Source organism: Mobula hypostoma, chromosome 3 (genome assembly GCF_963921235.1).
Source record: "Mobula hypostoma chromosome 3, sMobHyp1.1, whole genome shotgun sequence".
NCBI lineage: Eukaryota > Metazoa > Chordata > Chondrichthyes > Myliobatiformes > Myliobatidae > Mobula > Mobula hypostoma.
In genome coordinates this window covers 84514630-84586718 of record NC_086099.1, presented here as the reverse complement: position 1 = coordinate 84586718, position 72089 = coordinate 84514630, and the positions used below count along the sequence as shown (strand labels likewise).

At 40.0% G+C, this 72089-nt stretch overlaps 1 protein-coding gene across 2 annotated transcripts; it reads left to right on the top strand.

Annotated features, from left to right (window-relative positions):
• The first annotated feature begins 13152 nt into the window (after positions 1 to 13152).
• On the top strand, positions 13153 to 70100 carry LOC134343453 (PACRG-like protein). Of its 2 annotated transcripts, none has more exons than XM_063042163.1 (8): positions 13153 to 13198; positions 18714 to 18870; positions 21518 to 21585; positions 27679 to 27769; positions 62871 to 63005; positions 64458 to 64565; positions 66202 to 66282; positions 69928 to 70100. In XM_063042163.1, the coding sequence occupies exons 2-8, from the start codon at positions 18727 to 18729 to the stop codon at positions 69982 to 69984; spliced, it is 684 nt and encodes a 227-aa protein (XP_062898233.1). In that variant the 5' UTR covers positions 13153 to 13198; positions 18714 to 18726; the 3' UTR covers positions 69985 to 70100. The 2 variants fall into 2 exon arrangements, with proteins under 2 accessions (XP_062898233.1, XP_062898232.1); XM_063042162.1 differs by lacking the exon at positions 13153 to 13198 and adding an exon at positions 17374 to 17605.
• Positions 70101 to 72089: the final 1989 nt, after the last annotated feature.

Below are 72089 nucleotides of genomic sequence, written 5' to 3'. Positions count from 1 at the left end.
TTCGAGAGATTGATTATGGCACACATCAACCACAGCCTACAGGTCAACCTCGACGCTTTGCAATTCGCCTACTGGAGATATCATGGCAGATATCATCTCTCTGTCCCTACATTCCTCCTTAGAACACCTGGAGAATAAAGACGCATACGTAGGGATCCTTTTCATTGACTACAGCTCTGCCTTTTATCCAAATAAACTGATTCCTAAGCTCCGGAACCTGGGCCTTAGCACTCAGATCTGCAGCTGGATCTTCAGCTTCCTCACAGACAGGACCCAGGCTGTAAAAATAACAAGCTCTCCTCTACAATCACTCTGAGCACCGGTGCCCCACAAGGCTGTGTGTTCAGCCCCCTGCTGTACTCACTGTACACCCATGATTGTGTAGCCAAGTTTCCATCAAACTCAATATGTAAGTTTGCTGATGACACAACAATTGTAGGCTGTATCTCGGGTAATGATGAGTTTGAGTACAGAGAGGAAATTAAGAAACTGGTGGTATGGTGCAAAGACGATAACCTATCCCTCAATGTCAGCAAGACGAAGGAATTGGTTGTTGACTTCAGAAGGAGTAGCAGACCGCATGACCCAATTTACATCAGTGGTGCGCAAGTGGAAAGGTCAAAAGCTTTAAGTTCCTCAGGGTCAATATCACAAATGATCTGACTTGGTCCAACCAAGCAGAGTTCACTGCCAAGAAGGCCCACCAGCACCTTTGGAAGTTGTCCTGTCCAAGACCAAAAGAAGCTGCAGAAGATCGTGAACATGGCGCAGCACATCACACAAATCAATCTTCCGTCCGTGGACTCATTTTACACCGCACGCTGTCGGAGCAGTGCTGCCAGGATAATCAAGGACACGACTCACCCAGCCAACACACTTTTTGTCCCTCTTCCCTCTGGGAGAAGGCTCAGGAGCTTGAAGACTCGTATGGCCAGATTTGGGAACAGCTTCTTTCCAACTGTGATAAGACTGCTGAACAGATCCTGACCCGGATCTGGGCCGTACCCTCCAAATAACCGGACCTGCCTCTCGGTTTTTTGCACTACCTTACTTCCCATTTTTCTATTTTTTATTTATGATTTATAATTTAAATTTTTAATATTTACTAATTTTAACTATTTTTAATATTTAATATTTGTAATCCAGGGAGTGTGAAGCACAGAATCAAATATTGCTGTGATGATTGTATGTTCTAGTACCAATTGTTTGGCGACAATAAATTATAAAGTATAAGTATAAAGTTTCAGCATGATCTTCTTGTTTTTATATTCTATTCCCCTTGAAATGAATGCCAACATTGCATTTACCCTCTTTAACATAGACTCAATCTGTGAATTAACCTTCTTGGAGTCTTGCATGATTACTCCTAAGTCCCTTTGCACCTCTGATGTTTGAATTTTCTCCCCATTTAGATAATAATTTGCACTATTGCTCCTTTTTACCAAAATGTATTATCATACCTTTACCAACACTGTTCCATCTACCATTTTTTTGCCCATTCTTCCAATTTGGCTGAATCCTGCTTCAATCACATTACTTCCTCAGCACTACCTACCCCTCCACTTATCTTCGCATCATCTGAAAACTTTGCTACAAAGCCATCAATTCCATTATCTAAATTATTGACAAACAATCTGAGAAGTTGCGGTCCTAATACTGACCCCTGAGGAACACTACTAGTAACTGGCAGCCAACCAGAAAAGGCCCCTTTTGTTCCCACTCACTGCCTCCTGCCTGTCAGCCATTCCGCTATCCATAGCAGTATATTTCCTGTCACATCATAGTATTTTATCATGTGAGACACCTTATCAAATGCCTTCTGCAATGAAGCAATGCAATTGCAGCAAGACTTAGACAAATTGGACAAATGAGGAAAAAAATGGCTGATGGAATACAGTGTTGGAAAATGTATGATAATGTATTTTGTTTAAAGGAACAGTGCAGACTATTATAAGAATGGTATAAAGCTATTTCTGCCAAGCAGCTGTATTGGCATTAGCTTTAGTTTGACAGTTTTAGTTAACAGCCCTGTTGGTATAGTGTTATTGTTTTTCCCTTATTTTGCACAGTTCCTATTAAAGGTCAGTGAGCTGTTGATCAACTTTAGTGTCTCTATCGGCACCTGGGCCATAATTGCACACCTTTGTCAGCTTGACACATTTACTGGAGGTCTTTGCAGCTGATAGGTGAATGTTGTATACTTGGATTCTTGGGTTTCCAGAAGGCATTCAAGAAGGGGTCTCATAAAAGGCTTATCCATAGGCAATTGGTTAACCAATAGAAGACAGAGCGCATGGATAGATATACTTCTCTGAATGATAATGGCAAGCAGAATGATTTGGAGGAAGGGACCAACTGTAGCGTATTTAAGTTTGATGACATAAACCTGAGTCGAAAATCAAATTGTGCAGAGTCTGCATGGAGAGTCTGCAGAGAGATATATGTAGATAGGTTAAGTGTTAGAGTGAGCAAGGGTCTGGCAGATGGGGTATAATATTGGTAAATATGAGCTCATCCACTTTGGAAGGAAAATAAAAGATGATATTATTATTTAAATGGTGAACTATTGCAGCATTCTGTTATGCAGAGGGATTTGGAAATGCATGTGCATGAATCTCAAAAGGTTGGTTTGCAGGTGCAACAATTTATCGAAAAGGCAAATTGAATGTTGGCCTTCAGTGTTAGAGGGATTGAATTTAAGAGCAGGAAGGTTATGCTGCAAATGTACAGGGTCCTGGAGTACTGTGTGCACTTCTGGTCTCCTTATATGAGGAAAGATATACTGGCTTTGGAGGCAGTGGAGAGGAGGTTCATAAGGTTGATTCTGTAGATGAGAGGGCTAAGCTATGAGGAAGAATTGATTCTCCTGGGAATATATTGGTTAAAATTCAGAAGAATGGGATGAGATCCTACAGAAATGTATAAAATTATAAAAGGGCTGCAGAAGGTTGTAATCATAGGTACTGGCCTCCAAGGACACTTTCAAAAAGTGATGCCTCAGAAAGGCGGCATCCATCATTATGGACCCTAACATCCAGGACATGCCCTCTTCTCACTTCCCATTAAGGAGGGAAGGTGGTACAGGAGCTCAAAGACACGCACCCAACCTTTCGGGAACAACCTCTTCCCTCCCCTCTGCCATTAGATTTCTGAATGGACAATGAATCCATGAACACTACCTCACTATTTTTTTGCTTTCACTTTGCTCAATTTATTTATTTTTTATATTCATTTCTTTCTATAATTTACAGATTTTATTATTATTATTATTATTATGTATTGCAATGTGCTGCTGCCTCAAAATATCAAATTTCATGACATATGCCAGTGATATTAAACTCTATTCTGATTCTGAAAAGGGATAGATGAGAGAGAGGCAGGAAAGTTGTTTCCACTGGTAAGTCAAAGTAGAACTAAAGGACATACAGGATAACCTCAAGATTCAGGGAAATGGGTTTAGAATGGAGATAAGGAGAAACTTCTTCACCCAGAGAACAGTGAATCTGTGGAATTCTCTGCCAAGGAAGCAGTAGAGGACACTTCACTAAATATACTTAAGACACAGGTAGACTTTTGCGTAGTGGGAGAATGAAGAGTTATGGGGAGACGGCAGTTAAGTGGAGCTGACTCCATGGCCAGATCAGCCATGAGGTTATTGAATGGCAGAGCCATTTCAACAGGCCAGATGGTCCACTCCTACTCCGGCTTCTTATGTTTAATAGAGTGAACGTAAGACTTGGGAGGTTCTATTCAAATTGCAAATCATGCATATTAACCTACAGCTTAAGCATTGTGTACATTTCTGTTCCACAGATTTCTGAAAGATGCGATTAAACCAGAGAGGATGCAGAAAAGACTCAGGATGCTATTAGGACTGTAACACTTTAGATATGAGATTTGACAGGACAGCATTGTATCCTTTGGAATAGAAGAGGCCAAGGAGAGATTTAGTTGAAATGTATAAAATTGAGTGGTCTAGACAGAATAACTATTTCCTTTAGCTAGCAGGTGGTAGGGCTCCGAAGCTCACCGTCTGCAGGGATAATAGACAATGTACCGTGTACTTTGTGTACTTACAGAGCTGTAACCTGTAGGTACCAGATAGAGTGTGAAAGATGGGATTAGGTTTAATAATTATTTTTCAAACAGTCTGGCTCATGGTCAGATTCTTCATGTACAACTGGAGTCTCAAACACACTGTATATTGCTCTCAGAGAAGCTCTTGTGTGGATGAGACCAAAATCCAAATTTGTCTGAAATGTGTTTTCTCAAGAAGATCTAGACAAGGATGCCGTGGTCTTTGTTGAGCTTGCATTTTGTAAATATTGTAAGCCAATGGGATGTAGAGTATAAGTAATTAAGACAATGGAATTTCCTATGTGGCATAAATGCATACTTTATGATTTAAGTTTTTTTTTCAATAAAGCTCTTATTTTGACCAACGTGTTTGTGCTTTCTATGATGCAGGACTATATGCTGAGGGAAACACTTGAGACTGGTATAGCCACTGGCTCAGGATCAGAATCAGGTTTATTATCACCGACATGTGTCGTGAAATTTGTTAACTTAGCAGCAGCAGTTCAATGCAATACATAATATAGAAGAAAAATAAATAAATGAATAAATAAACCAATTACAGTATATGTATATTGAATAGATTTGCGACAGTGGCCACACCCCGGGCAACGGCTTCGACAAGCCGGCTAAACCAGGTGAGAGTAGCCGAGGGGTCTCAAACCCTCGGTGAGATAGGGAGTTGTCTATCCCAGTATGTGCAGACAGACTCCGGCGGATTGAGCGGACGAGACCAATGGAAGGTCCAACGGTCAAGAAAGCAGTCTCTGTAAGCGTCGTGGAATGTGTAGAGCAGGACAAGACATGGAAGACGTCCTGGTCATCCACTGTGCCTAGTCCCGTTTCCAGCCATCTAGACTCTGTCTTGCCACTGGACCCAGATGGGAATTGGGAAGAGAGAGTGAGGCTGACGCTGCTCAACTCTCCCTCACTTAAATCCAAATCACGCGCTAGTCTCGACACCATCATTATGATGTCGAGGTTCTCATCGACGTCAACGATGGACGAACAACAACAACAACATATTGAATAGATTAAGTGTCCCGGAAAAACAGAAATAATATATGTATAGTAAAAAAAAAGTGAGGTAGTGTTCACTGGTTCAATTTCCAATTAGGATTTGGATGGCAGAGGGGAAGAAGCTGTTCCTGAATCACTGAGTGTGTGCCTTCAGGCTTCTGTACCTCCTACCTGATGCTAACAATGAGAAAATGGCATTCCCTGGGTGCTGGAGGTCCTTAATAATGGACGCTGCCTTTCTGAGACACCAGTTCTTGAAGATGTCCTAGGTACTTTGTAGGCTAGTACCCAAAATGGAGCCAACTAAATTTACAACCCTCGACAGCTTCCTTCGGTCCTGTGCAGTAGCCCTCCCCCCACCCCCCATACCAGACAGTGATGCAGCCTGTCAGATTGCTCTCCACGATACATCTATAGAGGTTTTTGAGTGTTTTTGTTAACATACCAAATCTCTTCAAACTCCTAATGAAGTATAGTCTGTAGGACCTTCTGCCACTGCACACTGAGAATATATAAAAACCTCATTACTCATGGAATGGATATGAAAAATAAATGGGGTCGCTTGTTGATGTAATGTAATTCCTGTGAGCAAATGGAATGTTATATCCTATAAAAGTGTAACTCTTTAGTCCAGCATTCTGTGGTCTGGCGAGGTTTGAATCAGTAATACTGATTTATAACAATGTAACTAATTCTAACTTAGACCTGAAATGAATTAGGATGTTAGCTAACTAAACAGCTAATGCTATTTTTTTTGTAACCTGAGCTGACAGTGTTTCCAATTTATGGAAAATTTAGATTACGGATGGTAATCTTGGATCATTTTTGTGGCCTGGGACATATCTGTTCTCAAACAGAACAAGTTCTCCAGCTCAGAGAAAGCTGTTCGGGGATAATTTCTGTGATCTGTATTTTCTACAGTCTGTCACCAGTCACGTTCCAAGAACTAGAGTTTCATCCTGTACTGTGAATGGTGATGTTTGAATGTAAATGCAAATTTAATAAAACGTATACGTACATCTGGGGGAAAATAAATCCTTTTGACCAGCATACGGACCACATAGTTTCCAATGTTGTACTTGTGAATGATTCTCCAACTTGAATAAAGGTATTACAACCTCCTTTCTCTTTTTTATGATAAAATATTCGAACATATAGTCAGAAATCTAAACTTGCCAGGCAAGCAAAATGCACAGTAAGACACTGACACAGTGAAGTCTTTAGGATTTAGAGATAAATGAGGGAGAAAAAAGTGTTCATTCCTATAAGTACAGAACCAATAGACCATGTTCTTTTACACTGCCTACATTAGCACTGCAGTGGGCTTGCAAGCAGGAATACGAGCTGTCCATTAATCATAAGCATGCACATGCATTCTTGTGTGCATGTGTACAACATGTGAATATCTTGAACAATTCTATCACTGTTTTTAATTTCAGGAGTGTCACTTCATGTATTTGCAAGTTTGGAAGTTTTCAGTTTTAATTAAAGTCAGGCAAATGCATCAGCCTTTGGTTGCCAAAATGAATTGTAATTTGACTGGTATTGCAACGAAAGTGTCTGCTTATTCAAAGCTGTTCATTGTTTCCCAAACTCAGGAACAATTCTTTCCTGTTTTTTCATCATAGTGATTTGATTATTCTAGTACCCACAGACAAAGATGACTAATCAATATATTATTTGATTAATACATATATCATTTGCATTTTGAATGCAACATTCTTAAAGCAAATGTATAGATGGCATTTAAAAATATAATACATAATAAACAAATTTTCTGATTAAATCTTTAGGTTCATTATCAAAGTTACAAAACAATATGAATATAATTAATATGCAGACCCCTGTTAGTTGAAGCAGTTACCTAAAAGATTAGATTGCCACCATTAGGAGACCAATGTGATTTATCTTTATTGATTCAAATGGATGAGTTGAGTACTACAAAATAAAATGGATAATACATGTCACTAGCTATTGTCAAGGAAGTGAAAACTGTTAGCTAACTTAGCTATTACAATATGGTGAGTGGCTGTTTAGCCAATCAGATTCATGTCAGCTCCTAACCTTCTAATAGAACAACCACTTTAGTCCCACTCTCCTAGTTCATATTCCCTTTAGCCCTACAACTCATTGTCTTGTGCTTTTCTTATCCCTCAATTAGTCTTTACTTCAATAAGGAGTAATGCATTCCAACCACTTGATGTATCGGTCATCAGCAGGATGTGGGAGAAAACTACTGCATCCAAAAGAAGACCATGTTTCATGGGAAAAATGTGAAGAATCCACAGAGACACTACTCAAAACCAGGTCTCTCAAGCTGTGAGGTAGCAATGTGAAACACTGCAGCACCATGTTGCCTAATACTCCTTAAGGCTGGAATGTGATCAAAACTGCTTTATCATTCTGTTCAGTGGACTAAGCTTACTGTCTAATATACAACAGCATAGGTTGTAAAACACAAACTTTGTCAAATTGTCTGTTTGAATGGGAAATGTAAGTCCCACATTTTAACTATTATCTTGGTACAGTGAGTTCTCCTGATGTTATCAATGACCAGGTTATATTAATAATCCTTAGTTTTACATGGAACACAAAGTACTTTATCTATGTCAAACACTATTTTCCATTTGAACATCTTCCATCACATATTTTACAATTATATTCACATATATTTATCAAAATATATCTACTCTATTTGCCTTAATAACTCTCCAGCTGCTTTTTTCATGAGACAACTGAACTTAGTTATCCATTCCAGGAAAGAACAACTCATGATTCTGGTATCATCCTGATAAATCTTCTTTTCATCATTTCTAGTATTTTTATATTGAACATTTCTCATTAACCCAAGCATTTCTAACCAAAATTCAGTACCATTGTAAAGTAACTACTTTTCCATTCTATCTTTCAGGAGATAATCCCTTGCACCTGGTTCACTTACTTATTAATTGTGCTGCTACTTATAGTGTTTTCTGCGTCTAAATGTTTTTGCTTCACTTCCCCATTTATGCTTATTTTCTAATATTATGTAATCTTACCTTTCTTGTTTTTTCCAAATTACACTTTTCTAAAATGAAATTAACTTACCAACTAAAGACTCATTCCGTAAGTAAATTTAGGTGTTACGTTTTACTTCAGTCTAATTCGTTTACTACACTCTGATTATGCAGTATGTGGAATTGCAGGTTATTCTTCTGAATTAAATAATTTTCCAAATTCAGAGGTAACTTGATACAGTAAATGGAGGAATAAATCATATGTTAAACAAGTAGAGTTTTATAGTCCATCAAATATAATAGATGGTCTCATCAATAATCTTTCTACTTCATACACTGGCATCTTTTTAATATTAATGAAATTGTAGTTTTATTTTTATTTTTTGAAACCAGAACAATAGAATAGTTATTAAATTTGAGATGCATGTTGACTCACACTTGAAACTCTGTAAATGCTATACTTTGCAATTTGGGCGTGAAAGAATATTTTATTGGAGAGAAGAGATGGTTATCAGTATTTTGTTCATCCTACTCACAGTGAAAGGTTATCTAAGCATCAGAAAAGTATTCGGTGGCTTGCAAATTTTATTTGTGAAACATCAGCGTTGTTATTGATATAATGTCAGATGATATTTAGGTTATTGAACCAGTTCACTGTAACAGTAGAGAAAACTAATGAAACTTCACCTGTGAATTGGCTGGGGTGATATACTGCATCCGGTGCTCCCGATGCGGCCTTCTATATATTGGCGAGACCTGACGCAGACTGGGAGACTGTTTTACTGAACACCTACGATCTGTCCGCCAGAGAAAGCAGGATCTCCCAGTGGCCACATGTTTTAATTCCATGTCCCATTCCCTTTCTGATATGTCTATCCATGGCCCCCTCTACTGTAAAGATGAAGCCACACTCAGGTTGGGCAAACAACACTTTATATTCCGTCTGGGTAGCCTCCAACCTGATGGCATGAACATTGACTTCTCTAACCTCTGTTAATGTCCCACCTCCCTCTTATACCCCAACCGTTATTCCCCATCCTCTGGGCTTGCCCCCTCCCCCTTTCTTTCTCCCTAGACCTCCTGTCCCATGATCCTCTCATAGCCCTTTTGCCAATCAACTGTCCAACTCTTCGCTCCATCCCTCCCCCTCCTGTCTTCTCCTATCATTTTGGATCTCCCCCTCCCCCTCCCACTTTCAAATCTCTTACTAGCTCTTCTTTCAGTTAGTCCTGACGAAGGGTCTCGGCCCGAAACGTCGACTGTGCCTCTTCTTATAGATGCTGCCTGGCCTGCTGTGTTCACCAGCAACTTTTATGTGTGTTGATTTAGTTTAATACTCTTTCATTGGAGCTGAGAGCACTAATAGCTTCAAGCAAATACACAACAAGATAGTGGAACACAGGAGGATCGAAAGTACAGGCCAAAAGCGGATGTGAATGGACTAAGCTACAAGAGCTATATCGTAGATCTGTAAATGGGAACAGCTGAATGATCTTGCTAACATAGTCTTACCACCAGGATTCACTGTCCATGGTCTGCCAATACTTCATCCAGATGTGAGGGCGAATATTATTGCATGGAAGCAGCATGCCTGCCACCATCATGGAAGCAACTACAGTGAAGTCCCTGGGGTGCAGTGAGAGGCCTATCCTTGAAATATTCTTGCTTTAATTGTTTGGTTGCTCCCTGTAATGCCCATGCCCACAAATGGCTGTATTTGTGGCCATGTGCATTTAGCAAGCTTGAAGAAAATAAATATAGATTTCACAAAGAATGAAAGTCATCTCCTTTTAATGTTTTATATTACATATTTATGATAAGGAAATTTGGTCTTAAGTCAGGGAGGAATGAAGACTGTTATTTTTCTCTGACCTGGGATTAGTATGCCATTTACAGAATGGAAATTTATTTAAGTTCTCCAAGATTCTGTATACAATGGGTAAACATATATAACATATATAAGGGCAAACAACAGGAATTCTGCAGATGCTGGAAATTCAAGCAACATACATCAAAGTTGCTGGTGAACGCAGCAGACCTCACTCTTCCTTCAGTTAGTCCTGACGAAGGGTCTCGGCCTGAAACATCGACTGCGCCTCTTCCTATAGATGCTGCTTGGCCTGCTGCGTTCACCAGCAACTTTGATGTATGTTGCTAACATATATAAGGGTCAGCTTAAGAAGTTTTGGCAGTCAACAAACACAGTGACTTTGTACATAAGCAATCATCTATCATGATTTATCTGTGCCTGCTATCTATCAAAAAACATAGAAGTGTGACTGTAGTGCCTGAAGTAGCTTCCCCATGAAAGTGTGCTCTGACCCTGATAATTTATTGGCAGCTTCCCTCTGCTGGGGTTTCGTCTGGCTGTTCTGCTTTCTTCCCACACTCCAAAGACAACTAGACTGGGAGGTTTAATCGGTTACTGTAAATTACTCCCAGTGTGTAGCTTGGGTGGTAAAATCTAGGAGGAATTGTTGGGAATGTAGAAAGAATTTTATAACAAGATTAATGTAGGATTACTGTAAATGACAATTGCACAGATCTGGTGGGATAAAATGCCACTTTCCTTGTACCTCTCTATAACTTTTACACAGTTATTACCATTTGCATCTTCCAAGGTCCATTCCTGACTGATTGTACTTGCAACCTTTTGCTCAGCTGTGAACAGCTTGTTGCTCATTGTCTGATTATCTTACATTCAACAAGATAGCAACTAATTCCTGCATCGTAGGCAGAAGGATGAAATGCTATCTTTAATATCACAGTGCTGGGACAGCCAAGTGAAATAATAGCAACTCGTGACAGATGGCCGCTAACAATGGAAACATGAGGAACATAGGCAAATTGTATAGCAGGATGGCAGAAGACAAAGTGAAATGTTTGAAAGTTAGTCAAATAATATATATTAATAAAAGTAAAAAGTAATAGTAATAAAGTAAAAATAAAATAATAAAATATATTAATAAAATAATATATATTAATAAAATATATTATTTCATTAATAAAATAATAATGAGGTGAAATATTGGATGACTTTGGATTTGATGATATGCTTCATATTCATGACTACATACATAACAATTTAGTTTTAAATTTGGAGGAACATCTGAGCACTGACTTGGCAGCCTCCTTTAGTAATTATTTGTCTGAGAAGATATGATTTCTAAATAAAATAAGGTAAGCCAAATTACACAGTCTGGAAGCCAAGATTAGCAATAAGTTAAAAAAAGATGGCTTTGCTGAGTTTCATCAGGTAGATTCCAGCAGAATAATCCAATTTTTAATGTGCACGAATGTGCTGCTTAAATCAGGGCTAGGCAACCTTAAGCACAAATGATTTTCTAGCATGCGTTATTCATTAATTTGAGGCAAAACATAACTCGATGTATTTAAATGGATAATTCCCATATTTCAAGTTTTTTTTTGGCATTTATCTGGCCCACCGTCCGCTCATTAATATGAGATCCAGCCCACAGAGGCAAAAAGGTTGCCGACCCCTGGCCTAAATAGTCACTGTGAGAAGCAGATACTTATCTGCCTTAGGGTACTGTGAAATAGACACAAAGTTTTACCCTAATATCAGCAAAGTCCTTCCAGTGTGATTGCTGAAACCACTAACAACTATAAAGTGAAAAAAAATCAGAATGATTAACTACTATTTTTCCCTCAGTGTTTTCCTTTCCAGTGAATTACATAATTTCTTGTCCAATTACATTATGAGAACTGAGAATGCAGTATAGCTTTGAAGATAGTTTCGAAAGTTTCCTGCAGTCTTGCAGAAATACTGTAATGTACTGATCTAACACTGCTTTTAAAGTAGGTACATTCAGTGCGGTCTTGAACTGCAACAGTCCACCACGCTGTTTGAAAGGGAGTTCCAGCATTTAGATCCGGTGATAGAGAATGTGGATATGGAAAGAGTCGTCTAAGGAGTCTTGCAATTGTCGTGGTTTCTCGTTTCTCAAAAACGACAAGGAGACGCAGAAAATCCTTCAAGAAGTTTTAAACTTTAATTTGCACATCAAAGCTGAGCCAGTCAGTAAGCTAGTCGCTGATTATCCGTCGATCCTTGTACATCGCATTTTTTATAGCAATTCTCCTATCTTAGCTACATTATCATATCCAATCGGCCTGTGATTACATATCATCAATATATCTGCTCTTGACTTTCCACTATTGTTTTACTCCCCAACTTAATTATGTCCTAGTTTACATTTTAGACCATATGTCTTCTCATCCCTAACCACAGTTATTTCTTAATTAGTCTTGCATCGACATACTGCCACATATTTCATCACCTTACTCGCCACCGTTATCTTTCTACTTGATTTCATTCTAGCTCTCATGAATTATTAGTGAACAGGTCAAAAGTCATGGCTACATAATGAATACCTTATAATGAGCTAACATAGTAAATATTGTAGAAAAAACAATGTGTGCATTTGAGTAAATACTGTTGAGTAAATACTGTAATACTATAGAAAATACAATGTGTGCATTTGCATTTTCCAATATAATATGCTTAATTCCTACCTTAAATTCAACTTACTCTACTTTCTCTGACATACTTAAAAAAAAATAGCAGAACCTCCTGGAGCAGTGACACGAAGCTCTGGGGATCTGTGGTTTAGACACCGCATCTCTTAGTATCCTTTAATCCACTGTGTCCACGGCAATCTTTTTGCCCACAGAAGCATTTGTCCACATTAAAATCGTAACATCGACCGTACTTTTTTTTTCCCATAGATGCTGCCCGGCCTGCAGTGTTGCTCCAGCATTTTGTGTGTGTTGTTCGGATTTCCAGCATCTTGCAGATTTTCTCTCGTTTGTGAGACAAGTTTCAAAGTGTTATGGGTTACAACAGAATTGCCCGCACTACAGAGCAGAACATACTGGTGGAAAGGCGAAGAAAACATACTGAAAACGACATATCTGTGCGCAGTTGTAGGGCGGAATGATTTACTGAAGTGTGAACGAGACCGAGGAAATCGGTGTTTCGGGGAGGAGAGGGGATAGGAATAGTTTTGAAATCGCGTTCAGAATTGAAGCGTGGCGGATCCCGTAGGTAGGGAAACCGCTGCCGAGCAACGGGGAAGCGGTGAAAGGTGAGGCGAAGGAGCGGGGGAAATCAATCGAAGTGAAAGTGGGAGGAACTATAGCGGGAACAGGGAAGATAGAAGGATGAAGGGAGAGCAATAGGAGAAAGAGGGAAGGAGAGGAGGATAGGAACGGGGAGAAATAAAGTGTGGGCACGGGGAAGTTAGATGGTTTGGAGAAGGGGTGTGCGGAATTTCAGGATACAGAGGAAGGCGGTAGCTATAGGAGTGGTGGAAAGGTGAAGTGAGGGGTGGAGAAAGATCATGGGGAGAGCTGTTCCGATGGAGATATTAGGGAGGAAGATGCAAAGCATGGTAAAAGGGAAAGAGGCTGGGATGTGTGTGACGATGGAAAGAAAGAGGGGACAGGTTTGGGACAGATGGGGAAAGGAAAGGTGGAAAAAGTGATGTGCATGGAGAGCTACGTGAGGGAGGGAGAATGGTGGTGCAATAGTGGGTAGAGCAAGAGAGGAATGAGGAAGATGGGTTGATATGGTCACTGAGCTGAGACTGAGAGGGGAGAAGGTGTGTTTAGGAAGAAGGGAAAAAACGGTATAATTGCGAACAGAAATGAGCGGGGCAGTGTTTGGCAATGAAATGTCGAGGACATTAAGGGAATGGGCAAGAGATGAGATGGAATGGAGAGGGGCAAACAATTTAGAAAAGATCCAAAATTTTACACTGGGTTTCTGTACAGCATTTGTATCTTTATTGCTTCATCATTTGATGTCTAGCTTTAATGCATTGACTTGAATCATTTTCCGACACCTGACTTGGAAATGTTACATTTGTTTAGTCTCAACTCCCCTTTCATCTCTAAAATGTGTGTTTTTTAAAATTTTATGTGAAATCTGTTCAAGATAGCTGATTTTTGAACTTGTTTTTGTACATTTGGAAACGTCTTCAAATTTTTGCGATAATGGGCTGACGGTGGTGGAGGCAGATACAATAGGATCTTTAAGAGGCTCCAGGATAGGTACATGGAGCTTAGAAAAATAGAGGGCTATGGGTAACCCTAGCTAATTTCTAAAGTAAATACATGTTCAGCATGGCATTGTGGACCCAAGGGCCTGTATTGTGCAGTAGATTTTCTATGTTTCTATAAAGGTCAACAGACAATTTGCCATCTTAATTGCCTATTTGCCCTCTGTGTTTGCTTCAGTGACTTGTGCAAAGATGCTCAGATCTTTTTGATCATCTGTATTTTCTAAGCTTTCACTGTTTAAAAAGTACTCAATATTTCAGCTTTTTTCTCTACTAATGGAAAATCCCACATTTTTCTACATTGTGCTCCATCTCCTACATGGTCACTACTCAATTAAATTGTACATATCTCTTTGATTTTTTTTATATATTGCTGGCTCATATCAAAGTTCCTAATTAGCTTTTTGCATCATCAGCAAACTTGTAAATCTTACTCTTGATCTATTCAGTCAAATTAATTTCAGTAGTTGCAAACCCTAGCATTGATTTCTGTGGTCCCCCACAAGTCCCAGCCTGCCAACTCAAAAAGGATCCATTTTCAGATCTGCTCATAAGTTCAGTTGTTTTCTATTTCCTCTCCTTCTTTCTCAATTGTGGTGTTATGCTTGTAGTCTTCTGATCAGAATCAGGGTTGTTATCACCGGCATGTGTCATGAAACTTGTTAACTTAGCAGCAGCTGTTCAATGCATTATATAATATAGAAGAAAAAAAATAAACAGGTAAATCAATTACAGTATACATATATTGAGTAGATTTTAAATCATGCAAAAACAGAAATAATATATATTATAAAAGTGAGATAGTGTTCATGGGTCCAAAATCCATTTAGGAATCGGATGACAGAGGGAAGGAAGCTGTTCCTGAATCGCTGAATGTGTGCCTTCAGGCTTCTGTACCTCCTTCCTGATGGTAACAGTAAGAAAAGGTCATGCCCTGGGTGCTGGGGGTCCTTAATAATGGACACTGCCTTTCTGAGGCAGCATCCATTATTATGCAAGAACCATTCCAGGATCTATAGATTTTTGGAAAATGCTAACCAAATTATACACTATATTCATTGCCACCTCCTTCAGAAGATTGAAATGTACTGTAGATCATCAGATTCTTAGGATTAGTTAGTTATTCAGGCTGCATCGTTTTACTATGAGAAAATACGATTCTCTTTTTCTGTTTACTCATTTTTCCCTATTACTTACAATGGATATAAATTTAAATGGTTGCACATGGTTTGAGAATTTATTGCAAGGTCTGGCTGAGCAACATGAAGCCCTGGCCTGTCTTTTCAAAACTATTTGCTGTTCTGAAGATTACTTTGATTATCAATATTCCCTTAACCATATTTGAATCTCCATATTCCAAGTATATGGAGATTCATTGGAAGTAACTAGTGTCCTGACGAAGGGTCTCGGCCTGAAACGTCGACTGCGCCTCTTCCTATAGATGCTGCTTGGCCTGCTGCGTTCACCAGCAACTTTGATGTATGTTGCTTAAGTATTTCCTTTGATTTTTGTTGAGCTCTCCTTAGCATCCTCCTTGAACTCGACAGCTTTGACATTAAAGATTGCATGTCACTTCTCGCTCCATGCCTTTTTTTTTGTCCAACTGAGTGACAATACCTTGGCTAAAGAGGGCTTAGGAATGGCATTTCATTTAACTCTATTCTGTTACTTCTGGAGTACCTCAAGTATCTGTGTTTGGTCCCTCTTGCTCATTTGGACACCGTCTTTACATTTTAATACACAACATTAAATAATTATTGCGCAGGGATGTTACCAAGATTTGCCCCATCGCTGCAGCCTCCTGTAAATTTTCTGTCATTTTTTTGTTACATTTGTTTTTAAACTCTCTGGACTTTCATCTTTATCTGTTTCCTCAGTCTCTTCCCCACCCTTTAATGCTTTCCTTAGATTCGTGACCATTTGCTTTATCATGTAATAAAAACTACTTTCATATACAGTGGATTCCAGTTAATTGGGCTGTTGTTAATCAGTGCAGGCATTTATTTGGGACAGCTCTTAAAAGAACACAAGCTAAATCGAAAAAATATCTGAAATTGCCTTTGGGACGTCATATTTGAGACACTATGCAAATTGATTGAGGCAAGATACTGTTGCCGAACAGTTTTCTAACTAGTATCAATTGTGTATGTATATGTGTTCAGAAAGCAATGATTTTTGTCACTGATGGTTGGCAAGTAATAAGCAGTAAGACAATTTGGAACTGTTTGGCTCACTGCAATTTCAAGCATTGAGGCTTAGAGATGCCAGAAAAGGCCAGGAGTGAAAAGAAATGATTTTACTACTTCAACAAGTAGGGAATTACAAATGATTATCGATAATCATCTTGAATGTTACGATGAAAATGAAAATTTGGAGGATGGAATTGTCTAAAGCATTGTATGAAGGCAGTCCATTACCTGCACTAAGTTTGTTCACTTACTGTCGATGAAAAGAACATGGCAGATTAATTCCTCCATTGATAATTAAGAACTAATATTCAGCTTTATAGTGCTGTAGAGGTATAGGTACTGCTCTAATTTGTTCTGTATTTCATTTAAATACATAAATTGTTACTCAGTCAAACGATCGTTTGTCTTTTTTGCCTTTTAGCTATTTCCATGAAACTTCAGCTAATTGGGGCAGCTGCTTAATTGGGCCAAAATGTACTGGTCCCAATATATCCAAACTAACTGGATAATTGCTTTAAGTATGCTCTTGCAAAGAACTTTGTATGATTTCCCTATGTTGTTTTTTCTATTAGGTCAATACATTGTTTTTCCATGTGATGGCGCTAAAGTTTAATCTCCAACTTTCACGTTTGTACTGAAAGTTGGAAAAACCAAATAATGAAGGAAGAACCCAGTTATGTAGATAGATAGATAGATATACTTTATTGATCCCGAGGGAAATTGGGTTTCATTACAGCCGCACCAACCAAGAATAGAGCATAAATATAGCAATACAAAATCCCCAAACAATCAAACAACAATATGCAAACTATGCCAGATGGAAATAAGTCCAGGACCAGCCTATTGGCTCAGGGTGTCTGACCCTCCACGGGAGGAGCTGCAAAGTTCGATGGCTACAGGCAGGAACAACCTCCCGTGACGCCCAGTGTTGTATCTCGGTGGAATATGGCCGGAGTCCAACAGCAAAAAGTTTAATATCTGGTCTACAAACATGTTCCTCTATCGTAATATGACCAGGATTGCACCATCCTTTGTTAACCAGAACAGCAAACCCTGAACTCCTTTACGCTTACCGCTGTCAGTGCACTTCCGGTCAGCCCGAACGGTCTGGAAGCCATCCATGGAAAAGTTTTGAAATAGAGAACATATTAGTGGTTTCTTCAAGAAAACAAAACTCCATCTCTTGCCTGACTTTTCCTCTAGGGAATTTTGTTTTGGAAATAATTATTTGGAATAGTTTTAAGTAAGTTTTGCAACTTTTTCTATATCTGCACTTTAATTATTTTCTATTATTTCATTGTAACTCACCTTACTTATGTTTTATCTCACGTTTTTATTTAGAAATGTTCAAAAGATGTACTTTTATGTTTTATTTCTAGCTTAGATATCAGATGTGCTTCTTGTAATATTCTGTAGCTATTTACAAAAAGTGTTGATTTGGTAACCTAGTGCTTGTAATGTTCAGAACACGTAGAAATTTTTTTAAAAAACTAGCAATTACACTGGAATATTTTTCTTTTTTTCTTCTAATGCTCAGTGTATATAAAAAAGCACATCATGGATATATTTACAACATTAATACAAACTCACTGACTTCTAATCTTAGTGAACCTTTCTATTGACAACTGCTTTAAGGGATATTCTTCCATATTGGTCTTTGTTTCAGATTACAACAATATAACACCTTCAGTATCCAAAGACCATGTTGAACGTTATGCTCATGTAAATATTATACCTGATTATTTCTGTAGAGCATTTCAGGCACTACAACACAGGGCAGCCCAAGTTGTCAGAATTGCCCTTCTAATTTGCAACAAAAGTAAATCTACCTTGGACTTCACTTAGGATCGACCATGGTTCAACGAGGAATGTAGGACTTGCCAGGAATAAAACTAGGTGTACCAAAAAAATGAGGTGTATGTGGTTGTTAAATAGCCCTTTAATTCCACCACATCTAGGCAATGGGGATGGATAATTAACTAATTGGAAGAGCATGTTCCAAGATGCAATTCTCATCATCAGAACTGGTAGGGCTCAGCACATGACTGCCAAAGCCGAGGCATTGACAACCAGAATGAGACAACTGTACTGGAAGGATAATTCCATCACTGTTTCCCTCTGTGATCTATATCCAAAGACGGTCTAAAATGAGTACTTAATTATCAATTACATTGTACTGTTATAAAATGTGTTTTGAAATTAATTAATTTAATAACATCTTTGTAAAATTTATTATATCTTGAATTATATAAAGAGACAGGCCAGCCTGTTGCTTTTCACCAGAACATACAGTATCGACTATGAGGGGAATGCTTATTTAAAATACGGATATTTTATCTTTCGGTTTCAAGTTATGCACAAATAATGTCGTCGCTGTTTCATGAGAAGTCTAAAGTCGATGTACAAAGGAAGAAGGCATCAGGATCAGCGACAAGTAGCACTGTGACTGCTACAATTAAACCACATCCAAGGCCCAGTGATCGACTGAATCCGAAAACCATCAATCCAGTAAGTTTCCACAGATTTATTTTAGCTCTTACCTAGAGTGGATGTAACTACCTTCATGTGCAATTAATGATATTAAATTGAAAGTTCAGTGCTGGAGACTAGGAGGAAGAAGACTTCAGACCTAATAATTATACCGACCATAATTCCGGTCCAGAATATTGGGGTGAAAAGTTCCTGAGCTGACAAGCCTAAAACCCCTTTGCACAAATCTACATTATGAAAACAGTTCCATATAATTGGCATAGCCTGGAGTAGAGTGATTTTGGGTGTTTTAATATCTATTGAGAAGTTTGATTCTTGAATTTTCAAGGAATTTTTGGTTACATCAACAGTATGATTCCAGCAAAAACTCTCCCAAATGCCAACAGTCATGTAACAATCAATTATAGTCTGTAGTGGTATTTTCAACCTCACTGGTCTGTAAAATAAGAGTTCTTATCTGTTCACAGGGCAATCAGGTTTTGCTATTACTGTTTCCAACTAAATGCTGAAACTTTGATCTGACTGAGAAACTTTGATCTGACCTAAATTATATGCTTTTATATAGGCCAAGACTGCTTTTTTCTTGAAGATCTCAGTCACAATCGTTCTCAGCTTCCTAGCCTCTGAAACATTGCAGGTTGCTGCTGATGATCTCTTTTCTGTCTCAATTCACTTCTCACTGCTGCATTGGAATGTTCACACTTAAGAAGAAAAAACTTCATTTAACAATTGCCTACAGAAGCAGGCAGGATAGGAAATGATAGATGAAATGGTGTGTCGTATATCTTGATTTTCAGAAGGTTTCCAGTTGATTCAAGGAAAAGTTTGAGCACACCGAATTGATTGTAGTGCACTGACATCAATTGCAAATTGATTATCAGACAAAAATGAAAGAGTAAAATTCAATGGATTGTTCTTGTTTTGTCAGGTTGTGTCTGTTGGGGTACTGCAGGGATCAATGTTTGGGTCTGAGTAATTCACAAACTAATGTTACATGCTCAAGGAGATCTGTTTTTTTTGTGAGAATGATGTAATGGTCTTTTGGAGGTCACCTGATGTGATTTTCCTGCTGATGTGAGGTCACGTGATGATATGTGACCCATGACTATATAAGGGTTGACCCAGGTGACGCAGTGGGTTTTTTAGTTTGTAGGTTTCCAGGTGGAACATGTTGTATCTCTGTTTCTGTTGCGTGTTTGTTTTTGTGACGCAGTTTCATTTTTAAAATGGAGTGTGCGTTCTGATGCAAGATACCATATTATTTGGACTGGAAATTTTTGCTAGATGTGTTGATTTACTCAATTCCAACATTAGAAGGGAGAGTGAAGAATTTATTGAAGTGCAGGATCGAGGGATCGAGAGGAGTCGGCATCGTTTGGCAGTTTAATAAAGGATCAGCCTTATTGAGTCTTCGTTGGAGTAGCAACCTGCATTGGAGATAACTCTTGCCAAAAAGAGCGAAGAGTTCATGCAACGGTTTGTGCTCTCTCTCTAAAAGGATTTTAAGGTCAGTTGATTTAAACTGTTTATTTACCTCCACGTGGATTCTGTGGACAGAATCAGCAGTAAAGTTGCGTCTGTGAAGAAATCCTTCTCCAGAGAAGTCTCTCCTCAATTGAACGTCTAGATCTGTTGGACTTTCGAAGTTATCGCTCTAAGAACTATATCTGACTGTATCGCTTTAAGAACTGTTTAAGCATTTAACGCTTTAAGAACCAGAGCCGAGTGTTGATTCGTTGAACGGTTGCATATCAGTTAACTTCTGGTTAAAGTTTTTGTTTTTTTTTAACCTTATTGTTTATCCGTGTTTAATAAATGTTTGGTTATTTTTATATAACCTGTCTCGATTGATATTCATTGTTGCCGTTTATGTAACACTAATTACTTGTCCAAGGAAGTGAAGTGTCATAACACAAAACTAGGGTGGAATTATTAATAGGAAGGAGCAAATCATAGTGAAATTGACAAGCTGAATGAGTAGGAAAGATTATCAGCAGGCATAATAAATGTGAAGCTATCAAATTCTATGCAAAAAAAAACCTAAGAAAAGCAGGGTATTTTTAAAATGATTGCATAAATGTTGATGTTCAGAGATACCGAGATGTGATTGTGTATAATGGAAAGCCAATGTGCAGATACAGTCATCAATTTAGAAGGACAGCAGCATGTTAGACTTTATTATGAGAACATTGGAATACAGATGTGTGGCATAGAACAGCTATTTTTCTACAAACAGAGATAAGGAAAATTTTTATTCAGATTTGTAGATAAGGGTTTACCAATGAGAAAGTAATCATTCAAATACTGCAGTCCCAGGTTAACCACTGAGAAAACACTTATTTAAATAGAACAGAACAAAGAAACTTCCAGAGCTTTCTAGAATTATACTTTGTATAGCCACTAGAAGCATATTAAACTGTACGCATATAAGAACTACTTAATATATAAGCAGGTAATTAATTGTTAAACTGCAAAGAAAATAACAATTAAACAGTTTTATCTAAGAATTAAACAATAATGTGACTAGGACAAAGATTAAAATGTATTTCATCACTTTGTGTGACTGAGGGAGATTGAAATAATTACGTTATATACTATATCATGTCGTGTTTGCATGTGATTTACTGTAATTATGCTTGTTTGACATGTCAGAATTATCTTTCAGTTCAGCAATCCATTGAGCCAAAAATCTGCATTTGCTACGGCGTATGCTAAAAGAGAGATTCCTTGCAGGTAATTAATTCATGTTATCTTATGTATTACAGTTATCTAAAGGATATTCAGATAAGACTAAACATCCTTGTATCACCTTCAAGTTTCTCTCATCTTGTATAATGAATATTGGTAATTTGTAGTATCAATATTGTTTTGTATGATGTTGAAAATTAATGGAACTGTATCAAGAAGCATGTAAAATTTGATATTTATGCACTGATGTATCCACAATTTATTGATAATATACAATGAAAGTGATTTAAAATATATAGTGCATTGAGATTTAAGTATTAGATTTTGATTGGAAATGATCTATCAGGTGGTGGAAGTTCAGCATTCTGTTCAATTCCTCATTTATAACTTTATTGAGAGGATAACTGTCAAGTATTCTCTGCAACATTCAGATACCACTTTGTTTCTCACACATTCAGATGAAAAGATGCAGAAATTTTCAGTGCTGTGCAATGTAGGCACAAATTTAAATAATAAATGCTTCTTGTTTATTAAACAAAATACATATGCAACAAATGAATTTTGACACTTTTCAACCCAGCATTGTGATTTTGTTTCAGTCTAGTATCTAAATTATGATAAGTAACTATAGACAATGGACAATAGAAAATAGGTGCAGGAGTAGGCCAATCGGCCCTTCAAGCCAGCACCGCCATTCACTGTGATCATGGCTGATCATCCACTATCAATATCCAGTTCCTGCCTTATCCCCATAACCTTTGATTCTGCTATCTTTAAGAGCTCTATCCATCTCTTTTTTGAAAGCATCCAGAGACTTGGCCTCCACAGCCTTCTGGGGCAGAGCATTCCATATATCCACCACTCTCTGGGTGAAAAAGTTTTACCTCAACTCCGTTCTAAATGGCCTACCCCTAATTCTTAAACTGTGGCCTCTGGTTCTGGACTCACCCATCAGCGGGAATATGCTTCCTGTCTGCAGTGTGTCCAATCCCTTAATAATCTTATATGTTTCAATAAGATCCCCTCTCAGCCTTCTAAATTCCAGAGTATACAAGCCCAGTTGCTCCAATCTTTCGACATATGACAGTCCCGCCATCCCAGGAATTAACCTTGTGAACCTACGCTGCACTCCCTCAATAGCAAGAATGTCCTTCCTCAAATTTGGAGACCGAAACTGCACACAGTATTCCAGGTGTGGTCTCACCAGGGCCCTGTACAGCTGCAGAAGGACCTCTTTGCTCTTATACTCAATTCCCCTTGTTATGAAGGCCAGCATGCCATTAGCTTTCTTCACTGCCTGCTGTACTTGCATGCTTGCTTTCAGTGACTGATGTACAAGAACAGCTAGATCTCGTTGTGCTCCCCCTTTTCCTAACTTGATTCCATTTAGATAATAATCTGCCTTCCTGTTCTTACCACCAAAGTGGATAACCTCACATTTATCCACATTAAACTGCATCTGCCCACTCACCCAGCCTGTCCAAGTCACCCTGCATTCTCATAACATCCTCCTCACATTTCACACTGCCACTCAGCTTTGTGTCATCGGCAAATTTGCTAATGTTACTTTTAATTCCCTCATCTAAATCATTAATATATATTGTAAACAGCTGTGGTCCCAGCACTGAACCCTGTGGTACCCCACTGGTCACCGCCTGCCATTCCGAAAGGGACCCATTAATCGCCACTCTTTGTTTTCTGTCAGCCAGCCAACTTTCAATCCATGTCAGTACTCTGCCCCCAATACCATGTGCCCTAATTTTGCCCACTAATCTCCTATGTGGGACTTTATCAAAGGCTTTCTGAAAGTCCAGGTACACTACATCCACTGGCTCTCCCTTGTCCATTTTCATAGTTACATCCTCCAAATATTCCAGAAGATTAGTCAAGCACGATTTCCCCTTCATGAATCCATGCTGACTCGGACCAGTCCTGTTACTACTATCCAGATGTGTCGTAATTTCATCTTTTATAATTGACTCCAGCATCTTTCCCACCACCGACGTCAGGCTAACCGGTCTATAATTCCCTGTTTTCTCTCTTCCTCCCTTCTTGAAGAGAGCGACAACATTAGCCACCCTCCAATCCACAGGAACTGATCCTGAATCTATAGAACATTGGAAAATGATTACCAATGCGTCCACGATTTCTAAAACTACCTCCTTAAGTACCCTGGGATGCAGACCATCAGGTCCCGGGGACTTATCAGCCTTCAGACCCAACAGCCTATCCAACACCATTTCCTGCCTAATATAAATTTCCTTCAATTCATCCACTACCCTAGGTCCTTTGGCCACTATTACATCTGGGAGATTGTTTGTGTCTTCCCTAGTGAAGACAGATTCAAAGCACCTATTCAACTCGTCTGCCATTTCCTTGTTCCCCATAATAAATTCACCTGCTTCCGTCTTCAAGGGCCCAATTTTGGTCTTAACTATTTTTTGCCTTTTCACATACCTGAAGAAGCTTTTACTATCCTCCTTTATATTCTTTGCTAGTTTACCTTCGTACCTCATTTTTTCTCCGCGTATTGCCTTTTTAGTTACCTACTGTTGCTCTTTAAAAGTTTCCCAATCTTCCGGCTTCCCACTCGTCTTTGCTATGTTATACTTCTTCTCTTTTATTTTTACACTGTCCATTAATTCCCTTGTCAGCCACGGCCTCCCCTTACTCCCCTTAGGATCTTTCTTCCTCTTTGGAACGAACTGATCTTGCACCTTCCACATTATCCCCAGAAACACTTGCCATTGCTGTTCCACTGTCATCCCTGCTAGGGTGTTGTTCCATTGAACTTTGGCCAGCTCCTCCCTCATAGCACCATAGTTCCCTTTGTTCAACTGTAATACTGACACTTCCGAGTTTCCTTTCTCCCTCTCAAAGGGAAACTCTTTGAGAGTTTCCCTTTTGTAGATTAAAACTTATCATATTATGGTCACTACCTCTTAATGGCTCCTTTACCTCGAGGTCCCTGATCAAATCCGGTTCATTGCACAACACTAAATCTAGAATTGTGCTCTCTCTGGTAGGCTCCAGTACAAGCTGTTCTAAGAATCCATCTCGGAGGGACTCCACAAATTCCCTTTCCTGGGGTCCAGTACCAACCTGATTCCTCCAGTCTACCTGCATGTTGAAGTCCCCCATAACAACTGTAGCATTACCTTTACGACATGCCAATTTTAACTCTTTATTCAACTTACACCCTACATCCAGACTACTGTTTGGGGGCCTGTAGATAACTCCCATTAGGGTCTTTCTCCCCTTAGAATTTCTCAGTTCTATCCATACTGACTCTACGTCTCCTGATTCTATGTCCCCCCTCGCAAGGGACTGAATATCATTCCTCACCAACAGAGCCACCCCACCCCCTCAGCCCATCAGTCTGTCCTTTCGATAGGACGTATACCCTTGAATATTCATTTCCCAGGCCCTGTCCACTTGAAGCTATGTCTCTGTTATTCCCACAACATCATACTTACCAATTTCCAACTGTGCCTCAAGTTCATCCACTTTATTTCTTATACTCCATGCATTCATATACAATACTTCTAATTCATTACTCCCCTCACCTTTCATATCAATTTCTATTTCACTTGGCCATACTGTACGATCCCTTCTTGAGCTTTCTGCTCTGTTGATTCTGCTGTCTTTCTTAACTTTTCTTATTCTCACTTTCCCTTTATCTCCATCCTTATGTTTCCAGTTCGTCCCCTCCCCACCCACTACTTAGTTTAAACACACCCATGTTGCAGAGGCAAACCTGCCTGCCAGAATGCTGGTCCCCCGCTTATTAAGGTGCAACCCGTCCCTTTTGTACAATTCATCCTTACCCCGAAACATACCCCAGTGGTCCAAGAATGTAAATCCTTGCTTCCTGCACCAGTTCCTCAGCCACACATTCAGATCCATTATCTTCCTGTTCTTGACCACTCCAGCATGGGGAACTGGAAGCAAACCGGAGATAACCACCCTGCAAGTCCTGCTTTTCAGCCTTCTTCCGAGTTCTCTGAAGTTGCGCTGTAGAATGTCCTTTCTCTTCTTCCCCACGTCATTTGTGCCGACATGCACCACCACTTCCGGATGTTCACCTTCACTCTTGAGGATTCCCTGCAATCGGTCCGTGACATCCTGGATCCCGGCACCAGGGAGGCAACACAGCATCCTTAAATCTGGCCTGTTGCCACAGAAACCCCTTTCTGTACCTCTCACTATGGAGTCCCTTACTACCACGGCTCTGCCTGATGTCTGTCTCCTTGGCTTTGCCTCAGCGCCAATTGTTGACTCACAGACCCGTCTGCCTCTCAGACTGGCACTGTCTTCTGTCCCGACAGCTTCCAAGAGGGAGAACCTGTTTACGAGAGGCACATCTCCTGGGGTCTCCTGTACTTCCAGCATCCTTTCCTTGCTCATCGTTGTCCTCCTTCTCTCTTCCTGTATCCTGGGTGTAACGACCTCACTGTAGGTCCTGTCCAGAAAACTCTCGTTCTCCCGGATTAACTTAACATCATCCAGTTGCCTCTCCAGTGCTGCAACACGGTCCTTCAGAAGCCGAATCTGGACAGATTTTCCGCAGGTGTAGGATCCGGAGGCACTATCAGTGTCCCTGACCTCCCACATCATGCACACAGCACACTGAATCAGCCTAGCGGTCATCTCTTCACCATTTCTCAGCCTCTCCAACTGTGGCATAGTCTCCACCCTCAGCCTCCTCGCCGAAGACTCCTGAGCCAAAGACTCGCACTTTTCTCGCAAGGCACTTCCCTCGACAAGGCCGCTCGCCGACAGGCTGCTCCCCTGGAGCAAGCCTTGCTTATATTAGCTGATAATTTGAGTAATTAGTTTCACCTGCCGCGCCTCCTCCGACCTGGAAGGTCTGTTTAGCTCACTGCTCACGACCGGCTTTTTAAATCAGGCACTCCTTCTCAGCCGATCCCTGCACTCGCTCCTTCACCTGCCACGCCTTCTCCGACCTGGAACTAGATGGCATGTATTACAAATTAATATTATTTGATGGTTTATCCCATCAGAGAGCTTTCTGGTCAGGAGTATGATTTCATTAGCACTATAACTGGATATCATATACTGTAGTTATTACTTTTGTCAATTATGAACAGTAGCTTTCCAAACAATTGAATGCAATTAATTGATTGATATAGGATATCATCCTGATATTGCTGGTTAGAATTATTTGTCATATAATTTCGTATATCTACTTGTGCACACCATATTCTGAATGTAATTAATTAAAGCAAGAATTATATCACTGATAAAATAATTCAATGGTGGGATTAATTCTAATTAATGTTAATTTGCAATACATAGCCTTTAGTTAACTATTGTAGTTCCGCTTTTTATGTGGCCTAATGTGTGCTACATGGAAATATATCAAAGTGTTGCTGAAAATACATGATGGTTGTCCTGACACAGATTGAAATTGAGAAAAAAGATTGAAAGTTGTTCTTTTATCTCTCATTAGATCATTGCCAAACTGACAGCAAGCTTGCCATTAATTGCAACAGAACACTATGCAGACTAAGTAGTTTATAGTGAACATGAGTATGCATAATTAACACTGGATTTGTATTGAAAAGGACAATTGGCAGAGTCATGCTGCACCATGCACTAAGTTCTTACTTTCTGATATCAAAAGCCAGTTACCTGGTATGGACAATATGGAAGAAATATTGTATGGTTTGTCATGTTACCTGAGTAACTAAGATGGCAAATGTGTTCCATTTTTGGATGACTGCATAATTTTAAATAAATTACACAATATGGGGTTTAAAAACAAGCAAGACTGTAGCATACCTGGATGAATTCATTCATCAGTTACTGTATTTTGAAATTCTTTCAAATTAAGGGCATTGTATTAGTTAAAATCAAGAAGGTGATTATTTATTTTCTCTCCCAATTTTATGAAAACATAATAGAAGTATTAAGTTGTTTGCACTAATAATTGAAAATTATGATGGTCATTAATTTAATTGCTAAGAGTAAAAATCAGAAATGTTATGTATAATATGCTTTGAAACAATTTGAAGAGATAAAGTGGTTTATAAATGAAAATTCTTGTTTTTAGCAGCGGTATTAAAATCCAGATGCCTGAAATATTATTTTTAATGCATAGATTTTTCCCATCAGGTTGGTTCATGGCTCAGTCAGTCATAAACTGCAATGGGAGCAGCCACCCGAGACCATTCCATTTGACCCAATCCTTATCATCTTAGCTGAGGTAAGTTTGGCAAAATTTTTCCATGACTTCAGTCTATATTTCACTAAATTACATGATTCTGGTGTCAATCCCTTGAAGGTTTTAATCAGTATATTCACCCAGCCTTGCACAATTTCTACAGTTAGCAACATCTGTCTCCTCTCTTTCAAGCACTTTAAATACATCAAAACTTTACCTAAGATGCATGGCTGCTTCGGATTTTACTCTTCCTTGAGGAGTTCTGCTAGAATTTGCAGAAAGTAAAATTGTCTAGTTAATTCACGTTATTACTGATATGCAGAACATCTGTAATCTGAAAGGGAAAAAAAACATGAACTGGATAAGACACTGGACAATTTGTGTCACATTGTGGCTAGGCTTATGGAAAAGATATCATACCCTTAAGCAGCCATTAAATTACACAAATTGCCCATTGAACTTGCTAATGAGTTTTTTTGGGAGTTTGGGAGTTAATTACTTTAATGTCTTAATATCCTTTTAGCCACATGGTAAGTGGCAATAATTTGAAATTACTCTTCCTAGTTCATAAAATGAACTATTCAAAGTATGAAGTTTCATTTCTGTAAGGCATTAAAAATGTAATTTTGTAGGGTGAGGTAAGAGTTAATAGAAATAAATGTGTTCAATTTATCGGCCATTTTGGATGTGTGCTTACAGAGTGAATAAGGAAATTAAATATTACAGGATTCCTAACATTTAAAAGTGAAAAATTAAAGGCAAAGCAGGAAAGGTAATCCTGATCATAAATGATTGCATAATACAGAGGAAGGAAAGGTTTTGCATGGAAAATCAAGAGATAGATACTTGTATCTCCAAGAAGTAGAATCAGTTTTGACTGAGGTATGAAATAGCAAGTGCGAGAGAACTTTGAGTGTTTTCTGTTAGACTGCAGAAAAGATACTGGCAATATAGGCTGTGGTATAATTCAGAAAAATTGATATGCATGTGAAAAGAGTAATATAATAATGTGGAGGGATTTAATCTATATGAAGATTGGGCATATCAAATTACTAGTAATAGTATGAATGGAATGAGCTGTTCACAAATTATTTCATGAGTCAGTACTTTAAGAAACTAACCAGGAATATTTAGATCTAATGTATTCTAGTGAAAAAGGATCAATTAATAATCTAATTGTTGAGGAGCCTTTAAGGATAAGTGTTTATATTGTAAGATTTTATATTATGATTTGAGTTGATCTAATTTAGTCCAAACCTAGTCTCAATTCTAAACAGTAAGTAATGAAACCTGAGGTATGAGTTTGCCAGAGTAGATTAGAAAGCTGCAGTGATAGATTTGACAGTAGCCAGTAATAGCTAACACTGAAAGATTTAATATGTAGTTTATAAGGAAGATACAGGGTTTTACAACACTTTTTCAAGAGTCCTATTTTAAACAAATAGCTTACCCATGCAGAACAAGTTCTGAAATGTTAACTTTTATCTTGTTGAGTATTTCTAGTGTTCCTGTTTTATTTCAGATTTCCAGCATTGGAAGTTTTTTTCTGATATTTTCTGAAAGAATAAAGTATTTAGTCTATGCACTGGTATTAAAAGAGTCGGTGATGATAGTGATCCATCTTTAAGTATTGTGCAACTCAGAATCAGGTTTAATATCACTGACATATCATGATATTTGTTTTGCAGCAGCAGTACACAAAAAACTATTAATTGCAACAATAAAGAAATACAAAAATTAAATGAGGTAGTGCAAAAAGAAAGCAAAAATAGTGAGATAGCGTTCATGGGTTGTTTCATGGTATGTTCAGAAATCTGATGGTGGAGGAGAAGAAGCTGTTCCTATAACATTGAGTGTCTTCAGGCCCTGTGCCTCCTCTCTGATGGTGGTAATAGGAAAAGAGCAGGCCCTAGAGTGTGGGTCCTTAATGATAGATGCAGCCTTTTTTGAGGCATTGTCTGTTGAAGACGTCTTTGCTGCTAGGGAGGCTAGTGCCCATGATGGAGCTGGCTGAATTTGCAACCCTCTGCAGCTTCTTCATAGGCTACGTCCACACTAGACCGGATAATTTTGAAAGCACCGGTTTTGAGTAAAAAACAACAGGCGTCCACACTATGCGTTTTTCAAAATATCTCTGTCCACACCAAAACGGATATTTGGGCGAATCTACTCCTACTGGGCATGTGCAGACACATATACAGAAAACAAGCGAAGAGGAAACGGTATAATATTTAAGTTTCTGCGGCAGTGTTGTTCTATTTCCATAGAATAAAACTAGAGTACCAACAACAACAGCGAAAGAAAGTTTTCAACAATGTCTTCGAGGAATACAAAGAAAACCTCCGCTGGAAAAATCAGACCGGACTTCTTCGTTTAGACAGACAATGAAATCGAGCTGTTTCTGCGAGTTACAAATGACTACAAAGTCAGCAAAGCAGTGGAGAACATGGAGATGTTTAATTCCAAACAAGCTATTAACGTAGACGATAAAGCAAACAACACATGCATGAAGCCGTCCTGTACCCAAGATCAACAAGAGAGTGGAATCTTCTGCCGCCAGACCTGCGCAGTATTTCTGACATTAATATTTTTAAAGATAGACTCAATCAAATCAATTTAGGGGATCTAGTCAAAAAAGCTCACTTTACAATTTAACTCTCACGCAGTTCACACCGACTGCATGTTATAACAGCCGTCCGGCAGTGCTTGCGCAGTACCAAGCAGAAGCAGAAAAAGCATTGTTGTTGTGTTGGCATGCCAACGTTTTAAAATCTCCTTTTACCCCATCCCCACTACAATGCAAAACAATCGTTTTCAAATTTACACTCTCTGGAGAGTGTTTTCGAAAATCTCTGTTTTCAGGGGATGAAAATGCCGTTTCAGTGTGGACGTAGTGTCAAAACGAAGAGAAAAGGCTTCGTTTTCAAAATTATCCAGCGTAGTGTGGACGTAGCCTTAGTGTGGTGGCCAGACAGTGATGCAGTTAGAATGCAGCTAGAGTCTTTGGTGACACACTACGTCTCCTCAAACTCCCAATGAAATATAGCTGCTTGTGTGCCTTCTTCGTAATTGCATCATGTTTTGGGCAGAGGATAGATCTCCAGAGACTTTGACACCTAGGAACTTGAACGTGTTCACTGCTGACATCCCGATAAGGACTGCTATGTGTTCTCTCAACTTCCCCTTCCTGAAGTCCACAAGCAGTTCCTTGGTCTTACTGATTGTTACAACACTGCTCAACCCGCTGAGCTACCTCACTCTTGTACTCCTTGTCACCATCTGAAATTCTGCCAGTAACAGTTGTGTCATCGGCAAATTTTGAGCTGTGCCTAGCCACCCAGCTCACTCAAGAGTTATGGCTGTCACTTTTAGCATTTGTCTTATAAGGTAGCAAAACAAACAGCAAAGATGGTCCAATTGAAAAGTTACAGACAGTATCAGCTCAAAAGAAAAAGCTTAGAAAGTTGTCAAAAACATTAGTTTTAAGAATTGGAAATTTCACAGCTCATTAAAACAGGACCAAGAAACTGGTAATGTTTGTGAAAGTAGAAAACAAGTGTAATCCTCTCACCAGGGCTTGTGTACAAACTCGCCTCATTAGCTAACTCTGCAACAGCCACGTGACTCAGCATTGAGAAGGCCACCTTTCATAAGCAATATACATCTAAGGTCGGTATGATCTGGGATTTAACCAAACAGGAACATTGGGAATTACGATTAAAGGAACCTCAATTTGAGCAAATGTTGTGTAAATACTGACCATGTACAATTATTGATTGGCAAGAAATATACAGATTGTGCATCATGTAAAATTATAAAGAATGTATATATATATATCAATTTCAGCTTCAGCAAACAGTTAACAGGAAAAAAGAAATGAAAAAAATAAAAGGGTTTATTACAATTAAACCAGTGTGAATGTGCCCACAATGTTGGAGTTCATGATGTGTCTGTAATGGTCGGGTGTATCACTTTACTCATGGTGCTGAATTCTCATCACCAACCACAGGGAGAACCTCCCTTCATGGACTCCTTTGTCTCACAAATCACTCTTTGCATTAGGGTCTCCCCTTTGGATTGGATCCCCTAGCCTCCTCCCAGATCCTCTCCTCTCCGCATCTCCTGCCAAAAGACCATGAACCCGACCACTGTCTGTCACAGATCTTTCTCCGCCCAGCTCTCTCTACAACTTTCTCCCGATCCCAACTTCCTGATTGGCTGACACCACATTCCTAAGTTGAACAACATGGCTCCTTATCTTTAGCCGAAACCAAAACATTCTTCCAGCAGGACACACTGCTTTTACAGAAAACTGCTGAAATGAAATACCTATAGCATAGCAGTAGAAAACTGAACCAGGGCATTACACAAGTAAAAAAAAGCAAGAAATATTAAAAAATTATTAAAACTCATAAGGAGAAAATGAACAAAAATTAATGTGAGAAATTATTCAGTGAATAAGAAATGACATAAAATAAACTAATTTTGTATGCCTATTTTTGAGGAAGAAAATGGAAAAACAATTTCCAGAAATTTTGGATACCCACAGACTCAGAGTCAACAAGCAACTCAAAGAAACTACCATTAGTTAAAATATTGTACTGAAAAAAAATGTGACTGAAAGCGGAATATAAATTCAATGAATAGCATCCTAAGATTTTAAGAGGTGACAATAGTTGTCATCTTCACAGAATGGAAGATAATAAATGTAACCCTATTATTTAAGAAATGAGGGGAAAAAACAGGAATTACAGGCCAGTTAGACTGACATTAGTGGTAGGAAATATGCTGGAATCTTTTGTCAAAGATAGGGACTCAGAAAACAGGTTTGAGCAGAGCTAACTTGAATTTATGAAAGGGATTTTATGTCAGAATTTTTGACATTGTAACTGGCTGGATAAGAGGGAACCAGTAAATGTAGTGTATTTAGATATTTAGAATTCTTACAGTAAGATAGCACAGAAGAATCAGAGCCTGTGAGATTTGGAAAATATATTGACATGGATTAAGGATTTGTTAATGGACAGCATACATGGAAAAAACTGTCAATATGGGATGACACTTTTGGAAGAGGGCAGCACTTTCAGATGCAGCAGCCTTTCAGGGGCCAACCAAAGGTATGTTTTTGTTTGTTAAATGTGTTTCTTATTATCACAAGACAATATTGGACTCCAAGAACTTTGGGTACTGCAGGTCTACTGTATCAGTGAACTGTTTGTTAATCGGAGTAGCTGGCCAGGGTGTTGAAGGAGCTGGCTGGCATGTTGTGGGAGCTGGATTAGGTTTGGAGGAGCTGCCTACTACTTGAAGGTATCAGAATTAGTGTGCAATGGCGGCGTGCTGTGTAACCACGGGTGATTGCCTTGGACATTTCTCTTGCGATCGCAAAATCCTGTTGGAAATTGATAATGTAGGATGCTAGTCATAGTCATAGTCATACTTTATTAATCCCGGGGGAAACTGGTTTTCGTTACAGTTGCTCCATAAATAATAAATAGTAATAGAACCATAAATTGTTAAATAATAATATGTAAATTATGCCAGTAAATTATGAAATAAGTCCAGGACCAGCCTATTGGATCAGGATGTCTGACCCTCCAAGGGAGGAGTTGTAAAGTTTGATGGCCACAGGCAGGAATGACTTCCTATGACGTTCTGTGCTACATCTCGGTGGAATGAGTCTCTGGCTGAATGTACTCCTGTGCCCACCCAGTACATTATGTAGTGGATAGGAGACATTGACCAAGATGGCATGCAACTTAGACAGCATTCTCTTTTCAGACACCACTGTGAGAGAGTCCAGTTCCATCCCCACAACATTACTGGCCTTACGAATGAGTTTGTTGATTCTGTTGATGTCTGCCACCCTCAGCCTGCTGCCCCAGCACACAACAGCGAACATGATTGCACTGGCCACCACAGACTTGTAGAACATCCTCAGCATCGTCCGGCAGATGTTAAAGGACCTCAGTCTCCTCAGGAAATAGAGACGGCTCTGACCCTTCTTGTAGACAGCCTCAGTGTTCTTTGACCAGGCCAGTTTATTGTCAATTCATATCCCCAGGTATTTGTAATCCTCCACCATGTCCACACTGACCCCCTGGATGGAAACAGGGGTCACCGGTACCTTAGCTCTCCTCAGGTCTACCACCAGCTCCTTAGACTTTTTCACATTAAGCTGCAGATAATTCTGCTCACACCATGTGACAAAGTTTCCTACCGTAGCCCTGTACTCAGCATCATCTCCCTTGCTGATGCATCCAACTATGGCAGAGTCATCCGAAAGCTTCTGAAGATGACAAGACTCCATGCAGTAGTTGAAGTCCGAGGTGTAAATGGTGAAGAGAAAGGGAGACAAGACAGTCCCCTGTGGAGCCCCAGTGCTGCTGATCACTCTGTCGGACACACAGTGTTGCAAGCACATGTACTGTGGTCTGCCAGTCAGGTAATCAAGAATCCATGATACCAGGGAAGCATCCACCTGCATCGCTGTCAGCTTCTCCCCCAGCAGGGCAGGGCGGATGGTGTTGAACGCACTGGAGAAGTCGAAAAACATGACCCTCACAGTACTCGCTGGCTTGTCCAGGTGGGCGTAGACACGGTTCAGCAGGAAGACGATGGCATCCTCAACTCCTAGTCGGGGCTGGTAGGCGAACTGGAGGGGATCTAAGTGTGGCCTGACCATAGGCCGGAGCAGCTCCAGAACAAGTCTCTCCAGGGTCTTCATGATGTGGGCCTGTTTCCCTTGTTTGGTGATGCGAAAGGTGGCAGGGAAGCTACATAGCATCGGTTGTAGCGAGGACGAAGCCTCAAGCCATGGGCTTGACTGCTGCTGCAGTCCAGGAGAGGAGATGCCAGAGGTGGTGCAGCGTGGTTTCCCTGCTGGGTTGGGGGCTGACCTCTCCTGTTGGTGCTGCCCTCCACTGTTTGATTGGTGGAATGACAGGCTGGATTGCGTGCATCTGCGCATTGTCAGATACTGCACCATCAATTTGCGGGACATATCGTTCAGGGTCTTGGGGTACATATGTGTTTTTTTTTGCATGACAATTTTTTTTTACGCTTGCTATTTTTGAATATGTTATGTATGTTTTGCATCTTGGCCCTAGAAGAACGCTGTTTCATTTGGCTGTCTCCATGTACGGTTGAATGATAATTAAATTTGATTAATTTGATTTGCCTGGACCCCAGCAGTTCATAATTAATGTCACATATCCCTGTTTACTGACAGACAAAGCTGGTTGGCATAATGATGAAACACTGCGTAAGTCCAGGGAAGACAATCTCTAGCCTCACCAATCGTGTGAAATTGAGAGGCAAGCCCACCCCAAAACCCCCGTTTGTGTGGATACTGTGTGATTCGTTACCCTGTTACCAATAAGTGCCATGAAATAACAGACAGTACACCGCATACTATTAAAAGATTTAGCTTTATAATTCTTAATTTCACTAAAGGGTTAGTAAAGAAGGAACAAAAAAGAAAAGGGCATTCATTTCTTTAATGAAACAGCCTAATGTGTACCAGTTGGAGCTCACAGTTTACCCTTCATCGATCCTCCATCGATCTCATCCCGGGCTTCGTTGAATCACAGCCCTGCTCCAGGTTGAATCCTACGACCTCTTCTCTCCGGCGTCTTCTCTCTTCATCTTCTTCACAAAAAGATCCTAAGCCCAACCCAGTGTCTCTCACCAGAGAAACCTCCCCCTAATCCGGCCACTCTAATTGGATGACACACAATTCTGCTATCTCTTATCTTCAGTGACCCAAACAAGCACAAAAATCAAATACAGAACAGCATAACAGTTAAAAAACTATGAACCAGGGCATTACAATGACTTTTGATGATAATGAGAGAGGCTTCAGTGGAGTATAGACAATATAAGTGACTAGGCAAGAGCATGGCAAATGGAACATAATATGGAGAGATGTAAAATAGCCTGCCTTTGCAGAAAAGTAGAAAAAGAATAAATAATGAGAAATTGAAAAGGGGCCTGAGTGTTTACATCAATAAGTCGGTGTAAGTTAACATACAGCTACAGCAAGCAATTAGGAAGAAAAGCCAACATACAAGAAATTACTGAAATTACATAAGATCCTAAATAAATTACGTTTGTGTGTGTTACATAGAATATCATGTTTAGTTTTGGTTTCCTCACCAAGGGAACTATATATTTGCAAAAGAAAGACAGCAGATTGTCCCATGAAGAGGAATTAATGGAGACCAGGCTATATTCGGTTGTTTCATAGACTGAGAGATGAGTTCATTGAAACTGACACTGTTTGGGGCTTGATAATGTGAATATAATGATGATGTTTTCTCCTGGCTGGGGTGCTGAGATCTGAGGCTCATTCTCGAAATAAGGGTCAGCAATTAAGAACTGTGAAGAGAGGAAAAGAAACTTTGAATGGAAAATGAAGTCTTTAGAATTCTCAACTGAAGTGGGCTGTGGAAGTTAGGCCCTGGCTATGTTAAAGACAGAAATTGAATGGATGTTAGGGGAATCCAGAAAAATGGGGTTAATGCAGCAAGGTGGCACTGAGGTAAGAGAATGGCCATGATCTTATCAACTCATTTGTTGGTAAAGCAATTTCAAAAGAAGTTCCAAAAAGAGCTTGAGCCTTTTGGAACTTTTAGGCAGTCTGCAATCATCATGAGCAGTCATTTGTTGGTAAGGAAGCGCGAGGTTTAAATGCAGCTTGTGTCTGTATGGTAGTTAAAACAGTGGAATGCTCCTCCTATAAGAAGTGGGATTGCCGGGTCTCCTTGATGTGGGAAGTGGACCCAACTTCAGTTCCTGACTGACAAGTTCAAATAACTGGAGCAGGAGCTGGATGTACCCAGGCCCATCCAGGAGGCTGAAAACTTCAGAGAAGAGACCATAACAGAGGTGGTCATACCCAGAGTGCCTGCTTCATATAGTAGATGGGTGACCACCCACAAAAGGAAGGGTAGTAAGCAGCAAGTGCAGAATTCTCCTGTTACCATTCTCCTCAGCAACAATACTGCTGGGGGGTGGGTTTGTGACCTGGGCAAAGCACAGCAGCCATGCCAGTGGCACTGTGGCCAGCTCTGAGGCTCAGAAGGGAAGGGTGAAGTCAGGTAGAGTGATAGTGATAGGAGACTTGTTAGGGGATCAGACAGGAGATAATGTGGTCAAAAAGAGAAGCCAAGATGGTGTGTTACCTCCCAGTTGCTTGGATCCAGGATGTCCCAGTGCAGCTGCAGAATATTCTCAAGAGGGAAGGTGAGGAGCCAGAGGTTGTGGTGCACATTGGCACTGATGACAAGGGTAGAAAGGAAGAAGAGGTTGTGTGCAGTGTGTTAGGGAAGAGGTTGAAGAACAGGACCACCAAGTAATCTTTAGATTACTCCCAGTTTCACCTGCTTGACAGGGCAGGAATAGAATGATAGTACAGATGAATGAGTGGCTGACGAAGTGGTGCAGGGGGTAGGGTTTCAGATTTTTGGATCATTGGGATCTCTTCTGGGGAAAGTAAGACCTGTACAGAAAGGTGGGTTACACTCGAACCCAAGGATGACCGATATCTCTTATGGGCAGGTTTGCCAGAGCTGTTTGGGAGTGTTTAAACTAACTGGGCAGGGGAGTAGGAACCAGAATGATAGGGCAGAGGATGGGGCTGTTGGCATACAGGTCAATGCATTGTGTTGTGAGACTGTGCAGTCAGTGGGATGAGTTGAAGTGTAACATTGGAGCAACATCAGAAAGGGAGATATGAATGTCCCTTTCGAATGCAAGCAGTGTACAGAATGAGGTAGATGATCTTGTAGCGCAGTTAGAGATTGGCAGGTATGATGTTATGGGCATCACTGAGTAGTGGCTGAAAGAAGATCATAGCTGGGAGCTTAACATCCAAAGATACACATTGTATTGAAAGGACAAACAAGTAAGCAGAGGGGGTAGAGTGGCTGTGTTGGTTTTAAAAAAAAGAAATCAAATCCTTAGAAACAGGTGATAAAAGATGAGAAGATGGTGAATCCTTGTGAGTAAAGTTAAGAAACTGCAGATGCAGAAAGTCTCTGATAGGAGTTATATACAGGCCTTCTAACAGTAGCCACGATGTGGAAAATAAATTACAATGGAAGATAGAAAAGGCATGTAAAACTTGCAATGTTACAATAGCCATGAGGGATTTCAGTATGTAGGTAGAGTGGGGAAACTCAGGTCAGTGCTGGGTCTCAAGAGTGGGAATTTGTAGAATGCCTATGAGATGATATTTTAGTGTAGTCTTTGGTTGAGCCTATGAGGGGAAAGACAATTTTGGTTTATGTTGTGTAATGAACCAGATTTAACTAGGGAGCTTAAGGTAAAGGAACCCTTAGGAGACAGTGTTCATAATATGATAGAATTCACCCTGCAAGTTGAGAGGGAGAAGCTGAATTCAATGTATCACTATTACTGTGGAGTAAATGGATTTATAGAGGCATGAGAGAGGAGCTGTCCAAAGCTGATTGGAAGAGGATCATGGATGATGGCAGAAAAGCAATGGCTGGAGTTTCTTGGGCAATTCGAAAGGCGCAGGATAGAGGCTTGCCAGAGATGAAGAAGTATTCTAAAGGGGGCATAAGGCAACCATGGTTGACAAGGGAAGTCAAAGACAGCATGAAAGGAAAAGAGAGGCCATATAATAGAGCAAAACTTAGTGGGAAGTTAGAGGATTGGTAAGCTTTTAAAAATCAACAGCAGGCAGCTAAAAAAGCCATAAGGAGAGAAAAGATTGAATTTGAAGGTACAATAGCCAATAATATAAAAGAGGATATCAAAAGCTTTTTCAGATGTATAAAAAGTAAGAGAGAGGTGAGAGTGGATATCGGATTGCTGGAAAATGATACTTGAGAGTTAGTAAAGGGAAAAAGAAATGCAGACGAACTCTAGTACTTTGTATCAGTCTTCATTGTGGAAGACACTAGTAGCATGCCAGAAATTCACAAGTGTCAGAGGGCAGAAGTGAGTGTAGTTGGTATGATGAAGGAGAAGGTGCTTGGGAAGTTGAAATGCCTGAAGTGGGTAAGTCACTTGGACCAGATGGACTACAGCCTAGGGTTCTGAAAGAGGTAGCTGAAGAGATTATGGAGTAATGATCTTTCAAGAAATACTAGATTCTGTAATTGTTCTGGAGGACTGGAAAAGATGTAAGTATTACTCCACTCTTTAAGAAGGGAGGGAGCCAGAAGATAAAAAATTATTTCAATGGTTGGGAAGTTGTTGGAGTCCATTATTAAGGATAAGGTTTTGGAGTGCTTAGATGCATATGTTAAAGTAGGCCAAAGTCAGCTTGGTTTCCTTAGGGGGAAATCTTGCCTGACTAATGTGTTGGAATTCTTTGAGGAAATAACAGGCAGGATGGACAAAGGAGTATCAATAGATTTTCTTTGCTTGGATTTTCAGAAGGCCTTTGACATGGTGATGCACATGAGGTTGCTTAACAAGATAAGAACTCATGTTATAGGAAAGAAACTAGCATGGATGGAAGATTGGCTGACTGACAGGAGGCAAAGAATGTGTTGGCTGCCAGTGACCAGGTGTTCTACAATAGTTGGCATTGAGAGTGCTTCTTTTCACACTATATGACAATGATTTGGATGATGAAATTGATGGCTTTGTGGCCAAATTTATAGACAATACAAAGCTACGTGGAGGGGCAGGTAGAGTTGAGGAGGAAGCAGGAAGTCTGCAGATAGGAAGAATGGGCAAAGAAGTGGCAAATGGAATATAGTGCAGGGATGTGTATGGTCATTGTTACGTAACCGGCAACAATGAATATCAATCGAGTCAGGTTATATAAAAACAACCAAACATTTATTAAATATGGATAAACAATAAAAAAAAATAAACCAAAACTTTAACTGGAAGTTAATCGCTATGCGGCCATTCAACAAATCGCCACTTGGTACTGGTTCATAAAGCGATAAATGCGAAAACAGTTCTTAAAGTGGTAAAGTCAAATACAGTTCTTAAAATGGTAAATTCGAAAGTCCAACAGATTAATACATTCAATTGGGAGAGACTTCTCTGGACAAGGGTTTCTTCATAGACATGACTTTCCTGCTGGTTCTGTCCAAAAGGATTCACGATGAAGGAAATAAATGGCTTAAAACAACTGACCTGTCTTCTGGCGAGCAAATCCTGCATGAACTACCTTGCTCTTTTGGCAGGAGTTATCTTCGATGCAGATCACTACTTCTTCAACAAAGACTCAATAAGATCGATCCTTTGTTAACCTGCTGAAGGATACCAACTTCTCTTAATCCTTCAGGTCCTGTACTTTGATAAGTCTTCACTCTCCAATACTACTAAAAAGGTGCATCAACAAACCTGGCAGAAATTGCCAGTCCAGCACTATTGTACCTTACAATAGAACATAACACTCCGTTTTAAAAATGAAACTGCATCATAAAACAAACACGCAAAGGAACGGAGACACTGAGTAATGTTCTAGCTGGAAAACTAACTGCATCACCAGGGGTCTACCCTTTTATACCCATGGTGAACATGTCATCACGTGACCTCACATCGGTGGGAAAATTACATCAGGTGACCTCCAGCAAACAAAACCATTACATCATGGTCACAAGATTTCCTTGAGCTATGTAACATCATGCACTTTTGTAGAAGAAATAACGATTTTCTAAACTTCAAAAATCAGAGATGCAAAGGGATTTCAGAGCTATTGTGCAGGATTCCCTAAAGATTAACGCAGGTTGAGGAAATGGTAAGGAAGGCAAATGTATTGTCAGCATCCATTTCAAGACAGCTAGAATATAAAAGCAAAGGTGTAATGTTGAGGCTTTGTAAGGCATTGGTCAGACTGCACTTGGAGTATTATGAGCAGATTTGGACTCTTTATGTGCTGGCATTGGAGGGAATCCAGAGGAAGTTCACAGGAACGATTTGGGGAATGAAAGGGTTAATGTATGAGGAGCATTTGATGGCTCTGGGACTGTACTCAGTGGAGTTTAGAAGAATGGGGGGGGAGGGGGGAAATCTGATTGAAACACCTAGATAAAGTGGATGTGTTTCCTATAGTGAGTGAATCTAGGACCAGAGAACATGTCTTCAGATTAAGGGACATCCATTTAGAATAGGAATGAAGAAGAATTGATGGAATTCATTGCCACAGATGGCTGTGGTGACCATGTCTTTGAGTATGTTTAAAGCAGAAGTTAATAGGTTCTTGATTGGTTAAGGCATCAAAGGTTATGGGAAGAAGGTGGGAAAATAGGGTTGAGAGGGATGATAAATCAGCCATGATGGAATGTCCGAGCAGACTTGATGCGCTGAATGGCCTAATTCTCCTCTAATGTATTATGGTTTTGTGACCCCGATAATAGAGCAGATTCATGGGGCTGAATGGATTATTTCTTCACCTTTTTTTTGTATACCTTTCTGGCCTTCCTTGCCCTCTCTGAATTTAATCCTTTTTTGACCTTAATTTATCTTTCTAAACTTGATTTGACTTGAATTCATTTGCGCCTTAAAGGCTCTTAATTAAGAAATTGTCCATTAAAGTCATCGTTCACTGGGCTCAACATGACTTGATGCCCTAGCTGAGCCATTGTCTGCTTGCATTTCCCGCAGCTTGCAAGACAATGTCTTGTGGTGATGAAGGTTGAGGAAAATGTCCAACCGGATAGACTGCAAGAAGTTCTACTCCACTCATTTGAGTCTCATTATAAAAGGATCTCTGGAAGACCTGAAATACACATCATTGTAATTTCCAATATGCAGCTGGTAGTATATTTCTGTCTGCTGTGATTCCAGTTATCGTTTATAAGATTAATTTGACAATGTTATCAGTACATCTGGATTTATTGAGTTTTCCTCTTGGCATTTTTTTTTGAAAAGTATTGATTCATTAACTTTTCCCCCATTCCACTGGTGTTCAGCCTTAACCTCACTTTGCTTGTCCCTGGCAGCTGGGTCAAGTGTTGCTGATAACCACACTTGACCCAGCTGCCAGGGATTGGTGGGACTGCTGTATGATCCTGAGAACTTGTACTTGTTCCGTTCTTGTACTGCCTTTTTGAATGTAGCCAGTCAAGAAGGCTGCGAATGGAACGTCTGAAAGGATTTTTGGAGAGAAGGCATTTTACCACTCAGGGTAAAGAGAGGCAGTATTGTGCAGGCGAATGACGTCAGCCAGTAGAGAGTGGGAAGAGTTTCAAAAGAAGACCACCATATACAGCAGGCAGCGGAGTGAGAGGGTAGCAGAGTGACAGGGCTTTGGCTCAAATAGGGCTTCAGCAAAGAAGAGTCAAGGCAAAGAGCTGATTTGCAGATTCACAGACAATGGCCTTCGACTTCCCTTTCTCCCGTGGTCCTTTTCCGCTAACATCCATTGCTCTGTCATGACAGGTGAGCTCAGACCCGTGCTATGCTCCTCCTGTGCCATGTGGGAACCCAGGAAGGCTGACAGTGTCTCTGAAGACTATGTGTGCGGCAAGTGTGTCCAGCTGCAGTTCCTGATAGACCGTATGGCGGCACTGGAGCTGTGCATGGACTCACCTTGGAGCATCCGAGATGCTGAGAATGTTGTGGATAGCACACTTAGTGAGTTGGTCACACCACAGTTTAAGGAACTGAGGAAAGATAGGGAATGGGTGACCAACAGGAAGAGTAGTAGCAGGAAGGTAGTACAGGGGTCTCCTGTGGTCATCTTCCTCCACAGCAAATATACCGCTTTGGAGTCTGTTGGGGGAGATGGCTCATCAGGTGAAGGCAGCAGTAGCCAGGATTATGGCACCGTGGGTGGCACTGCCGCGCAAGAGGCCAAGATAAAGAGTGGCGGAGCTGTTGTGGTAGGGGATTCTATGGTAAGGGGAATAGACAGGAGATTCTGTGGCCACAAATGGGATTCCCGTATGGTGTGTTGCCTCTTGGGTGCAAGGGTCAGAGATGTCTTGGAGAGACTGCAGGGATTCTGAAAGGGGAGAGTGAGCAACCGGCTTTGTGGTGCATGTAGGTACTAACGATATAGGAAGAAAGCGGATGAGGTCCTACAAGCTGAATTTAGGGAGCTAGGAGATAAATTAAAGAGTAGGACCTCAAAGGTAATAATCTCAGGATTAGTACCAGTGCCATGTGCTAGCCAGAGTTGGAATAGCAGGATAGCTAGAATGAATATGCAGCTTGAGCAGTGGTGCAGGAAGAAGGGTTTCAGACTCCTGGGGCATTGGAACTGCTTCTGAGGGAAGTGGGACCAGTACCATCTGGACGGTCTACATTTGGGCAGGGCCAGGATCAATATCCTAGGGAGATTGTTTGCTAGTGCTGTTGGGGAGGTTTTAAACTAATATGGCGGGGGGGGGGGGGGGGTGGGAACCCACATAGAAAAGAAGAGGGAAGTGATGCAGAGACCAAAGCTAGAGTTAGTGAAGAAAAAACTAAGAGTAGAGTGCATGAAAGTAAAAAGCAAAAATTGCATAGGTCACTAGATTCTAAAAGGACAATGAGTGTAAGGGCACTTTATCTAAATGCCCGTAGTATTAGAAACAAGGTTAGTGAACTTGTGGCACAGATCAGTACCAAGTCATATGATTTAGTGGCCACTACAGAAATCTGGTTGCAAGGTGGAGATGACTGGGAATTAAATATCCAAGGCTATTATGTAAACTTAAATTCGCTGGACCAATAACCACACCACAAACAGTTCTTTACTTTATCCTTTTCACCAGTTTATTTGTTCGAATTCAGCCAGCGAGAGACACAGACCCAAAACACCAGAGGGACAGAGTTCCTCTCCACCTGGGGACTTGTATCGGACCTCTGTCTAACATGCAGACACGTTACAATTTATAGAACTCGAAAGACAAAGAGCAATTAGTTCAACTGTTAGTCCCACCAAGTCTGTTGGAGCAAAACTTAATTACTTAGTTAAGAGAGTCCACTAAATTAAGGTTTTAATTACAGATGGATGTACTGTCCAGTCCTTATCAGTTATTCCCTTTGCTGGGCCCTGACTTAATTACAGACAGATGTTCATTCCTGCCCCGTCAGTAAGTCCTCCCTTTCTCTAAACAAACAAGGGTACTTAACTCAATTCATGCAAAACCTAAGGCAGGATGTGTGCAACCAATAAGCAGAACCCAATCCCCATAGGAAACATCTACAAGGTCGTTAGTCTGAAACCAGCCTCAGGTGGATCACTCAGAGCAGAGTAAACAGGAGTTTGTACGCAATTTTAACCCGTTATTTATAAGAGTCCAAGTATCATTTCTTACTTCCCCAATACCCTTAAAACTTTATCATTCCCTCCTTTTTATCATTACATGATAACCTTTCGGAATAGATTGTCGCTTCTACAACATGATACAAAACATGGCCAACGGCACTGTAGGATATAGACAATAATCAAAATTAATACAATGAGACTTCCGAAATGCAAAAACAATCCCCAGGAATCCCCAAATATATTAAAGGGCCAGGGCCATCCCCCTGCTTTACTGGTTCCAAAATTGTGTAGCTTACTGCCAACATCCCAAATTTTCTGGGTTTGTTGGGTTATGTGTTTAGATAGCTCAGTAATATTTGAGGATGTGTCAGGGATATAGGTGCAGCATTCCTTTCCTGTAATAGCACAGGTCCCTCCTTTTTCTGCCAGAATAAAATCAAGGGTCGTCCGGTTCTGTAAGACTGCCGAATTGCAATCATTTCAGTGGATATTTCAGTCACCCGCGCTTGAGCATCAGTTAGTGCTCCAGCTGTATTATTGGCCAATTCTTCTAGAGCAGCTGCTAAATTAATTATTTTCCTGGAATTTCTAGCTACCCCTTAGGAGGGAAAGGCAATCATCCAAAATCTCTCAGATTCCGTTATACCCCCTTCGGTCCCTATTCCAATGGGGGTGATCCTGGGGCTGAGCCATGATCCTCAAGTGTGGCATAAGGTAGGCCAAACAGCAACAACCACTCCAACCCTTGTCCCGCCCTCGAGGACCTGTCTGGTAGGGTGTGGCTCCATGCCTCTGCCCTCTTCTTTCTCCCGGCAGCCAGGGATAGGCCCTATATCCACAAACCCAATAAGTTCCATTTAGTGGTCCAGGGGTATCATAAGTTTGATTATTTGTACAGTTACTAATTCCCACTTGATAGGGTGCACTCTCATTATGGCTACGCCAATGAGTAGTATTAACCACTGCTGGAGATGTTACTCTTATTCTCAACCATAGCTTGGAGGGTTCTTGTGGAGGAGATCTATAACTCCAACCCTCAAAGCAACACCATCCACAGTGTTGCCTTCCAGACCTGGATATGGTGCAATGGACAATGCTGCCATTGCTGCTATCAGAAAACACCATAACTGAATTTACTTTGCTAGTATTAAGGGACACCACTGACATGGGGATCATAGTCTTACCATGTTGGGGAATTTCAGCACATACCCAACATGCTTCCCTGCTCTACCTGCTTAGCATAGGTGTGGCAGAAAGACAGCAAAGTGTTAACCTGGGGGCCTCCCGAGACAGGGGCACGTCCCCTTAGGGTCATTAAAATCAGCATTAACTAGTATATTTTTCAGTCCTCATCAGTTCCACCAGTAACGTGTTTACAGTCCGTTTGATGTATCGACCAGAGCTGCCCTGCCACTTTCACTGCAGTGGTGTTGTCAGTAGCACTTGGTACGGTCCTTTCCACCTAGGTTCCAACTTCTTACGATCCCAGTTCTTGATCAAGACAAAATCTCTGGGCTCAGTCATGAGTTAGTCACCTTTAGGCTGGGTTTCGTCTTCCCGGTAGGGCTGCCGCATCTGTAAATGCAAGCTTTGGAGAGTTTTAGTTAATTTGCATAAATATTTTCCCATCTCTTCCCCCAAGGTATGCATATCTAATTTTGCAGGTAAGCTCTCAGGGAGGAGCAGCAAACAAGGTCAGGGTCCCCATGGACCACTAAATGGAACTTACTGGGTTTGTGGATATAGGGCCTTCAATTATTCTGGCTGATAACCCCGTCTTACTTGATGATGTGATTTTCACATGGAATAGGGCTAAGGGTAAAACCTTCAACCAGGTCAATCTAGTTTCTTGTGTAAGTTTGGCCAACTTATCTTTCAAAGTACCATTGGCTCATTCCACTATACCGGCTGCTTTCGGACGATGGGTGCAGTGGAACTACTGTTTTATAGCAAGTTCTTTACAGACTTCCTCATTTATTTTGGCTACAAAACGTGGCCCATTGCCCAAGCATATCATTTCTGGAAGTCCATAGCGAGGAATTATTTCTTTTAGCAATATTTTCACAACAGTCATAGCAGTATTATTAGTTGTAGTATTAGTTGTACAGCTTCAATCTATCTGCTAAATACATCTACTACCACTGAACAATACTTGTTATAATGTACCCTAGGTAGTTCTATAAAATCAAGTTGTAAACAAGAGAAAGGTCCACCAGGCAAGGGGGTAGTCCTGGAAACATAAGGAATTCCCTTTCCAGCATTCATTTTTTTTACAAGTTAAACATGCTTTGGCTCGTTTTTCAGCTGCCTGCTGGAAGTCAGGATGCCACCAAGATTGTAATAATGTATTAACTGTTCCCTCCTTGCCCAGGTGTGTACAATTATGTACATAATCTATCAAAATAGGTAAGAACACAGAAGGAACATAGACCTGTCCCACAGGGATCACCCATAAATTGGTCTGAGGTTCAAGGTGGCAACCCATTTGGGACCATAGTTTGGGCTCTCCTTCAGGGGCGTCCCCCTGGAACATACGTATTTCCCCCATATCTGGCATACCCGTCCGTGGGTCATGTCTAATAGAGGCCTGCTTATTTCCCGAGGGAATCAAAAGTATGGGGTTCAAGGCTGTCTGTTTGGCCGCTGCATCAGCCCTAGCATTACCCTTAGATATCTCATCAGATTCCCCAGTATGGGCTGCCCATTTAATAATAGCCAAAACTCAAGGTAGCTGTAGAGCAGTGAGTAAATTGTTTACAAAGGTAGCATTACTAATGGAGTGGCCAGAGGAAAGCAGGAATCCCATAACTCCAAATGCATAACGGGAGTCTGTGTAAACGTTCGCACTTTAGTCTGTTGCTAGGAGACAGGCATGAGTCAGAGCAAACTGCTCAGCCTTCTGGGCGGAGACAGCTGTTTCAAAAGAGGTCTGCTCAATTACTTCACTGTCTGTCACTATCACACAGCCAGAACATCGTTTCCCTGCTGGATCCACAAAAGAGCTTCCATCCTCATAAAACGTTGCCTCGGGCTTGAGGAGGTATTGCGGAAGGGTTGGGAGAGTCTGTCCTTCTTTCATGGTGGTACGGACAGGGGAGAAGTTGGTGTGGCCGACTTCATGGCCTGAAATTGCCCAGAGATGGGGTACAACATCTTGGTTTCGGACAATATTATAAGAGTGTCTTACCAGATGTCCCATCCTCACCTCCGACTCCTTCCAGTATCGGAGTTGGCCCGTGGCCATGTCTTGCCATTCTCCCTTGGTCAGGGTGTAGGCAAGGAACCCTAGGCTCTTTGGCCTGAACCTAGGGAAAACCCTAACGGTGTTATGGGGAACTACCAGTCCTGTCTGTCGCCAAAGGAAATCTGGAACTTTGGCCAGTAATGCACTGCCCTCTTTTCCTTTAACCTCTCCAATCACCTTGACTGGGAACTTCTGTCCCTCAAGGGGTGCATAATATTGGCTTTCCTCAGTGGCGCACCCCGTATCAATCATAAACAGAATTGGAATTCCAGCAACTTGCAGTATTACTTTGGGCTCTTCCTGAGGGGTGGTACGGTAGTGAGCATCCTTGCTTGTCAATTTCAAAACGGGTTGTTGTCCCCACCTATCCCTTGGTAGGTTTTTGTTCCCATTTTTGATCCCCAGATATAACCCACTTGCGTCCTTCTTCCCAGTGAACATATTCACCTTTAATATTAGTTCCCTTCAGAGTTGTTCAGGATTTGAAAACTGGGTCCCAATAATATGTTACAGCTCATCGCATTCGATTTTGATTATTGTCAGGCCAATCCATATTATTTGTTTTCATTATGTTGGCTGACTTAATTGGTAAGCATTGGAGCAGTAGGGCATTAAACTGGGGAGGGAGGGTGCGAATTCCCATTAATTAAGGGCTTGGTCTCCTGTGAAAGTGCCGTAGCAGGCCACAAATCGCTCCCGATACAGGTTTCCCCCGCCATCCGAAGGTAGAGCATTCCCATGAAACAGTTCGTAAGCCGAAATGTCATAAAGCGAAGAAGCAATTACCATTTATTTATATGTGAAAATTTTGTGAGCGTTCGCAGACCCAAAAATAACCTACCAAATCATGCCAAATAACACATAAAACCTAAAATAACAGTAACATATAGTAAAAGCAGGAATGATATGATAAATACACAGCCTATATAAAGTAGAAATACTTTTCCACAATCATTACTGCACTGTTCTCCGTAGTGAAAATCTCACGCAAGCGCCGTTGGCAGAGAATCTCACGTAAGCACTGTTGGCAAAAACACGACGCAAGCACTCTCCAGTAACCTTTAAGCTATGAAGCTGCCAAATCATACCAAATAACACGTAAAAATACACAGCCGATAAAAAGTAGAAATGATGTATGTACAGTATAGTATCACTTACCGGAATTGGTTCAACGCAGAGCACAATGATGATGGTGTGTTAGACTGAGTCGTTGCAGGTTGGGTGGTGCAGTGGCCCCCACCCTCCAGGCTGCCGAGTGATACATTGCCGCGAAGCATGCAGGGGTGCAGCGGTAGCCGGGAGGCACACAGCACTTCTTTAAGAAAAAAGCCGAAATAAACATGCTGATTAATTAGGTGCCGCCCAGCACGTAATTGTTGGCCTAGATCGGTGCCGATTTCCGATTGCATCGTCTCTGATCTGGGCCGACAATTACGTGTCGGGCGGCACCTAATTAATTAGCATGTTTATTTCGGCTCTTTTCTTAAAGATGTGCTGTGTGTCTCCCGGCTACTGCTGCATTCTCCGCGAATCGTGGGGTGGTGGGACACTGGGGTGTCATCTCGTCGTCTGTTTCCATTAGAGCAGGCAGCTCATCTTCTCCTATGACTGCCTGCCTCGATGTTGAAGGTCGAGGTTGGTTGTCTGCTGTGGCTGATGTGGAAGGCTTGCTTGACTGCTGAGCCTCGCGCATTTTTCTATCATACAGTTCTTTGTAAGGACTCAAACCATCCTGCAAATATCCCCTAAACCTACATACCATTTCAAAATTAAAGTCGTACTTTATCATTGCAGCGAAAATCTCATGCAGTTGCTTCATATTCAGTTCCTGGATGACTTCACTTTCGGTCCATTGGCTACTGCATTCGGTTTCGATTGTTATCCTTTCTTCTTCCAATTGCATCAGCTCTTCATCTATCAGTTCTTGGTCATGGGATGCCAAAACCTCTTCAACATCATGTTTGTCAGCTTCCACAAGCCAAACTCACGTTTTCCTTACTTCGTTCACCACGATCGAAACGCTTAATTATGTCTAGTTTTACGCTAAGTGTAACAGCCTTACAAGCTCTTTTAGGCTTTTCCAATACCTTAGAACTCATCTTGCAAACGGCTGCTCACAGGCACGTGTTAAAGCAATGCCGTTTTGAATCCGGGGGAAAGTGTCTGCTCGGCGCGCGCGTATTGGAAAACATTTTAACTCTGTTTTCTAAGTGTTTATTTTAAATGTGCTTTTATTGCATATTAGGTGTTTATTCAGATGTTGACCATGCCTTTACTATGCATTAAGTGTCTGTTACTGAGTGCGTGGGATTACTATGGTATTTGGGATGTAACCATTGAATGAAACCTGTGTACTTTTAACGAGAAACGAATGTAGCCAAGTAAGAGAGATAAGAATAATTGATTTATTAGTTAGAGTAAAAAACTTACAGAGGTATGCTAACCCAGAAGGGCTATAAAGAATGCTGTGTGAAAACGACAAATGGGCAGTCAGTGACAGACTTACACAGCCTAGTCCACTGTCTATCTCAGCTTTACTTTGCAAATTAAAGTTTAAACATTTCTTGAAGAATCTTCGGCGCTTCCTTGTCATTTGTGAAACCACAACAAAACTGGCGTAGTCGGCAGGATCAGGGCGAGAGTTGTGGAAGAAGGAAACGGCAAATTGAGGGCGCTTCCGGGTCCCTGGGGGACCTCCACAGAGCTAACAGAATTCAGGGTGCACCCAAGCAAAGGTAAGCGCTATTTAGCGACAATTTGGACTAAGAATTCTGTTGGTTTTTGGGGAGATCTCAGGGACTCAGAAGTGTGAAACAACTGCCAAAGGGTCTCTCTGATTCAAAGAATCTGGCAGAATTGAGGGTTAAAAAGGAGGCTCAGAGGATTAATCAAGAACACTGCAGTGAGGGGGCTGAGTATGAATAAAGTAATAAGAAGTTAAGTGAGAAAAATTCCACGTGGTGTTGGTGAGTCCCTGTGGATACCGCTTTGTACGAGACGAAGGTCTGAACGGACAGGGAAAGAAAGGTAAGGTAAGTCCCTATGGATACCGCTTTGTACGAGACGAAGGTCTGAATGGACAGGAAAAGAAAGAAAAGAGAAAATCCTTGTGAATACCGCCTTAAGAAAAGTTAAGGGTCTGAATAGGGGAGGTGCAAAAAGAAGGTTCTGCGGATACCACCCGAGAAAGGTGTCTGCATGGGCAGAACAGAATAGAAGATAAGGATAGCTTAAGTAGATAATTTAGACACGGGTGAGAAGAAACCATAAGGCTAGATAGAAAATAGGTTACAGAAAATAGTATTACTTTGATGTGAGACGCCAAGAATACCTTAAAAGGGGGAAGAACAATACAACAGGGAAAGGAACAGCAGTAGAAATATTGAGTAGAATATTCCTGGTGTGTCAAGGTATGATTGTGGAAATTTCAGAAAAATGGGAAAAAAGAACCAAAAATCTGGTCACAAAGTGGCTGAAAGAAGGGTCATTTGATGTAAGTTTATGTGAGGAAATGGAGTCGCTGATTAAAAATTATAAACCAAGAGATAAATCTAAAAACAGGGAGAAAAAAAGAAAACAGGAGATAGAAGTGTTAAAACTCTTTAGGATGGAGGGAGAAAGATTGAGAAAGAAAGGACGAATATCAGTAGCAAGTAAAGAAGACACTGAGAAACAAAAAAAACAGTTTGGTAAATCACAGGAGAAACGGAATAAAGAACCGACTCTATACCCAGACCTGAGAAATGTAGAAACCCCTTCCCCTTATTACGAGAAGGAGACTCTTAAACAGTGCCCTGTATTAACAGGAGAACTAGAACTGGAGGGAAAGTTTAAAGTCTGGGAGACCGAGGAGGAAAGAAGGAAATATGAGGAGGAGAGAGGGGCACTGTGGAAGGAGATGCAGGAAGAAAGAAAAAAGTAGAGCGAGAAAGTAAGATAATAAGAGAACGTATCAAAGGGTTGCAGGAATTGAGGCTGAGGAAAAATCAGGAGGAATTCCTGTTACAGGAACACGACACTGAACAGGCTGAAAAAGAAGATGATTTATCAGAAGAGCAAGAGTCAAGTAATGAGTATGAGGGTATAAGAGGGTGTAGACAGGGGATAGAAGAGGAGTTCCTTGAAGGGGAAAAAGAGAGAGTGGAAAGGGAGATAAGAGAAGTGGAGAAAGAGTATAGGAGATTACAGCGGAAATTGGGTTTCCCACTGGGTTTCCAACAACAGTTTGAGGAATTCACGAGGACCTGAGCAAATGCTAGCCCGAATCAGAAAGAGAGGACTCTAAGGAGATGTCAAGAGAAAATAGGGAAACAAGGGAGAGAGCAAACCCCGGAGAAATTTGTGTGGCAGCCAGTGAGAATGAGGTCAGAAGGGGATGAGGAGTCGGATGAGGAGGAAAATCAGAATATGGGGTGAGAAGGAAAAAAAGTGATGCCGTTGTTAGTAAAAAGGTCAGGACAAGTACAGTATGTTCCTTAGGGCTCCCAGGACCTGGAAGGGCTGAAAAACACCCTGCCTAGCTTACATGAAGTAGCAGGGAAGTGGATTAGAGCTTTTGAAGAAGAAACTATGGGACGGTTATTGACTATGGGAGATTTGAAGGCACTGCTGATAAAGTTGATGGGAACCTCCAAATTAAGAGTTGATGGAAACGGCTGGACTACTAAATGCGTTCAGCCCAATGACTGACGGGACCAGCTTTGACCAAGTGAGGCAGAGGGAATGTCAGGCCCTCAGGAAGTTTTACCCACCCAAAGCGGACCCCAAAGCTTTGAAAGGGGATCCGCTAGGGGATACTGAGAATCCAGCAGCCTATGTAGAGAATCAGTTGAAAAGGTGGAGACTGGAGACTGAGCAAGAAGTGGAAGACAACTCATTTATGACCATACTGTTCCGACCTGCCGTTTTGGACGCAATGCCTCTGCAAGTTAAATCTAAATTGGAGGAGGTGGTCGGACTGATGTCAATGAACTCACAAGAATTTAGAGACCACGTAATTCATGCGGTTGAGAAATATCGGAAAAACAAACGGAAGCTGATTGAGCAGCAGGAAGAGGTGCACAGAAAGCTAATGCAAATGCAGCTTAAAGAACTCAAAAAGAAGGAAAAAGAGAAGGGAAAAAAGATGCTGCCAGTAGCACCGGATTTGAGTGCAACTGTTGAAATGAATGAAACACCACTGTATGGAGGAACCGGTTGCACTGCCAGACAGGGGCCAGAAAACCCCATGCCAATAATAAACGTCTTTGGAGGAGCATTCCCACGAATGCCCTATCAGGAACAGAGTAAATTTAAACAGCAGCCCAGACAGGACTGGAAACCCCAAGGAGGGGGACAGAGAGGTTATGGACAAAGAGGGCCAGTGGTGGTTGGTGCGTGGAATGCGCTGCCTGAGTCAGTGGTGGAGGCAGATACACTAGTGAAATTTAAGAGACTACTAGACAGGTATATGGAGGAATTTAAGGTGGGGGCTTATATGGGAGGCAGGGTTTGAGGGTCGGCACAACTTTGTGGGCCAAAGGGCCTGTATTGTGCTGTACTATTCTATGTTCTATGTTCTACATAGGTTCGGGATCTCATATTGGCCCTGGATCTCGCGTGTGGCACTGCCGATTTAAACCTTCCTGTTTGTCCATATCTGCCTTTGCCTGTTTTCTTTGCTTCTCTCGTTCTTTTTTTCCTTCTCCCATCTACCCACTCGCATTCTGCCTTTAGTGTTTCCCAACTCTTGGGATTTCCTTCTGACGTACGTACCTCTACACCCCTTTATCACAGGCATTGTTCCTCCAACTGGCCAGTAAAGTACTATTCCATTTGGTATCAGCTTTACCTTTCCATTCTTTAATCAATAATTTCCACTTTTTCCTGCAATTCTTTTTCCAAATTAAATTTACAGCTTGTTCACCGGAAGTTATATCCCAAGTTCTCCCTGGTGGCCACACACCGTTTCCCAGTTTCTTTGTTAACACTTAACATCTGGATAGACTGCAGGGGAGCCCTTTTGCCCGCCTGTCCCGTCCTGTGTCGGTCAATTTACCGGGTCAACCGCCTGTCACCCAATTAGTTACTTCAATTTACCAGGCCACTGTCACTGGCCCGCCGGGTCAATTAGAATAGACCAGATTGTTTATCCCCTTATCTAATTACCGGGTTGCTGCCCCCAGCCTCAAAATGTAATAGGTTACTGCCACTAACCAGCTGCCCAATCGCTGTGACCCAACCAAAAGAAAAATGTAATAGATCACTGCCACTGACCCGCTGCCCCAATTCTTCAGCACCTGCAGTCCCTTGGAAGACGAGAAGGGGAAATTGATATTGGGTGATAAGGAAATAGCTGAGGCATTGAACAACTATTTAGTGTCAGTCTTCACGGTAGAGGACACGTCTAATATGCCAAAGAATGATGTTATGGATGAAATGGGAGGTGAGGACCTTGATAAAATCACTGTCACTAAAGAGATAGTGATGAGCAAACTAGAGGGCCTGAAGGTAGATAAGTCCCCTGGTCCTGATGGGATGCATCTCAGGGTGCTGAGGGAATTGGCGGAGGTTATAGTAGACGCGTTGGTAATCTGTCTGTCTGTCTGTCTATCTAGGTACCATATCCGATGCGGACTTCGGTGACCATGGTTTTCCATATAGGTCTATCCTTTGTTTTTTGGATGACTTCCATTTCCTCGATGTGTAGCCACCTGGCTATGCTTTTGATGTACATAAGCCGAGCTCTTCCTCTTGGTTTGCTCCCCTCAATCTTTCCAGAGAGTATGAGTTTTTCTAGTTCATCTTTCTGCATGATGTGTCCTAGGAATCTGAGTTGTCTTTCTCTTATTGTTGGTATGAGTGATCGAACTGCTTGGACTCTGCTGAGAACTTCTTCATTTGATGTGTGTGTAGTCCATGATATTTTTAACATTCTCCTGTAGAACCATAATTCAGCTGCTTCTAGTCTCTTTTCCATTGCTGGGGTAATGGTCCAGCATTCACTTCCATAAGTCAGGATAGAATAAATGTATCACTGCAGTATTCTGTTTTTAGTGTACGTGCTCATCTTTCTGTCTGTTAATATGATCTTCATTTTTTGGAAAGCTTCTTTTGCCATTGCTATTCTGTATTTGATATCTGTGTCGTACCTGCCATTATTTGTTATTAGGCTGCCAAGATATCTGAATTTGTTGACTTGTTTGATGTTTGTATTTCCGATCTTGATCACACATTGTGCGATGTTTGCCTTTCTGGAGATGACCATGCTTTCTGTCTTCTTGGTGTTGATTGAGAGGCCTCTGCGATTACTTTCTGCTGTCACTATAGTGAGTAGTTCTTGAAGTTTTGTTTCTGAGTCAGCTAATAGTACGATGTCATCAGCATATCTGATGTTATTTATATTATGGCCTCCATTTGTGAATCCTTTGATGCCTTGGATACTTCTCAAGATATTTTCACTATACAGGTTGAATAACTCTGGCGAGAAAACAGAACCTTGCCGGACTCCTCTCATGATATTCACATACTCACTCACTTCTCTTTCTATTCTGATGGATACTGTCTGGTCCCAGTATAAGTTTCTTAAGAAACGTATATCTTTCCCATCTATGTCAGATCTTGAAGCATTTCCAGAAGATCTTGCTGTCTGACAGTGTCAAAAGCTTTTGTATAGTCGATGAAACATAGATAGATGTCTTTTTGTACCTTTTTGGCTCGTTCACAGATCATCCGTAGCATGAAAATTGCATTTCTGGTTCCAGTGTTTTCCACAAAGCTGCATTGTTCTTTACTGATTTCTGGTTTTATACAGCACCTTGCTCTCATCATGACTACTCTGAGAATAATTTTTGCCACATGGCTCATCAGGCTTATTGTATGATGTAACTCACATTCTGTTGCTCCCTCTTTCTTTGGAAGTGTGATGAACACTGATTTACTTAAATCATCAGGTATTTCCCCATGATCAAAGATTTCATTTGCTATTTCTGTTATTTTCTCTATTCCTAAATCTTCTAAGGCCAGTATCATTTCAACAGCGATGTTATCTGGACTAGTTGCTCTGTTATGTTTTGTTTTATTTATGGCTGCTCGAATTTCTGATTTTAGATGCTAGGCCCTTCAAGATTCTTCTGTATGTTCGGTTTTTCTCCTCTTTGGTCTTCAAAAAGTTCTTTTATATATTCTGTCCATCTGTTTAGGATTTCCTCTTTGTTCGTAATTAAGCTGTCATCTTTTACCTTGATGCATCCACTTGCTGAGCAAGGTAATTTCCCTGTTAGTTCTTTAATCTTACTGTGCATCAACTTTGTTCCAGGATTATGGGTTTGTAGCATTTCTATCTCTGAGCATTTCTCATTTAGCCATCTGTCTTTAGCTTCTCTGCATTTTCTTTTTATTGTCTTATCAAGTTGTTTGTATTCTTCGCTGTCTCTTGGTTTGATGGTCTGTTTTTGTTGCATCAATTGCAATATATCTTCAGTTATCCATTGCTTCTTATTTTTCTGTTCTTTTCGTGGGATGGTTTCTTTTGCATCTGCAACCATGGATTCCTTCAGTATGTCTCAGGAAGATTTGCCTCCTTCATACTGCAGCAATTGAAAATGGTTTTTCACCTTGATTGTGTATTCTGTTTTCAGATGAGGGTTGTTTTGTAGTTGTTGATAATCTAGTGGTTCTGATCTTTTTGGGTTCTTTAATTTTCTCATCTTTATTTTCATTTTGCAAATGACTGGTATGTGGTCACTTCCACAGTCTGCTCCAGGGTAGCTTTTAGATTGAGTTATTGAGTTTTTGAATCTGTTATTTATTGTTATGTAGTCGATTTGATTTTTGTTGTTCCCATCTGGACTTTTCCATGTCCATTTCCTTCTTGGATGTTGTTTAAACCAAGTGTTGGTGATTATCTGATCGTTTGTTTTACACCATGATTTATAAGCGTTGGTAATCATTTACCAAGATTCTCTAGACTCTGGGCAGGTCCCGGCAGATTGGAAGACAGCAAATGTCACGCCACTTTTTAAAAAAGGATGTAGGCAAAAGACAGGCAACTATAGGCCAGTTAGCTTATCATCTGTTGTTGGGAAAATGCTTGAAGCTGTCGTTAAGGAAGAAATAGTGAAACATTTAGAAAGAAGTGCTTTCATTAGACAGACGCAGCATGGATTCAGAAAGGGCAAGTACTGTTTGACAAACTTACTGGAGCTCTTTGAGGGCATAATGAATGCAGTGGATAGAAGGGAACAGGTGGATATCGTATTCTTGGATTTCCAGAAGGCGTTTGATAAGGTGCCGTACAAGAGACTTATAAATAAGATAAATAAGATGGAGTAGAGGAAGTGTATTGGCATGGATAGTGGATTGGTTAACCAACAGAAGGCAACGAGTTGGTATAAATGGGTGTTTCTCCGGTTGGCAGTCAGAAGTGATTGGGGTACCGCGGGGGTGGGTGTTGGGCCCACAGCTGTTTATTGTTTACATTGATGATTTGGAAGAGGGGACTGAGTGTAGCATAGCAAAATTTGCTGATGACACTAAACTGAGTGGAGAAGCAAATTGTACAGGGGATGTGGAGAGTCTGCAGAGGGATATAGATAGGTTAAGTGATTGGGCCAAGGTCTGGCAGATGGAATACAATGTTGGTAACTGCGAGATCATCCACTTTGGAAGGAATAATAGAAGAGCAGGTTATTATTTAAATGGTGAAAGATTGCAGCACGCTGTTGTGCAGAAGGACTTGGGAGTGCTTGTGCATGAATCACAAAAAGTTGGCTTGCAGGTACATTAGATTATTAAGAAAGCAAATGGAATGTTGGCCTTCATTGCTAGAGGGATTGAACTCAAGAGTAGGGAGGTCATGCTGCAACTATACAGGGTACTGATGAGGCCGCACCTGGAGTACTGTGTGCAGTTCTGGTCTCCATACTTGAGGACGGATATACTGGCTTTGGAGGCAGCACAGAGGAGATTCACCAGGTTGATTCCAAAGATGAAGTGGTTAACCTATGAGGAGAGATTGAGTCGCCTGGGACTATACTGTGAAATTCAGATGAATGAGAGGGGATCTTATAGAAACATACAAAATTTTGAAAGGGATAGATAAGATAGAAGTAGGAAAGTTGTTTCCATTGGTAGGTGAGACTAGAACTAGGGAACACTGCCTCAAGATTCAGGGGAGAAGATTTAGAACAGAGATGAGGAGAAACAGTTTTTCCCAGAAAGTGGCGAATCTGTGGAATTCTCTGCCCAGGGAAGCAGCTGAGACTTCTTCACTAAATATATTTAAGATACAGTGAGATAGATTTTTACATAGTAGGGGAATTAAGGGTTATGGGGAAAAGGCAGGTAGACAGAGCTGAGTTTATGGACGGTTCAGCCATGATCTTATTGAATGGCGGGGCAGGCTTGATGGGCTGGATGGCCTACTGCTCCTATTTCTTATAAATCTCTAGCCAGTATATTTCTCCCAATCTTACCTTGCAACTGCCTATCTTTAGTTTGCTTCTATTTTCATCTTTAATTTGTTTTTTGCAAACATTTTTCATAGGGATAATGTAAGCTTCCACATGAACGTTGAGTTGTATTTCTCTATGATCACATTTAATTGTGCAATCATCATCGTATTGTCTGTAATTAAGTTGTGAAAGAACTAGAACCTCCTGCAAAATTAGCAAGAGTTTTGTTCCAACCAAGAACTCTACCTTTCATTTCCTCACTTTTTCGTCAAGAGCTTCCTCATAGACTGAGAAACTTGATCTTGACCTGAGCTAGATTTCATTTACACTTGATCTGAGCTTCAAATTAGTCTAGGACAGATTAATCATAATATTTTCTAACTATGACACTGTTACCTCAGCTCATTTCTCTTCACAGTTAAAGCCAATTACCTCTGGATTCTAATTCTCCAGTAGTTCTTTCTTGGGGCTTGTGAATTTTCACTGTGAATAAAAGCCAATTTGTACAGATCTGTCTCTTCCTTTATTTATTGCAGCAAATTCAAAATCTACTTCTTCTTAATCACTCAAAGAAATATGCATATGAAAGAATGAAGAAGAAAGATTTATAATTACTTAAGAGAGTCATTATACTCTTATCTCTGTGACTTTCTCCTGTGCCCTTTTCCATTTCAGGACCGTTTATTATTCCCTCCACTTTTTCCAAATGAAGCAGTCATTATTTATATGTGAATTCCATCCGTCTTTCTTTGCTGATGAAGCCATATAGTGGTTCCTTGACCTCTGAATATACAGGAAGATGCTCCTCAAACTGATTTTTGCAAGATTTGGGTTATTTGCCATAACTTAATTTGAAAATAAAACTCTTTATCATCAGGATGTGTCACATTCCACAGATAAGATTGTAATAGGGTTCATTGAGGCACCATAGTTGTTATCAAGTGTTATTTTGCATTTTGAATGATCACATCAAGTCCTTGGATTAATGTTGAGAGATTCTGTAGTTTAGTTCAGTGTATTTTTCCTGATTAAAGTGGTGTGCTTTATGGAATGGTTGAGCATCTGAGTCTCTTGGTATCATTATAGTTCCTTCTGTTCTTTACTTGATTTACCTGAAATTACAAATCACAGCTTCTTCAAGTAAACCTTGCTGGACTGGATTTGGAGTTTAGAATCAGGTTTAATATCACTGGCTTATGTTGTGAAATCTGTTGTTTGGTGGTAGCAGTACATTGCAATACATAATAATTTAAAAACTATAAATTACAATAAGAAGCCGTACACAAATTAATTAAATAAATAGTGCAAAAATGAGATCAAGAAAAATAGTGATACTGTGTTTATGGGTTCATTGTCAACTTAGAAATTGGATAGATGAGGAGAACAAGCTGTTTCTGAAAGGTTGAATTTATGTCTTAAGACTCCTTCTCTTTGATGGTAGCAATAAGAAGTCATGTCCTGGATAATGGGAGTCCTTAATGATAGATTGCCTTTTGAAGGTGTCCTTGATGTTTGTGAGGCTAGCACCCATGATGGAGTTAATTGAGTTCTCAACTTTCTGCAGCTTTTATCGATCCTGTGCAGTGGCTTCTCCATACCAGATGGTAATGCAACCAGTTAGAATGCTCTCCATGGTACATCTGTAGAAATTTGTGAGAGTCTTAGATGACATACCAAGTCCCCTTAAACTCCAAATGAAATGTAGCCGCTGCTGTGCCTTCTTTGCAATTGCATCAGTATGTTTGGCCCAGGATAGATCTTCAGAGATGTTGACACCCAAGAACTTTAAACTTGCCTACTTTTCCACTGCTTATCCTTCAATGAGGACTGGTGTGTGTTCCTTCGACTTCTCCTTCCTGAAGTCCACAATCAATTCCTTGGTCTTACTGACGTTGAATACAAGGTCATTGTTTTGACACCACTCAACTAACTGATCTATTTCGCTCCTGAACATCACCTCATCACCAACTGAAGTTCACCAACAGCAGTTGTGTCATCGGCAAATTTTTAGATTGCAGATTCCATTTGGAATCACCATCTATCAGTTAAGTCTGTGTGCACTGCTATATGCTGACGTGTGAGAATTGATGTGTGACAGATGATTCCACATCTGTGCTGCTCAGCTGTACCCGGGGTTCTTGTTAGAATTCCCCCATGTTATCATTGTCTTTTCTCATGTCATAGCATCAGAAACCAATTAACAATTAAAAAATTGTTTTTTTTTGTTAATTATTTTTAAATTTAAAGAAGTATATTTTTAGTAATGTTTTGTTAAGATGATTTTAATAATTTAAAAAAATATACACAGATAATGGAGTATATTGTATGGCCTGAGACAGCTGAGGCAGGTGTTATTCTGTTAGGAATTATTAAATGATAAAAAAAAATAATGAACTAGAAGTAGTTAAGTGGCCAGTTAATTAAAAAGATGTAAATTAATAGTTAGCTATTGATCTAGCTAAATATTAAGAGGATTTGTTCTTCCTATGCCTATGTATCATACCACATTAAATGAAAGACTGGGAAATCTGAAATAGAAACAGAAAACGTTGAAAACTCCCAGTAAGTGTTTTCAACATAGGCAACATGTCTGCCAAGGAGAACAGTTAACATTTCAGCTGGAACCTGAAAGAATTGGGGAAAAATGAGAAAAGAAGTTGGTTTTAAATTGCAGTGGATAGGACAGGAAGGATAATACTGATCGAGTGAGACCAGTGTTGGGGATGATGAGTTGAATCATTCAGTTGATGAATTAATGAGGGCTTGCAGATGGCTGTAGAACATGTACCGTAGTCAGGCCATGTTAATCAAGAGAGAAAAAAATGAGCCAGTATCACAGGTGGATGACTTAGATTTCGAGAAACAATGGTCAGTTCTGATACAAAATAGTCATAGAATTTGATATTGAGCTCTGAATGCTGTGTCAAGAAAAAATGGAAGATGAGGGTACTGTTCCTCAAGCAGGACAGACACACACACACACACACACATGTGCGCACGACTGAGACTTAAAGTAGCAGGTAATGGAGGTGTGCCACAAAATAAACACCTAATCTACATTTGGTTTCTCCAATGAAGAGGAGGTCACTTTGTCAATTTCAACAGCAGTACACTAGGTTGGAAGAAGTAGCAGCTTGTTCAGTGGTGGACATAGCCCAGTCTATCACAGACAAAGCTCCCCCCATCATTGAACACATCTACATGGAGTGCTGCCACGAGAAAATAGCATCTATCAGCAAGGACCCCACCATCCAGACCATGCTCTCTCTCCGCTGCTGCCATCAAGAAGGAGGTACGGGAGCTTTAGGTCCTACACCACTGGGTTCAGGAACATTTATTACCCTTCAAACATCAGGCTCCTGAACCAGTGTGGATAACTTCACTCACTTCAACTCTGAATTGATTCCACAATGTATGGACTCACTTTCAAGGGCTCTACAACTCAACTTTCCAGTATTATTTATTTATTTTCTTTGTTTCCTCAGCTTGTCTTCTTCTGCACATTGGTTGTTTGTCACTCTTTGTGTGTAGTTTACACTGATTTCATTGCATCACTCTGTTTTACTGTAAAATTAATCTCAAGGTGGGATATACATACATTGATAATAAATTTAATTTGAACATTGAAAGAACTGGTTGGGTCCCTAGCTCATGGGAAGTAAATAAGACAAATGGACGTGCTTCATTTCATGCAGTTGCATAGAAATGTGTAATAAGAAAGGGAGTCTTTGCTGCAGATGGAAGAGCAGACCAGGGAGTCGTGAAACAAATGGTCCATTCAAGATGCCAAAAGTGGAGGGAGGAAAAGATATGTAGAATTTTACTGTAACTGGCAGAAATTGTGAAGGATGATCTTTTGGTAAGCAGATAGTGAGGATGAGGGGAACTCTAATTCTGTTTAGGAGGAGGGGGTGAAAGCAGAGGTGCTGGATATTGATGAGATGTAGCTAAGGATTCTGTCACCTACAGTGGAGGGGAAGCAAAAGTTAAAGAGGAAGGAGGATACTTGAGAAGTATCTATGTGAAACATTTTATCTAGACTAATTAATGACTGAGATGTAGAAGCTGGGAGAAATGGAATGGAATCTGTAGCAGTGGCAAGGAAGGAGTAAATATAAGAGCTAGCTACAGGAGTTTGCAGGTTGGTAACAGATCTCTAGAGGTGGAGATGGTGAGATCCAGAAAGGAAAGGGAAGAGTCAGAGGATGGGTCATGTTTAAAAAGAGATGAAATTTTCAATTTTTTTCTGAGTGCAGGAAACAGCAACAGTGAAATCATCAATGTACCAGAAAAAGTGTGAGTGGGGTCCCAAGCTGAATGAAAATTGTCCTATACATCCATAAAGAAATAGATGTAGCTTGGACCCATGGAAGTTCCTATAGCTATATCCTGATCGAGGGGAGGTGGGTAGAGTGAAGAAGTTCAACATGAGAACTTGTTACAGGCTCAGCAGACAGCATCTGCCTCTTTATGTCTTTATTTCCCATTATCTAGGGACCCAAATATACATTGCAGATGAAGCACCAATTTACTTCCAATTCATGTTCTGCATTCCTCGTGAATAATGAGACTGGAGTTAGGATGTTTTATTGCCATTGTTCCATGCGTTCTCCATTCACGTGATTGAGCTTTCAATTGACAGAGACTTTAATTGCCTATCCCATTTACACTCTGACTTCTGGCTCTGGTCTCTTACACAGTTTCAATGTACCCCAGTGTAAGCTTAAGGAATAGCACTTTGTCTTCCATCCAAGGAAACAGGAGCCTTCGGGGTTCAAATAACTTCTCCAAAACTGACCAATTCTAATGTAACTAACTCAGTTTTTCTCTATCTAAAGTACCTGTCTGATCAGCTGAACATTTTAAGCATTCTCTTTTATTCTGGATTGATAGCAATGATTATTTTTTATCTTGCAGTTGCAGCTTGTCTTTATTTTTCTCTTTCCCCCATCTTCAATAATTTCTTACTTGTATTTCTTGCAGGCAAATTGATTACAATTTACAAGCCTTTACCATGTGTTTTAACAACTTAGGGTAAATTTCTGGTATGCTCTAAGAATTATCTTTATCATCCTCCCTAAATACACTCCAATAGATTAACACTCTAGTGATAGTTGCTATTGGATATTTCTCTGATATTGCATTGTTTGCTGAAATAAAGTTATGAAATAGTTTTTGACCACTTGGTGGGGTTGTTGTATTATAAAGACAGAGGCAGATTGTGTTGGGAAACACCAGCCTTTGGCTTTGTAATTTGCCTGTTTCCCTATATAGGGATTAAGAGAAACAAAACACCCTTACACGTTTGTAGCCAAAGAAGGATTCAAGAAACTGCTAGAGGTTGAAGATGCTGCTGAAAAAGCTATTCCATTGGTTCCAAAGGTGATTCCAAAGTTAAAAGCTGCTCTGGTAAGTTATCAGTGAATCTTTTGCAATTCAAAATTTAGATTTGTAGCAACAATAGATATACTTCTTTTCAGTCATTGTATGTTTTCTAGGGGAATATTTCTTTGCAATTGGGATGTGAACATAACAACAAATTTGGCTTCATTGCAAAGTATTATGTCAAACTCTTAAAATATTCACAAGTACAACATTAATGTTGTATTAACTTAAAATTAATAACTATCATTACCCTTTGTCATAGCTTTATGATTGTAATTATCTCTATACTCAGTTTGTAGCACACTTTTTCCGCACAGATCTCCTAAACCCAAGGATTCTCTCCAGGATTACAACCTCAACAGCAAATAACTGTATTTGAACTTTGCAGCAGAATAGCAGTGTTCACTTAGTTCCCATCATAACAGCCGAGTGCATGTTAACTTTTCCCTAAAGTACAGACAGATTTAGTTCTGTGCAAAAGTCTAAGGCACATATATATTTAGCTAGATTACCTAAGACTTCTGCACAGTACTTTAGATATTTTATGTATTTCACTGTACCGCTGCCAAAAAAACAAACACATTTTATTACATATTGAGTGATGATAAACCTGATTCTGATATGGGTTTCTATTGTGGACTGAGAATGGGAAAGGGACAGGAAGAGGGAATCATAGTTGGAAAAAGGGGGAGAGGGAAGGGAACACCAGGCATCACAGAGACGATCTGTAATGATCAATAAGCCAATTATTTGGAATCAAATGACTTTGTCTGTTGTGTCAGGGCTGTGTGTGTCTGCACCTGTGCCAACCCCTTCCCCTTGTACCCCTTCTCTGCCACCTGTGCCACGCTCCTCCTGTGGCACTCCTCCCTCGCCATTCCCAACATCCTTTGCTGCACCAGATTTACAAACTTGCTCTCTGCTCCACATTGATAAATACAGAATTGTGCAAAATTCTTAGGCACTCTAGCTATATAGATGTGCCTAAAACTTTTGCACAGTACTGTACCTACTCTTAAAAGTACTAGAGGAGCTAATGTGCTTTCATAAATCCAGCTCTCCATTGGATAGTGCTGTCTGAGATACTATCTAAGGATCTATTTTCAATCTTTCCCTTTTCTCATCCATATTTTATATGGTTCCATATTTCCATTAATGACATCCAGATTGGCTTCACCACAATTGCTTGTCCCTTTAAAGGTTCCTCACATGGATATTGGGAGGGCCAAAGACATGAATACCAACAAAGAAACATACACACTCCATTCGATTACTGCCAATTCCATCACTCTCCCCGTTCTAACTGTATGAGGGTGAAGAAGACATTTTAACCATATGTAATTTGCTCCTGTGAGGATGTTTTGATAACGCACCTACACTGGCATGCAACCGGCGTTGGGTGCTGATAAATATTAATAAATTTTCAATCTTGACAGTTGGTGAATGTTTCTAAAATTGCTACTTTTCTCCCTAAAGGCACATTCAGACATTGAGGTATTTGAGAGGGGATTGCATGGTTTAGTCCAGCTAAGTGCTGTTGTTGGCCCTGCTGTGAATGACCATCTTAAACATTTGTTGACTAGTGTAAGTATTTGTTGCGCTTTAAGAAAGTGGCTGTTGGTATGGCTTCTGTTGTGTTTTAACATTGTTAATTCTTCTCATGAATTTTACAAAACAGTATAAACAGAACTGGAAACTAATTTTCCCAACTAGCTACAAAATTCACAATAAATTTCAGTCACATTTTAGGTTAACAATAAATACGCCAGTCTACACAATGGGTGCATGCATGCTAATGAGAGGATAATAGCAGCAAAATTGCACTTCAGGCCATGTAACTCCATAGCTGCAATTCTAGAAGTTTCAGCATTAAAAGTTTTAAAGAAAGTTGGCTAAGGTTTATATCTCTATATATCTTGTGAAAGATTTACAGCATGCTGGACCTCAAATTATCAGGTTAGTTGTTATTGATTATCACCCATGCTGATTCTCCCATGATTCCATGCTGTGTCCATATTGCTGTGTACTTGTTATGTAGTATGTCCATATGTCTGGATTCGTGCCTGCAAGTGGGCTTAACTCAAGATGTGATGACTTAACTACTTAATATCTGCCTGCTAAGGAAGAACAGGAGACAATATTTTACGGAATTTAAATATGGTTATTGAATAGAGCATATTAATGCACTATTTGTTTGCACAGTTAATGTACAGTAGTTGAATAAATTATCCAAATTCTATCAATCTGATCTGTAGCAGTAGGTTTTCGCACTCCCATTCTTCTGTCTTAATATTTTCTTGTAGAATTCCTGATTATTTTCTTACTAATGTTTCTCTGCACCAGTACAGAAACATGTTCCATAATTATCTTCAACAATGTCTTCTGCCTTGTCATTATGTTTTGAGCAGTATTCATGATCTCCATTTTCTCCAGAACAACTGTGTTAAAGTCACTTGTTTCTAAGCCATTTATCAACGACTGCCACTTTATAGTACCCTGAAAATCTTACTACATAGTAACAAAATGTTAGTGAATTTCTAAAATGGCATCCCAAACCATAATTACCACCTGGCAATTACGTTTATTACAGTAGTATTTGTGGGTTTCCTTGTCACAATACTCTTTTCAGGTTTCCAGCCATGTCTTAGTTATTGAGACTATTTGCTACCCTTGCTAAGGTCTTTTGAAGTGTAGTTTCATACCAAATTCAGCACTGAGGCATTGCTTAATGCTGAGGTGTTGGTGGATTGGTAGCTTTTCTTGAACTGTTTCTAGCACAAAAGTAAAGGATTATTGAGCATTTAGGTGACTCAAGTGTATTGTCAGGTGGTAATTATGGTTTGGGATGCCATTTTAGAAATTCACTAAAATTTTGTTACTATGTAGTAAGATTTTCAGGGTACTACAAAGTGGCAGTCATTGATAAATGGCTTAGAAACAAGTGACTTTAACACGGTTGCTCTGGAGAAAATGGAGATCATGAATACTGCTGGATTTCCAAATACGGACACATTTGCAAAAATCCTCAAGTTGCTGTTGGTTTCACGGGGCAATGAACCAGTAGTTTTGCCACTATCTTTCCCATTAAACAGGTTTAAAGGACAGATGTAGTCAACTTGCACCTCTCTTGAGTTTTAGGAGCTTTTATTTACACTGGAGTCTTTGTTTCTGAGTATATTGTATTTTACAACTCAATGTATTTTTCTTAATGTGCATCAAGCTGTCAAAAAGACTGATGGATAAAAATCTTAAGCAGCTGATCACAGATGCCCTGCAAAGACTGGAACAACATGGTGGAAAGGTATGTTTGTTCATGTATAGCTTCAAACAAACTAAATCACCTTATCTTACCTTGCTTTATAAATTTCATACTGAAATTCTTAGTTAATTGTAAGCATACAAAATTCTCCGTTCTTGCCATCCACAGGTGTTTTGAAACCAGTCAGAAATGTTGAATTTCAATTTAAAAAAAAATTGAATTGATGCCTATGCCCTCTGCAGGCCCTGATTTCAGATATTTAAAAATATGTTTGGTCAGATATAGGGATAGGCCATTCCCTATCTATTGGCATCAATTAACATCAATTCTTACTTGTGCCATTCCATGTACTCCTACAATATGTTGAAAATTGGGTAATGATTAATTGCAGGCTTATGTGGTGTTTATAAAGAGAGGATGAGAGTTGATATCCAGACATGGTAGATAAATGAAATTCTAGAAACAACAAGTGCTGTGTTTTAAATGTTACATTTGATACAACATACACAAAATGTTAGAGGAACTCAGCAGGTACATTTGATAGGTAATCTGAGTATTTAATACTTAATTAATATTTGAGTAGTTTTGTAAATATATTGTTTGATTAAGCATTCATGTTCATTTAAATAATTCATTGTGGGTTATATGTAAAAATACATGATTTGCATATGTTATGATGCTACCACATCATAAGTGCATGCCTTGCTTAAAGTAAAAACAAACGTATGTAAGTTATCTCCTGGCTCCCTTGTTTTCCTTTCAGTTAGTTTTTACGTTTTCGAGGTACAAAGCATAACATAATTATATCTGGCAGCATTCCATATTCTAAAAGTATAATTTCGGATGAAAAGTCATTATTTGTTCCTGAAGAAAGGAGTTTGTAACTTGTGTTAAAATACAATATTCTGAGAAGTGGATGTAAAGTGGATATACATTGGTTGAATTGTCATCCAAGTTTCAAATGAATGGAGGTTCTTTGAATGACTATTCAGCTTTGCCCTTCCATTGCACCAAGTTTCAAGTGCTACAACCACTGGAACTGAGCATTAAGCAGCCAATTTAGTTATCCTTGAAAAAATACTCTGTACACCACTCCCAAAATGAAAACATCTTTTCCAATTATTTTTCTGAGGTTTTCAGAATTCTCCTTTATGTTCCAGACTTGTAGGTGGCTAAAAACATTCCTTGCATGTTAATGCAGTTCAGCATATAAATGGATTAAACCTCACACTGACTTCAGCTAGCCCACTCACTGCCAGGCCAGATACAGAATAATTCAAAATTACCCATTTTATATTTTGTGCAGACTCCTTCTTCATTCTAGTATTGCTGGTCACGTATTAAGTAATTGTTAATGTGAAGCATTTGATCAACTACCAGAATGCAGTATGGTCTTGAATTATTTCAGAAGTCCCTGATTTTGTCTTTGTTCTTTTCAGTAATTGAATGTTATTTAATGGTTACATTTAGATGATTCAGTCAGTTTTGTTTGGATAAAGGTTAATGTGAAAGATTACATTACGCATTCTAGGGCCAAAGAGGTAATTGTTGCAGATTGTGTGCAAATCCAAGCTGCAACCATTAGTCTCTCATGATCCCTTTAGAGGCAAATCCAGTCAAACTAATAAAAATCTGGAGTTTTAGGCAGTGGGATGTCTAATCTGATGAAACACGAAATGTCCAATGTTATTCTGTTTTAGTTTAAGCTTTGGTCATTTAAGTAAATAAAGTGACATTGATTCAAAATCTCCTCCAGCTACATGCTATTACCACCATTATTCAGCCCTGTAGATAATCCTCTATGTAAGAGGAGGCTTGTGCATAACATTATAGTCTCACCCCCAGGCGCAAGAGTGATTTTCCATGTGAACAGAACAATTTACACGGGATGTGCTATATAGATGAAAGTAGTCACTGCTTTGTCTGCAACGGTAACATTCTTTGCAGATTTTTTTAAACAATTTACTGACATGTTCTTTAGCATTTTGTTTCCATTTAAGTTGCTTCTTCTCCCAGCCCCAGCCTGATATTTTATTTATTCATTTTCAGGATCTGACGATTGCAGGCAAGGTCAATATTTGGTACTCACCCTATATTCATCATGGAAAAAGGAGAGAGTCCATTACTCTCCTAACTTGTGATTTTGCTAATGATTTCATAATATTGAGTTCCATTTTCTTAAAACCCTGATAAGGATTTGAAGCAATCCAAGTCTTCATGCAGCAAGGTGTAGACGTCCTGCTGACAGAACCCAAACACCGATGATATTGAATTGCATTTCTATCGATGAGATTTTACCACCATAAGCATACTGGTGGTTAAAACTGAAACTCACCTAATATGCTGTGTCTACTAGAGCAAATAGCGGCTGTGTATGCTGCAGAAAGTGATTGACTTGCTTGTACCCAAAGGCCACAAAGCACAAATCAGGTTGAGATCAAATACTTTTCACTAGCCTGGCAAGTGTGGTTTCAAAATATTCAAAAGCTATTGCTATCCAGGACCATTACAGGTGCAACATGTTCCACCTACAAAATGTTCTGCAGTTACTCACTTGGGCTACACCACCAGCACCTTCCCAAGCCCATAACTTTTACCATCAAGGGCAAGAGCAACAGGCAGATGGGAAAACCATACTCTGCAGGATTCCGTCATGAACTACACTGTTTTGACTTAGGAATGCAAACCCATCCCTTCATTGTAAACAGTTCTTAAATCTGGTGACTTTCTATCAACATTGTTGGGAGTACCTTTCCAGAGGGAGAAGACTTCATTAATTCATAATAGGCAGCCAACATCATCTGCAAGGGCATTTGGAGATTAGCAGCAAAAGATTCAAGATTCAAGATTCAAAAAACTTTATTGTCATTCTAACCGTACATCAGCTCTGCAGGGCAGAATGAGACAGCGTTTCCCAGGAGCAGTGCAATCATAACATAATAAACGCAACACTAAATAATAAACGTAACAATAAGTAGTAAAACACAACAGCCACATGTCAGTTAAAATCAAGCAAAAGCTACTCCCTGTGACATTCATTTGCCTGAAAATGAATCGAGGAAAAAAATCTGACGATATCCTTGGTATTCAGACTGTCAAAAGCTGTCGGTGCATTCTGGGCACCCAGCCCTCCATGTGCCCCGAAGAGCCCACCTTGCCTCATCAGAGTCCCATCATATGGGAGCAATGAACTCATTCAGCCCTCTGCATCTGAAAAAAAAATGGGTTCAGTGGGAACACCTGATAGTGAGCCAAGCTGCAGGATGATCCAGTCCAGTTCAACCTTCACTTCATCCTCCCCTTTATTCCCACTAAAGGAAACAAATTTTAACATCCAAGGTTTTTTTTATACATACTGCAAATTGGAGCCTGAAAAGTATTGAAACTACCTAGAGTACCTTTGATCAAAACATTTGACAGTTATGCTATATTGTGATATTTATTTTTGATTAATAAACAAGATATTCTTGTATTTTAAGTACTAGCAGAATGACTTCCCAATTAGTACAGTGCATCATAATCTTATGAAGTTAGCAAGTAAGTGGTACAAAATCAGAGGGTTGTAACCCTACAATTTTCCTCAATCTCTGATTAATTGCTAAGTGGCATTGGCTGAAGCTTCATTCTTGTGAAATGAAAAGGCATAATTGTTTAAAACATTACTCTGATTTTCTATTTCCGTTGCAGGATTGTCTGGTCATTATTAAATCCAAAATTCCTACCTATTGCTCCATTTACAATTGAAGAAAACACAACCGCTTTTGGTCAGTACGTTCAGCATCCAGGTAGAAACCACAAATGGGAAGAATATCTTGCAGGAGCTTTGTTTGATCACGTGAAATACTGTTTTATTTTCTGCAGATTTGTGTACAAAATTAAATAAATATATGAAATGATATATGGAGGCAAGTCAAATTACTTTATACTGGAGAAATTAGAGCCTAATCAGTTTTGAAAGACCATGAACTTATCTTTAAGGCTGCATTCATTATAATTACCAAAGATTTATTGCTTGCTGTTTGTCCATCTTTTTCCTTGAATTTGTTTTCTGACATATGGGATATGATTCTATGTCAGCTACGTATTTCTCAGGCAGTGTCCTCACTGGGGCTAGCTAGTTCTTCATTTTTAGCTCTAGATTATGATGGTCCACATGCTATTTGATAGTAGCAGGGAAGAAAGCAAATGAAGTCAAGCTCTGTCTTACACAAGCGTACATCAGTTCTAGCCCAGACTGTTAGATAGCAACCTACAGTTTATTTCCCTCTAGCTGTCAATAAAATATTAGTTATCTGAATTTGTCAGAATTGCAAAGCTGAACACCTGATACAACTCTTGTAATACTAAACAAAGTTTAAGCTTGACATGGAAATCCAAGGTAAATGTTTTTGCTATTAAATGTGGAAAATGTTTATCAGCAACATAAGATGGCATGTAACCAAACCACAATGAAGGATAGAAAGACTTTTGGGATGAGTATCAAGAAAACATTGAAAAATATTGCAGCAAGTTAAAAATAATTAATATAATTTAATTAATTTTTCAAACTAAAATATCTGGACTATCACAGTTACAAGGCATTGGTGTTTGAATTTACCCAAGCAAGCATTCTTGATATAATAATGAAGAAAAACTGAGATTGGGTGGAAGGATAGAATAAAAATAGAAAGCTTTGGAAATAATATGCAAATTAGGTAGCAGTTTTGCAGTGAAAATAAGTAAACAGAAAAACAGTAAAACAGATGACAGTTAATTGTAAAAAAGGAAAAGTAGTTGTCAAGTTCTAAAGTCCAGAAAAAGCACCTATTAAACCTATTGTGGGATAAGTGGAGCAACACACTCAAAACGCAGGAGGAACTCAGCAAGCCAGGCAGCATCTAAGAAAAGAGTACAGTCCATGTTTCGGCCTGAAACATTAACTGTACTTTTTCCTAGGTACTGCCGGGCTGCTGAGTTCCTCCATCATATTGTGTGTGTTGCTTATATTTCCAGCATCAGTAGATTTTCTCTTGCTTGTGGGTTAAGTGGACTTTGTCACAGATGGGACAGTGTGTGACGGTGTGACCATAAAACATAGGAGCAGAGTTTGGCCATTTGAACCATTGAGTCTGATCCACCATGGCTGATTTATTATCCCTCTCAACTCCATTCTCCTTTGACACCCTGATTAGTCAAGAGCCTGTCATCCTTCGCTTTAAGTATACTTAACGACTTGGCCTCCACAACCATCTGTGGCAATGAATTACACAGATTCATTATCCTCTGGCTACAAGAAATTTGTTTCTCATCTCTGGTCTAAGTTATTGTCCCTCAAATCTGAGGCTGTGTCCTATGGTCCTAGACTCACCTATAGAAAACATCCTCTCCACATCCACTTTATTCCAACCTTTTAATATTCAATAGGTTACAATGAGATCACCACTCATTCTTCCGACTTCCAGTGAGTACAGGCCCAGAGCTATCAACCATTCCTCATCTTTAGCCATTTCATTCCTGAGATCATTCTTGTAAACCTCCTCTGGACCCTTTCCAATGCCAGCACCTATTTTCTTAGATAAGGGGCCCAAAACTGTTCACAATACTCCAAGTGTGGACTGACCAATGCCTCATAAAGCCTCAACGTTACATTCTTGCTTTAACAATCTCAAAATAAATGCTAACATTACATTTGCCTTCCCTCCCACTGACTTGACCTGCAAGTTAATCTGAAGTGAATACCGCGCAAGGTCTCCCAAGGCCCTCCGCACATCTGTTTTTTTGAATTTGCTCTCCTTTTAGTAAATAGTTCATGACTTTACTCCTTCAGCCAAAGTGCATGACCATGCATTTTCCTATACTACTTTTCCCAT

Bases quoted from the DNA above. Each gene is read 5' to 3' on its own strand.
- LOC134343453 (XM_063042163.1), top strand. From the start codon at position 18,727: ATGTCGTCGCTGTTTCATGAGAAGTCTAAAGTCGATGTACAAAGGAAG. The intron at 27,770-62,870 runs GTAAGTTTGGCA...TTCCCTATATAG, and splicing joins TCCTTATCATCTTAGCTGAG to GGATTAAGAGAAACAAAACA. The intron at 66,283-69,927 runs GTATGTTTGTTC...TTTCCGTTGCAG, and splicing joins TGGAACAACATGGTGGAAAG to GATTGTCTGGTCATTATTAA.